The sequence below is a fragment of the Rutidosis leptorrhynchoides genome, chromosome 9, assembly GCF_046630445.1.
Source record: "Rutidosis leptorrhynchoides isolate AG116_Rl617_1_P2 chromosome 9, CSIRO_AGI_Rlap_v1, whole genome shotgun sequence".
NCBI lineage: Eukaryota > Viridiplantae > Streptophyta > Magnoliopsida > Asterales > Asteraceae > Rutidosis > Rutidosis leptorrhynchoides.
Genome location: NC_092341.1, coordinates 319070202 through 319142290, shown reverse-complemented (window position 1 = coordinate 319142290; position 72089 = coordinate 319070202). Strand labels below are relative to the sequence as shown.

General features: G+C 33.4%; 1 non-coding gene across 1 annotated transcript; it reads left to right on the top strand.

The window, feature by feature from the left end:
- Positions 1-46317: 46317 nt before the first annotated feature.
- On the top strand, positions 46318-46424 carry LOC139869712 (small nucleolar RNA R71). The gene has a single exon (XR_011766297.1). It is a non-coding gene; the product is annotated as a small nucleolar RNA R71 (small nucleolar RNA).
- Positions 46425-72089: the final 25665 nt, after the last annotated feature.

Here is a 72089-nt window from a genome sequence, read left to right as displayed (position 1 = left end):
CTCTTATACTGGCAGTAAGTTCAGCGGCATTCGTCTACATGTTCCACGATTTACAGGTCAAAAATTTGAAAATTTCTAAAAACACCCTATCACTTTGCCCTCTAAATTTAATCATTTTTCTGATTTCATGCAATGAGGGCCTTGCATGATCTTAAGTGTGGGGTGGGAGATAGAAATTTATCGGGAATTCGTTTTACAAAAATTAAGGCATTTATGATCAAAATTTTAAATTTTTTTTTCTAGTAGCCTTAGAAACGAAAATTGTCCAAAACCATTTTTACATACATTGTGTTCTAAAACTAGAAAAGAAATGTTGAGTTATGTTTTAAATTATTAATAGTCTTTGAAGTTGTACTATCATTCAATTATTTGAATGAAAATCCTACTAGTTTAGTAAAGCTAACTGGTAGGTCACTTGTACCAAAATGAGTGTAAACCGTGAGAGAGCGGTGATTGTATAGCGTGGTCGGAAACCGGATCTCGCGCCAGATCGAAAACCTTAAGGACGATCCTCATTGTTTCTCCTAACAAGGACAATGTTGCGTCTGACCATTTCTTATGACCAATAGGATGTATCTATTCCATCCTCAAGGAAGTAAAGTCTTCCAAATGACACACATACTGATTCAATTCAGAAGATGTAGTCCAGACCAGTTGTAGGGTGACGAAAAATCTTGAAAGTCATTGATAAAATCGACTGGAAATCTACCAGGCCTCAACATCAAACAGGGAAACTGGTAGTCAAAGCTTTTCTCAATGAGGGAGAATTGCTGGCCAAATGGGAAGCGCACCATGATACACAAAATGTTAGTGAATTGATCAGATTTCCAGTGGATAACCTCCGAAAAGGTAAGATATCAGCTTTTAAGCCCGATGAACCTCAATCTTTATGGTTAACTTAACGGATTAGATGATTACCTCATAATTTTCAATGATATCCGGACGTAATGTGTATCCTCCTAAGCACATTATTTTCTTACCGACATCTCATGATGTTAGGTACCGTGAGAGGGATTGGCTTGACCAGTAGCGGGAAACCCGCACTCATTTTTCAAAATTCAGAAAATCCGACAAAATCGGAAAACGTGCCTAGTATTAAAACTAGCATGATATTTTCAAAACCATAAAACGTTTTCATCAAGGTCCTGATTTCCCTAGGATCAAATTTTTTGGATACTTGACTCTAATCTCCCAAAAATGTGTGTGTGTGTTTTCATTGTGTATATAGCGTGAGTGTGATTACAATAAATGTGTGTGTGTGTTTTCATTATGTATGTAGCGTGAGTGTGATTACAATATATGTGTGTGTTATACTTAAAGCGTGTGTTAATATAGCGTGTGCTTCGAGTGATTTGTGTAATGTTTGTAATCTATATTGTGTAAGTATGTTTGATATTGTTCTACTTTGTAAAGAAAGAATTGCTTGAGGACAAGCAAGGTTTAAGTGTGGGGTGTTTTGATATTGCTCAATAACATTATAGATATCTATCGCAATATCGTGTAAAATACTCTCGAATCAAGGATACTGAAAGCGTTTCTACAAGTGATAGGCCAAGATATGCAAATTTGTATCGGAGAGTAATTTGTAAAGAGTTTTGATGATTTATGACCGTTATATGAGTTGCAATATTATAATGGTTGATCCCGATGCAAGATAAGGTCAAGTTAGCGCTCTAAAATGATAAAACAACGCTTCAGATATGTTGGACTTCGTCCAAAATGATTGGGGCTTCGTTCAAATGAAAGGAGATTACAAAGAAAACAAGACAGTAACCAACAGTACATCTGGATGCCGTCCAATATTTTGGGACGCCGTCCAAGCCTTAAAGATGGGACGCCGTCCAAAATCTAGGACGCCGTCCAGAAGTAGGTTACAGCCACTTTTGACTTTCTGACCCACTTTCTCCACTTTATAATCTCATGATTGAAGACCATTTTTACCAGTTACGAACCAGAGAGTAAAGAGATGAATTTTGGGAGCAATATTGGAGAACTCCAAGCTCTTGGAAGAGGCTCAACATCAAGACATCAAAGATCAAAACCTTCTTCATCCAAGAACTCATTGTTCTTGTAGGTTATTTCTTGTTCTAAAGCAATGATTTCCATTGATAATCTGATTGTTATGTTGTCACTTACCATGATTGTTGGCTAGTTTCTATAATGTTTGTCTAGATTAATAACCGAAGTATTGGATGTAATCCTATTGATTGTATGTACTATGTGTGAAAGATTGAAGCTTGAATTAAAGAACCATGCTTATTGATGTTTAATCATTTGTATCTAGTTAATTGATATGTTGTTGATAAAGAGAACTCTTGTTGATGTATCATATTGATTTACAATCAACTTGTCTTAGATTGATTGTTTACTAAACCGGACCAAGGGGGTAAATTAGATCAATACGATTAAACGATATAGGAATGAATTGTGTAGAGCGAACGTAAAGACAATTGTTATTTAAGTCTTTGATCTTGATAATCAACTAGTCACAAACGAAAAGGTCTAGGTAATAGGAAACCCTCACTTAGTACTTCTAGTTTGAGTACTCGCTAAAGAGAACTCTTTGCGGGTCGATTTAGGTGATTAGCATATATCATAGTTATTTGATTACAAATACGAGAACTATAGGGAAAAGGGAACCCTTGATCTTGTAATTGTGTTTGCGTGTTTATTTAAGAGAACTCTTAGTAAACCTATTAGATAACTTACACACATAATCATTCAATCAGGCCTTAATAGCAAAACTTACATCCAATACCGAGGGTAAAATATCTAGATGAACATTTCATCTCTTTGATTTAAATCAAACTATCTTACTTACTTTCTTTGCACTTGTTTTCATTATAAACTTAAAAGACCAAAAATATTGTTTTTACTTTTTAACCTTCTCTGATTTGGCTAAATTGTTAAATAGCCACAAAAACATAATATCTTGTACTTTTAAGTTTCACTTACTTAGTTAATCATAATATAGTTTCTAATTCTAGTTTGGCTAATACAACTGTCCTTGGAACGATACACGGAACTAAACCATTATTTATACTACTACACGATCGGGTACACTGCCCGTTAGTGTGCAACAGTCTTTTTAACCGGTATTTTTCCATACAATAATTTATATACTTGATTTCGCAAATCAAGTTAATGTGTGTGTGTGTGTTTTCATTGTGTATATAGCGTGAGGGTGATTACAATAAATGTGTGTGTGTGTTTTCATTTTGTATATAGCGTGAGTGTGATTACAATATATGTGTGTCTTATACTTAAAGCGTGTGTTAATATAGCGTATGCTTCGAGTGATTTGTGTAATGTTTGTAATCTATATTGTGTAAGTATGTTTGATATTGTTCTACTTTGTAAAGAAAGAATTGCTTGAGGACAAGCAAGGTTTAAGTGTGGAGTGTTTTGATATTGCTCAATAACATTATATATATCTATCGCAATATCGTGTAAAATACTCTTGAATCACGGATAATGAAAGCGTTTCTACAAGTGATAGTCCAAGATATGCAAATGTGTATCGGAGAGTGATTTGTAAAGAGTTTTGATGATTTATGACCGTGGTTGATCCCAATATAAGTTAAGGTTAATTTAGCACTCTAAAATGGTAAAACAAGGCTTCAGATGATTGGGACTTCGTCCATTTAAAGTAAGATTGCAAGAAAACGAAGCAGTAAACTTCAGTACAATGGGACGTCGTCCAAACATATGGGATGCCGTCCAGCTTTTCAAACTAGGACGCCGTCCAAATTGTTGGGACGCCGTCCAAGCTTTCAAATTGGGTCACCGTCCAGAATCTAGGACGCCGTCCAGAAGTAGGTTTCAGCAAACTTTTGACTTTCTGACCTACTTTCTCCACTTTATAACTCATGATTGAAGACCAGTTTTACCAGTTACGAACCAGAGAGTACAGAGACGAATTTTAGGAGCAATATTGGAGAACTCCAAGCTCTTGGAAGAGGCTCAACATCAAGGCATCAAAGATCAAAACCTTCTTCATCCAAGAACTCATTGTTCTTGTAGGTTATTTCTTGTTCTAAAGCAATGATTTCCATTGATAATCTGATTGTTATGTTGTCTGTTACCATGATTGTTGGCTAGTTTCTATAATGTTTGTCTAGATTAATAATCGAGGTATTGGATGTAATCCTATTGATTGTATGTACTATGTGTGAAAGATTGAAGCTTGAATTAAAGAACCATGCTTATTGATGTTTAATCATTTGTATCTAGTTAATTGATATGTTGTTGATAAAGAGAACTCTTGTTGATGTATCATATTGATTTACAATCAACTTGTCTTAGATTGATTGTTTACTAAACCAGACCAAGGGGGTAAATTAGATCAATACGATTAAACGATATAGGAATGAATTGTGTAGAGCGAACGCAAAGACAATTGTTATTTAAGTCTTTGATCTTGATAATCAACTAGTCACAAACGAAAAGGTCTAGGTAATAGGGAACCCTCACTTAGTACTTCTAGTTTGAGTACTCGCTAAAGAGAACTCTTTGCGGGTCGATTTAGGTGATTAGCATATATCATAGTTATTTGATTACAAACACGAGAACTATAGGGAAAAGGGAACCCTTGATCTTGTAATTGTGTTTGCGTGTTTATTTAAGAGAACTCTTAGTAAACCTATTAGATAACTTCCACACATAATCATTCAATCAGGCCTTAATAGCAAAACTTACATCCAATACCGAGGGTAAAATATCTAGATGAACATTTCATCTCTTTGATTTAAATCAAACTATCTTACTTACTTTCTTTACACTTGTTTTCATTATAAACTTAAAAGACCAAAAATATTGTTTTTACTTTTTAACCTTCTCTGATTTGGCTAAATCGTTAAATAGCCACAAAAACATAATATCTTGTACTTTTAAGTTTCACTTACTTAGTTAATCATAATATAGTTTCTAATTCTAGTTTGGCTAATACAACTGTCCTTGGAACGATACACGGAACTAAACCATTATTTATACTACTACACGATCGGGTACACTGCCCGTTAGTGTGCAACAGTCTTTTTAACCGGTATTTTTCCATTCAATAATTTATATACCTGATTTCGCACATCACCTACGTATATTAAACAAACGTTCCCAATCAGTAAAAGTAGAATTACCATACCTTTGTGTAAGTAATTCTCTGATTGAACCGGCCAATCTACCTGTTTCTAATGGTTCCCAATCTATGACTCTAGGTACTTCAACAACATTAGACTGAAGGGTGTGCAAGTTCCTCTGGTATTTTGGATAATCTATCCAAAGTCGATCAAACCTTAAATTAGGATGTAAATCTGCCAATTCTATATTTGAATATGGAATGTATTGATGCGGTAGATCTTGTCTATATAGGTTATTAATCTCCTGTTCTGCTGCATTCTCAGGAGGAGCATTGTGAGCCTGAGATGCGGATGAAGATTCACCCCTTTCAGTCTGCAAACACATTAAACACAATTTTTGTGCATCCAAATATGCATTAGTGTTAGCAAAATCATAAATCAAAACAATTACAATGACATGTTTAATCTATATTAAACTTTATACACATTTTCATAATAATAACAATTCTACACTTTTACAAATGAACATATATGAGAATGTATACAATGTTCTTTAGCTTTTATCTCAAATAACATGTTAAAATAATCATTACTAGTAATTAAACAAGTTCCAATTGGCATTCATATCAATTAAATTGAGTTCATGCATTTTTGACTCAAAAAGTCCACTTTAATTCTTGAAAATCATGTTTAGGATCAAAGTTTTGATCATTTAGCAACCTAAACATATTACACTACTCAATTTAGTATAAACTAACAACAAAATTTGGCCATAACCCGTTTATATCAAAAAGCCCCAATTTTGCTCAAGAACACAAACCCTAGATTACACAAAATTTGAAGTTTAAGGCTTCTAATCATGTTAAATAGCATCAATCTAGGTTATACAAGCACAATATACAATCAATTTAAACACAATTACATTAGAAATCATCAAAATCAAATTATGAATATTTTTGTTCAAGAACACTAATAACCCGAATTAAATGGTGTTTAGATGTAGATATTACCGATTTTCTTGAGTAACTTCTTGGTAGCATCCTTCTCAACATGATTTTAGCAAAAAAAATTTGATGTTTATCGGTGAAAAATCGTGAAATTGGGAGTGGTTTTTGTGGGTTTTTCGCAGAAAAAAAAATGGGTGTGTTTGTGTTTGGGAAAACTGGTCTGTCGACCAGTTTATTTAACTGGGTTTCGCTACCTCCGCGAGTGCGGATGTGGGTACCCATAAAGTACCGCGACTGCTGGTTTTTTTTTTTTTTTTTAATAAAACCTTTATTAATAAAACAATTACTTGATTAATTTAAAATTTTGTTTTCCTTTTTAGGATGAGGTTGTTTCGGTACGTTGACCTAGTCCGTCCATCAACAAAATTTTAAAATTTCGTCATTTTAAAGCGTTGTTTTAAAAGCAAAGATTTTTGGGTTTTCTAATGTTTTTGGCATACTTTAATTCAATAAGATTAAAAATAATGATAATAAAAGTTCTCGTCCCTCCCTTGGGTAGAGCAATTTCGATTCAATGACCTAGTCTTCAACTCACGACGAATTTTAAAAATCAAATTTTAAACTTAACGAAATAAAGTAAATTTTTGTTTTTAAATTCACACCAAACTTAATTTAAAATGCATAAAATTAAAAATTCATATTATTAAAATTAAAAATTCATATTATTAAAATTAAAAATTCACAACAAACTTAAATTATATTTTTGTTTTTATAAATACAAACTTATATTAAAAATATTAATTTTTCAAATATTTACAAATTTAAATATATTGATTTTAAAAAGTTTACAATATTAATTTAATATTTATTTTAAAAACAAAGTAAAAATAAAATTAAAAATCTTTTTGGTCTTTTATCCCACTTTAATCAATCAAATATTATCAAAAATATACGCCCCTCTTTTCGGTAAAGTAATTTCGGCTATTTTACCTAGTTTTACTCCTGACGAATTTCTGAAATATTTTGGGTTGACTGATTAAAGATATTTATACCTTAAGAATAAATGGTAAATTTCGCAGTGATGTAATAAATTTTTGTATGATATCAATAATTTCAGTCGCAAAACCTAATTTTATTGAGTACCAATTTAATACTTTATAGCGAACGATTTAGCGTTTATTATCAAAAGGTTAAAAATTATAAAAAAAAATAAAAATAAAAACTGTACAAACTTACCTGTGAAATAGAATTCTTAGTGACCTGTTTTAGCCCACTCATAAGATAGTCGGACTAATTGGTTTTCCATAGCTACATAGGCGTAACCTCGAGCATTTAACGTTTTTTCTTCAAAACATATGAACGGTCCATCTCTGCATAAAGTAACGAATTCGGTATTGGAATATGTCTGATTCGTCGAGCATTTTCCTTCGTGTGACCATTTTCCGCATTTGTGACATCTTTCAAGGTGTCGTGCTCTTCTTTTCGCTGCGAATTTTGATTTTCCTTTACCAAACTGTAACTTATTATTTTCGTTCCTGGATTCTTTTCTTACTCCGTCCAATTTACCTCTGATTAATGATACTATTTCACTTGGAAGGGTGTCATTATTACGTTTAGTGATCAAAGCGTGTAGCATTAGACCATGGTTTAGTTCACAGGAAGTCTTCATCTCGTAAAACCTAAAAAAAATAAAAATTCAGAATGGGGGGAGAAGACTAGTTCTTTAGGGTCTGCTAGGGAAAGACCATTCGGGTTCCATTCTCGGAAACTACACGAAAACAGAACATCTAACTCTAACATAAATACATATTATCCTTTAAAGCCTTGATTCTCCCCACACTTAGTTATATGTGGTATCGACTTTGTGATTAACTTCGTTTTTAATTGGAATATCAACAACTTGTACATCTTTGACTTTTATTTCAAGCCAATTGTTGATTTCCTCCGTAACTTTCACAAATTCAACTAACATTGCCTTTTCTTTTGGCGGTAAATTGGATAATAATCGGTTACATAACTTAAAGTTTCCTTTAATCTTAGCATCGTGAATCCGTTTATAAAGTTTCTTCGTTGAACTGTTAAAAACGGGTTCATCTAATTTCTTATCATCAACGGGGTTCTTTGTGATCGGATCATCAATAAGTGTTTCTTCATCTTCCCCACACTCATGCGTTTTTATTGGTCTAACAGTTTTGGTTGGTGGAGATCTAAACTTTTGGTTCACAAAGGTGATCGATTTATCACCATCCCTAAGTGTCATTCTACCTTCTCTTACATCAATGAATGCCTCGGTGGTTGCTAAAAATGGGCGACCTAAAATTAGAGGAATATCAAGGTTTTCCTCCATATTAATCACTATGAAGTTTGCAACAAAGGTCAAACTTCCCACGTTAACAAGTAAATTATTTGCTATTCTAACCGGGTGTTTAATGGTTAGGTCAAATGATTGAACACCTATTTTAGTTGGTTTTAATTTACCCATACCTAATCTTTTGTATAAGGAAAGAGGCATAATATTTGCACTTGCTCCTAAATCTACAAGTCCATTATATAAAGCACCATCATTAAGTAAGCAAGAAATGATAAATTCACCCGGGTCTCCTGCTTTAGTAAGTCGAGTTGGTTTGTAAACCTTTTTCGGATGTTCTTTTCTTAGTTCTTTCACTTCTATTTGAACTTCTTATTCATATTTTTCTTCGTTTCTTGGAATGGGAGGTTTGTATAAGAATTCTTCTTCATCACTCCAATTTGAATCCTCCCTATTTTCCAATTTTGATTATTCATATGTTGTTGATAACATATTTATGTTTTCATTTTGAGGATTTTCTTGGGTGGTGGAATTATGATTGACTTCATTGTCAACTTTCATCGGACCATGTATGTAATGTTTAACTCTGTGACCATTAACTTTAAATTCAATCCCATTTGAATTTATTAGTTCTACTGTCCCGTATGGGAAAACTCTTTTGACTATGAATGGTCCAGACCATCTTGATTTCAATTTTCCAGGAAATAGCTTGAATCGTGAATTGAAAAGAAGAACTCTGTCTCCTTCTTTAAATTCTTTTGAACTTCTGATTCTTTTATCATGCCATTTCTTTATTCTTTCCTTATAGATTAAGGAATTTTCATATGCTTCATGTCTTAATTCTTCTAATTCGTTTAACTGACTTAACCGTAGTAGTCTATCTTCATGTAAATCAAGATTACATGTCTTCAAAGCCCAAAATGCTTTGTGTTCAATTTCTACTGGAAGATGACATGCTTTTCCATAAACGAGTCTGAAAGGTGTGGTTCCAATTGGAGTTTTGTAGGCTGTTCTAAAAGCCCAGAGTGCATCCTCCAATTTCATGGACCATTCCTTCGGATTTGATCCTACGGTTTTCTCTAGAATACGTTTTAATGCTCGGTTGGTATTTTCAACTTGTCCACTTGTTTGTGGATGATATGCAGTGGAGATTTTATGAGTTACTCCATATCTTTTGAGAACTTTCTCAAGTTGATTATTACAAAAATGAGTACCCCGATCACTTATTAAAGCTTTCGGTGTTCCAAACCTTGCAAAAAGACGTTTTAAAAAAATGACTACAACTCGTGCATCGTTAGTTGGGAGAGCTTGTGCTTCCACCCATTTAGATACATAATCAATGGTAACGAGAATGTAAAGATTATTATGAGATTTTGGAAATGGACCCATAAAGTCAATACCCCAAATGTCAAATACTTCACATACTTGAATGACATTTTGTGGCATTTCATCACGTTGACTTATTTTTCTGGCCCTTTGACAAGCATCACATGATTTGCAAAGAAGGTGTGCGTCTTTGAAAATTATAGGCCAATAGAATCCAGTATCGTAAACTTTTCTTGCTGTGAGTTGAGGCCCATAATGCCCTCCTGTTGGTCCTGTGTGACAATGGTTTAAGATTTTACTAGCTTCATTTCTGAATACACATCGGCGTATTATTCCATCGGGACAACTTTTAAACAAATGTGGATCTTCTCAGAAATAGTGTTTTATATCACTAAAGAATTTCTTTCGTTTTTGGTACGACAATCCTTTTTCAAGGAATCCACATACTAAGTAGTTTGCATAGTCTGCAAACCATGGAATTTCATTATAATCTATCTTCAATAGATATTCATCAGGAAAGTTGACTTGTATGACCGATTCATTCAGAACTTCTAATTCGGGATTTTCAAGACGAGAAAGATGATCAGCGGCGAGATTTTCTGCTCTCTTTTTATCTCGGATTTCAATATCAAACTCTTGTAAGAGTAATATCCAATGGATTAATCTTGGTTTGTCATCTTGTTTCGAAAATAGGTATCTAAGAGCAGAATGGTCTGTATAGACCACCGTTTTTGCTAGAACGAGATATGAACGAAATTTGTCAAAAGCAAAGACAATAGCAAGGAGTTCTTTTTCAGCAGTTGTATAATTTGTTTGTGCTCCTTGTAATGTCTTACTAGCATAATATATAGGTTGAAATCGTTTTTCAATCCTTTGTCCTAAAACGGCTCCCATTGAAAAATCACTTGCATCGCACATTAGTTCAAACGGTAGATTCCAATTTGGAGTTATCATGATCGGCGCATTAGTGAGTTTTTCTTTAAGAATATTAAAAGATTTGATACATTCATCTAAAAAGATGAATGGAGCATCCTTTTCTAGGAGTTTATTCATAGGAGTGGCAATTTTAGAAAAATCTTTTATAAAACGTCGGTAAAAACCGGCATGCCCTAGAAAACTCCTAACTCCTCTAACATTGGTGGGATGTGGAAGTTTAGCAATTACATCTACTTTAGCTCTATCCACTTCAATTCCTTCCTTTGAAATTTTATGACCAAGAACGATGCCTTCTTTAACCATGAAATGGCATTTCTCCCAATTAAGTACTAGATTTGATTGTTCGCATCTAATAAGCATTCATTCAAGATTAACTAGACATGTTTCAAAAGTATCACCGAAGACTGAAAAGTCATCCATGAAAACTTCCATGCATTCTTCTATCATGTCGTGAAAAATCGCCATCATGCACCTTTGAAATTTTGCAGGGGCGTTGCAAAGTCCAAATGGCATGCGTTTGTAAGAAAAAGTACCATAAGGGCATGTGAACGTGGTTTTCTCTTGGTCCTCGGGTGCTATTGGAATTTGAAAATATCCGAAAAAACCATCAAGAAAACAATAGTAACTATTTTCGGCTAATCTTTCCAACATTTGATCAATAAAAGGTAAGGGAAAGTGATATTTTCTGGTAGCGTCATTTAATTTTCTATAATCAATACAAACACGCCATCCTGTTACAGTCCTAGTAGGAATAAGCTCATTTTTCTCATTTGTGATGACAGTCATGCCACCCTTCTTAGGCACGCATTGAACTGGGCTTACCCATGGACTATCAGAGATTGGATAAATTAAACATGCATCAAGCAGTTTAATAATTTCTTTCTTAATAACATCTTGCATATTAGGATTTAGTCTTCGTTGGCGTTACACATACGTTTTATGACCTTCTTCCATAAGGATTTTATGTGTGCAATACGAAGGACTTATTCCTTTAATATCATGAATTTTTCATGCAATGGCTGGTTTATGAGCTTTTAGCACAGAAATGAGTTGTGATTTCTCATTTTTAATAAGAGAAGACGATATTATTACAGGTAATTCAGATTCATCATGTAAATAAGCATATTCCAAATGGTTTGGAAGTGGCTTTAACTCTAATGTCGGTGGTTCTTCTATCGATGATTTATATCGATATCTGTCTTCTTCTTTTAGCATTTGAATTTCTTCTGTTGTTGGTTCATATCCATTAGCCATAAGTGTAGCTAACATTTCAGTTTCATCAATTGGTTCAGTTCCTTCTCCTAAAGAACATTCTCCTGTTCCTTGTAATTCTGGAAATTCTTCTAACAATTCTGCATGTGATTCTATAGTTTGAATATAATAACATGTATCATCTGCAGATTACGGTTGTTGCATTGCTCTATCAACTGAAAAGGTAACACTCTCGTCCTCTATACTTAGGGTCAGTTTCTTACCAAACACGTCTATTATTGCTTTAGCTGTGTTTAAGAATGGTCTTCCTAATATGAGAGGAACTCGAGAATCTTCTTCCATATCCAGAATAATAAAATCTACTGGAAATACTAAAGTACCAACTTTAACTAGCATGTTCTCCATTATCCCTCTAGGATATTTTACTGATCTATCGGCTAGTTGTATGCTTATTCTTATTGGTTTCAATTCTCCAAGCTCTAGTTTAGCGTATAGTGAATACGGCATTAAATTTATACTAGCACCTAAGTCTGCCAATGCTTCTATTGAACTAAGACTACCCAGAAAACATGGAATTGTGAAACTTCCTGGATCTGATAGTTTTTCTGGTATCTTATTCAACAGCACTGCAGAACAATTAGCATTCATAGTAACAGCCGAGAGTTCTTCCATTTTCTTTCTATTTGTGATTAGATCTTTCAAGAATTTTTCATATCTAGGCATTCCTGAAATCACATCAATGAAAGGAAGATTTACACTTATCTGTTTAAACATATCCAAGAATTTGGATTGCTCGGCTTCAAGTCTCTGTTTTCTCATTTTACTCGGGTAAGGAAGTGGTGGTTGGTATGGTTTAGCATAAGGTTTAGCCTTAACTGTGTTATCTTCATTAACCTTTTCAACTACAGGTTCTTTTTCCTTATCTTGTTCAGGTTGTGGTTCTTGTGGAGTAGGAATAGCGTCCTCAGAAATTACAGGTATGTCAGGTGGTTTAAGTGTAATACCACTTCTCGTGGTAATGGCTTTAGCTGTTTCATTCCGGGGGTTAGAATTTGTATCACTCAGTAGACTTCCCGATTTTCTTTCACCTATCAACGTTGCTAGGTTGCTCACTTCTTGTTCCAAATTTTGAATAGAAGCTTGTTGATTTCTAAATGCTTGAGCATTTTGTTCATTCGTTTGTTTCTGAGATGTGAAAAACTGCGTTTGAGATTTAACTAGCTTCGACATCATGTCTTCTAAATTTGGCTTTTTATCATCGGTTTGTGGTGGTTTGTTTTGAAAATTAGGTCTTTGCTGGTTGTAAGTATTATTGGATACTTGTTGATTACTAGGACCTTGTTGGTTGTTGTATGGAACATTTCAGTTATAATTCTGATTTTAATTGTAGATCGGTCTTGGCGGTTGATAATTATTCTGATAATTATTTCCAGGCCTTTGGTTTATGTATGAAACATTCTCTCTTTGTTCTATTGTTAGTTCAATACTGAGACAATCTTTTGTTAAATGTGGTCCTCCACACTGCTCACAACTAATTCGTATTGAGTGAATATCCTTAGTCATCTTTTCCATTCCTCTCTCGACAGCATCTATCTTTGCGAAAATGGAATCTAGGTCATGGCTAGAATCGGCTCTAGCTGCTTTAGATGATCTAACGATATCTTTTTCTTGATGTCACTCATGTGAGTGGGAAGCAGTGTTATCAATAATTTTGTAAGCATCCGTTGCTGTTTTCTTCATAATGGAACCACCAGCTTTTATATCGATGTCTTTTCGTGTAGTGATGTCGCATCCTTGGTAGAATATTTGTACTATTTGACAAGTGTCTAAACCATGTTGCGCACATCCTCTCAATAACTTTCCAAATCTTGTCCAAGCCTCATATAGAGTTTCATTTGGCTTTTGTGTGAACGTAACAATTTCTCCTTGAAGTCTTACGGCTTTAGATGCCGGAAAGAATTGTTTAAGAAATTTTTCAACTAAAACGTCCCATGTATCAATCGCTCCTTCAGGTAACGATTCTAACCAATCTTTAGCTTCTCCCTTTAAAGTCCAGGGAAATAACATGAGATATATCTGTTCATCTTCAACTTCTCTTATTTTAAATAGTGTACAGATCCTATTAAAGGTACGAAGATGTTCATTTGGATCTTCCTTCGGCGCACCACTAAATTGGCATTGATTTGTCACCATGTGTAGGATTTGTCCTTTGATTTCATAATCTGGCGCATTAATGTCTGGTTGAGTAATTGCATGACCTTGGCCAGTGCGTTTAGCTCGCATTCGGTCTTCCATACTTAGAGGTTCTAGATTCTCCATAATTGAATTTGTTGAATCTGAATCACTATAGGATTCTGATTTAATGGTTGGTTTCTCGACAATCTCTGTTTGAATGATTGGTGGTTCCGGAGGAAAGATTAATGGTTCAGGATCTATGAATTGTCCCTAAATATTCTCCGAATTCTCAATTGTGAGGTCGGGTTCAAAAAATGGATTATCGGAAATTTGAGTTGGAGTACTTGGTCGACTGGATGACGATTCTAAAGAAAAATCAACGGCGACAATATTTGCTAGATGTCTTGATCGAGTTACAGGTGGTGAACGTACAAAAGGTGGTGAACGTTTTGCTCGGTGCATTCACTGAATATCCTATTAGTTATAAAAATAAGAAAAATTATATAAGTTATCAAATTAATAGACTTTTCTAATTTTGCCCACGTTTCTAATAGCCAAAAGATGCAGCAGAGGGGCAGGATTCGTTTGGTCTCAATATAATTGAGTACTGTTTGGCTCCAATAACCCGGTCCACGTATAAATCCAACTATTACTACGAACCAGAAAATTTTGATGTCTATCAATTTAACCACTTAAAATAATTTTTCGTTGAAATTTAAAGAAATTTAGATAAGAAATAGAAAATTCTATGTCCTAAAACTAGAATGTCCAGAAATAAGAAAGAAAAAGAGCGCGTCGAAAAACGTAGAAAAATAAAAGGTCGAAAAATAATAGGCGTCGAAAAATAAAAATAAGAAAGTAGCGCGTCGAAACTTAAAAAGGAATTAAAAACTAAGAATTAAAAGTTGCGTCTAAAAATATTAAAGCTTAAAAGAAAAACTATATCCCAAAACAGCAATAACTTAAAAAGGTACTAAAATATAAAAACGGCGTCGCAAAATTCTAAAGCACCTAAATCTTAGTCTAAAGAAAAAACACTTAAGGGATTTTACGGCAAAGACTAAAAATCTAGAAATAAAAATAACTATGGCAAAAACTATGACTTAAAACTAAATACGAGCGAAAAATACAAATATTACGAATAAACAATTAAAAAGATACGAAATTTTAAAAATAAAACTTATAGTTGTAAAAAGTACAATTTTTATAAAAATATTATTTTTATATTAATATTTTATAAAAGTATTAGTTTATATATTTAATAAAACTAATTATAACTTAATAATACAAATAAATTAAAAACTTAAACTAAATATTAATTTAATTAAAACCCTAATTAATATTAATAATAATAAAATTAACCCTAATTTCGTAATTAATGCTGGCTGTGTTGACCTGTCAGAAACCTCCGCGAGTGCGGATCCTAGCTGGCAAAAGGTACCGCGAGTGCGGATATTCCAGATTCAGATGAGATTAGGGTCAATTTTTATGCAGGCTCATTTTATATATATATATATATATATATATATATATATATATATATATATATATATATATATATATATATATATATATATATATATATATATATATATATATATATATATATATATTTACTTTTCTGTTTTATAAAATATTTATATAAAATACATAAAAACTTATAATTTTAAAAATAGGAATAAAAATACTTTATAATTTTATATATTTTAAACAAATTCTTAAAAATATATAGATATTTTTTTTTTGTATTTTTAATATTTAAAACGTATTTTTACAAAAATAAACTAAAACTTAATAATTTTTTTTTTATATATAGCCTTGTGCTTTCGGCGTTTTAACTATCCCTGGCAGCGATGCCAAAAATACTTGATGTTATGCGAGGTGTATATAAAATAGTTATAATTTTTACAAGAAAATACTATTAAATATGATACAATTTTACACAAGTTATTTATTTATTTATAGAGTGGATATACCTAAACCTTGCTACAACACTTATAGGCAGTGTACCTAATCATACAGTAGTGTAGTTTTTAGTAAGTCCGGTTCGTCCACAGGGAACTAGCCAAGTTTAACGCTATATTTTTAAAAACTATATTTGTATATATATATATATATATATATATATATATATATATATATATATATATATATATATATATATATATATATATATATATATATATATAAGTAGTATTATTATTATTATAAAAGGGGGTTTTTACCGTTTAATGACCGGTTTGTCAATTTTAAAACTTTAGTCGCAGTTAAAACCTAATGTAAAATATTAAATAAATAAAAGACTTAATTTAAAGCGTAAAGTAAATAACGATAATAAAAGTGCGATAAAATAAAATTGCGATTATTAAAAAGTAAAAAAATTAAAAGTGCAATTAAATACAATGACAATAAATAAAAGTGCGATAACTAAAAGTGCAATTAAATATGAAATAAAAGAATTATGCTTATTTAAACTTCCATAATCATGATGTTTGACGTGTTGATTTTTTTGTTTATTCCCATGGGTTAATCATTCTTTGTCCTGGATTATTCAATATGTCCATACGGATTTGTCCATAATAGTCCATCAGTCATAATCATAAAATGCAGAAATCTTCGTCAAATTATTCTTATTCCCGAAATCAAATATTCCAACTAATTGAGGATTCGAATTGTAACAAGGTCTTAATACTTTGTTTAATGAATACACCAGGTTATCAACTGCGTGTAAACCAAGGTTTTACTACTTTGTTAATAATTACACCAATTACCCTTGAATGTAATTCACCCCTGTTTCAACAAGTCTATTAACTATTAATCCTGTTCCGTGCCAGGTAAAATGAACAATTATTGGTATTTATAGATATCCCGCCCACCGTATCCAGTCAAGCGTATGTGGTTATATATAAATACGTCAAATTATAAGTCTATATATTAAATTAACGAGGTATCATTTAGTTAATATAAAGCCCATTAATAACCCATAGTCTAATTTCAACAAGTGTCGTTCTTTTGTCCAAACCCCAATTATGGTACAAAGCCCAATTACCCATTTTTAATATTTTAGCCCAACATCATGATTACTTCAGCATTAAATAAGCATAATAATAACTTAGCTACGAGACATTAATTTAAAAATAACATTAACCATAACTTACAGTGATTAAAAATAGCGTAGCGTTACACGGACAGAAATTCGACTTACACCCTTATAACATTCGCTAACATATCCTTATTATTAAAAATTAAAATTATAATATAAATATAAATATATATACGTGATAGATAGAGAGATGGATAAAAAAAAGGTGTAAAATTCGTGCAGAATTCGATGGCTTTTATAGGCCCACGTTGCACTGTAGAGTTCCGCGAGTGCTATATTTTCCTTCACAAAAGTACCGCGAGTGCGGAGCACTGAATTCCAGCTCACACACTTTGGATCCTAGCTTTGCGTACGGTTTTTATTATAATATATAATATATAAATAATTTATATAATTATTTAAATATTATATTTTATTCTTGTGCATAGTAGACTTGTAATTTTTAGTCCGTTGCGTCGAGCGTTGTGAGTTGACTTTGGTCCCGGTTCCGAATTTTCGAACGTCCTTGCGTACAATTTAATATCTTGTATTTTGCGTTTCGCGTCTTGTACTCTTGTAATTTTGAGATGTTTCTCATCAATAATTTGAACCACTTTGATTGTACTTTGTACTTTTGAGCTTTTTGGTCGTTTGAGTCTTCAATTCGTTGAATCTGTCTTTTGTCTTCACCTTTTATTATTTAAATGAATATTACTTGTAAATAGAACAATTGCAACTAAAAGCTTGTCTTTCTTGAGGGATAATGCTATGAAATATATGTTCGTTTTTAGCATTATCAAATATCAAGGTCTTCCTCCATATTAATAACTATAAAATTTGCAACAAAGGTCAAACTTCCCACTTTAACAAGTAAATTATTGGCTATTCTAACTGGATGTTTAATGGTTTGATCAAATAATTGAACACCTATTCTTTTTGGTCTTTATTTACCTACACTTAATCTTTTGTATAAGGAAAGAGGCATAACGTTTGCACTCGCTCCTAAATCTGCAAGCCCGTTATACATAGCACCATCATTAAGCAAGCAAGAAATGATAAATTCATCTGGATCTCCTACTTTAGTAAGTAGAGTTGGTTTGTTAACCTTTTTCGGGTGATCTTTTCTTGGTTCTTTCACTCCTACTTGAACTTCTTACTCACATTTTTCTTCGTTTCTTGGAATGGGAGGTTTATATAGAAATTCTTCTTCATCACTCCAATTTGAAGCCTCCCCATCTTCCACTTTTGGTTTTTCATATGACATTGAAAACATATTTATGTTTTCATTCTGAGGGTTTTCTTGGGTGGTGAAATTATGATTAACTTCATTATCAACTTCCATCGGACCATGTATATAATATTTAACTCTGTGACCATTAACTTTAAATTCAATCCCATTTGAATTTATTAACTCTATTGTTCCGTATGAGAAAACTCTTTTGACTATAAATGGTCCAGACCATCTTGATTTCAATTTTCCAGGAAATAGCTTGAATCGTGAATTGAAAAGAAGAACTCTGTCTCCTTCCTTAAATTCTTTTGAACTTCTGATTCTTTTATCATGCCATTTCTTCGTTCTTTCCTTATAGATTAACGAATTTTCATATGCATCATGTCTTAATTCTTCTAATTCGTTTAGTTGACTTAATCGTAGATGTCCGGCTTCATGTAAATCAAGATTACATGTCTTCAAAGCCCAAAATGCTTTGTGCTCAATTTCTACTGGAAGGTGACATGTTTTTCCGTAAACAAGTTTAAAAGGTGTGTGTGATGACTCGGAAATTTTTGACCAAATTTAAACTTAATCTTTGTATGATTAACATTTCCGACATGATAAGTAAAGTCTGTAAAACTGAATCTCAAAATTTTTGAACTACTTTCATATATTCAAATACCTTTCGGTTGTTCTTGACGATTCACGAACAATTATATGTATATAGATACATATATATATATATACTATAACTTAAAAACGTAACAATGTATTAATTGTTTGATACCGTACATTAAACTTATTGGTTTAAATATTTATTTGAATATATATGATAAGTTGGAATATTAATTATGTGAATAACTTGCGACGTATATTTAAAACGTGTTTATGAATGTTGAAAATATATATTAACTTGAATGATATAGTTTAAGATACACTTTAAATGATATATGACCAAAACACTCGAAAGTTTAAGATACACTTTGAATGATATAGTTTATTCATAATTTAAGACTATATTTTGACAAAGGTACGAGTCACAAAACGTAAATTGCGAGTTTTCTAAGCGTACGAAAATGCGTTCGAGAAACCGGAACCGGGACATAAGTCGAGTGACAACGTATGAGTCATCGGAATGAAAATTACAAGTCAACTATGCACATGAATTTAATATAATATATAATTAATTATTTAAATTATATATATTATATATATTATATAATAATATGTCGACAAACAAGAAAACAAAAACATTTTGAGCTGGATCAGGCGGCCATGCGATCGCATGGAAAATACACTAAAAATCCATGTGATCGCATGGGCATCAGATTCCAAAAAGTTGCCTATAAAAGGCCAGTTTCTGCTCAAGTTTTGTTTACACATATACTACTCCCTCTGTAATATTATTATTATTATTTATTATTTATATTAATATTATTATTATTATTATTATTATTATTATTATTATTATTATTATTATTATTATTATTATTATTATTATTATTATTATTATTATTAAACAAACGATGAAGTATTGATTCATAACTTCATCGAAGAAATATTTTGCAGAGAATATGTTGTTTCTAAAAGTTTTAGAGATTATATATTCTAGTCCTAGTCGAAAACCAGATGAGATTAATATTATGTTAACTCATTAAATCCATGATTACATCTAAGGAAAATATATATGTAGGTATATTTTCATAAAGATTGTAATTAAGAAAATTCTTTTGTACAAACTGTTAATGGTGAAAATATTTTAACGGGTAGGTAATACCCGAGAGATATAAAAATTCACAATTAATATGTTACATTCTTCGATTCTGATTCAACAAATCATCAACTATACTCACTACTTTCACAACAATATATATACTTTTATAAAAATTAAAGCAACCATCCTCATCCAAATTTAATTACATATTTTGATTTTGACAAATCAAAATCCAAGTAAAGATTTAACAAAAGACATCATTCTTAGATTCCTACATCTTTCGAAGCTATACTTTGACTTCAAAACTGTGCTAGAACATCATAGAACCCAGAAAAGTATTTATATCATTCAAATTCCTAGAACATCATATGAATATTAACGATTACAATCTATGTTCAAATCCCTCGAAATTCCTGAAGACACTTCAAATAATGAATCATCGAGAAGATTATCCAACCACATGTTACCGCAGTCTTGTACATGAAAAACCCTCGAAACCAAAGTCATAGTTTAACACGTATCCGTGTCATACCCTTTGGCATTTATTAGCTAAAATAACTTTTCAATCCCTTTTCAAAATAGACAGTTTTGTCACTACTCCAGCAAATCACCTTCAATTGTTCATTCGAATAAGCCTTATTATAATGATTACCCTTTCATCATTATTACTGAAGAACTTTTTATATTCCGCCACATTAGCAGTAAACTTACCAACAACTTCATTGATCTTAAAGCCTCTCTGAAGAATCACTATACTTATTCATTGAAACCCTATCAAGTACTCATCAACATCTTGTAACAATAATTGCCATACCAACTACCGAGAATTAGCAATCAGTATTTTGAATCTCGCAGTATTTCTACGCCAACAGTTATATATATGCATATAACGTCTATCTTCTAGACTTATATATTTCGAATGTGAAGTTTATGAAAAACACCCCAATCTAAGATTTAGTTCTCAAAATTTTGAAAAATGCTGATGAAGCAGCAAAAACTGTAAACAACCTTAACCGTAAAAAGTTTGATGATAAAGAATAGTGTATTGGCAAAGCTCAGAAAAAGAGAAGTTTTGGAACTGGAAAATGGATTGATCAAACTATGAAGGAGGTTGTGGACAAATCACAAAGACTAAACCTGCCTTCAAAGAATCCAAATGATTCAGTATCTGCTGAAGATATTAACGAATACCTTGCTCCTGACTCTAAACTTTTACGGACAAATCTTCTTCATCATCCTTCGATATTAGGAATTTTAAGATATCATCGTATATTTCATTATAAATATCCTCGATATTTCTGAAGATATTTTCATAACTATCCTTAACTGAAATCATTTATCTCCTCGCGTTATCTGTATTTCATCATAAAGGAAACTGTTTAGTTTCTATATTCTGTAAACCTTCGAGTTTAAATTATGAATATTTTGAAGCAGTGTTGGGAACTGAAGCATGAGTTAGTATAATATAATGACACTTGATCAACATGATTATATTACAGTAAGTCATGCTGAGTTTCTAATGGAACATGATGATTCACAGATCATAACGTCATCATGTGCCATGTTACACGACTCTTACATTCTATCTAATATATAAACATATCAAGAACATAATTTCTTGATAATGCTATCTTTTCCCTTAAATTCTGGTAATTTGACAAGTCAGATTGTGCTATTACCGTTTCTTTCTTAGAACATTAATTATGTTCATTCCAAAATTCATACCTACGAATTCTGGACCATTATTTGCTTGATTTAAAGTCGGGAAGATAAAACAAAAGCACGAAGCTTCAAAATATCAATAGGAGTATAAAACACAGGAAATTGGAGAGAATATTAACTGTGGATGTCAATGATTATAGAAAGACAGAAACAGAGACATCGAAATATAAGGGAAGATATAAAACCCAAGAACCACCCAGAAATTATAAACCGTGTATATCAATGCGTATAGCAATATAAAGACACGGGAGAATGAAAAACACTATAACCCTAAGGTAATAGTAGAAGAAAATAACCTCCTCTGGTGGCAGATGAAAAAGAAGAATGAAGGATACGATAGCCAAGAAAATATCAAGAATCAGAACTGAATTAAGCATTTTCAAAATCTATTAGGAAGTATGAAATAAGAAAGAAGCTTATAGGAGTGGTGAAAATAAATGAAACGGAAGAGGTCAATTTATAGTAAAATATCAGACATAGCAATCGAGGCAGATTACGTATTTAATTAAAGAAGATCTTAATCTCCTTAATTTCCAAAGAATCAAATCTTATTTAGATTATGAAGATTTTCTATTCCTTAAATTACGGAAATCAATCGTTAATATGTCAAGAGTTAAGACGAATCTCTATTCTTCATTTCACTCTTTTACGATAACTTCTCTCATACGCTTCGAATAATAGGATTGTTTTATCCATATTATTCAACGGTGATAAAACTCTATTTATCAACATATATACGTCATGAAAACATTTTTATTGTTAGTCATGACGACCTCACTCAAATTTCGGGACGAAATTTCTTTAACGGGTAGGTACTGTGATGACTCGGAAATTTCTGACCAAATTTAAACTTAATCTTTGTATGATTAACATTTCCGACACGATAAGCAAAGTCTGTAAAACTGAATCTCAAAATTTTTGAACTACTTTCATATATTCAAATACCTTTCGGTTGTTCTTGACGATTCACGAACAATTATATGTATATAGATACATACATATATATATACATATATATATATATATATATATATATATATATATATATATATATATATATATATATATATATACATACTATAACTTGAAAACGTAACAATGTATTAATTGTTTGATACCGTACATTAAACTTATTGGTTTAAATATTTATCGGAACCGGGACATAAGTCGAGTGACAACGTATGAGTCATCGGAATGAAAATTACAAGTCAACTATGCACATGAATTTAATATATTATATAATTAATTATTTAAATTATATATATTATATATATTATATAATAATATGTCGTCAAATAAGAAAACAAAAATATTTTGAGCTGGATCAGGCGGCCATGCGATCGCATGGAAAATACACTAAAAACCCATGCGATCGCATGGGCATCAGATTCCAAAAAGTTGCCTTTAAAAGGCCAATTTCTGCTCGAGTTTTGTTTACACATATACTACTCCCTCTGTAATATTATTATTATTATTTATTATTTATATTAATATTATTATTATTATTATTATTATTATTATTATTATTATTATTATTATTATTATTATTATTATTATTATTATTATTATTAAGATTATTATTATTATTTATTTTATTATTATTAGTAGTATTATTATTATTACTAATTATATCACTTAAAATACTACGACGAGGTCATGAGCGTGTCACTTTCAAAATGGGTTTTCAAGCGGGATAGAGCTAAGGAAACTATGGGTTATTACTAAGGAGGTTTTGGGTATTGTTCAAGGGTTTTGCTCGTGAGTCAAACTAGTATTTATCATCTCCGTTGCTTCTACGTACTTTCCTACAATATTGAATCACAATATTGATACGTAAGCATTTATATCTTATCTATTATATATTAATATTGTATCCCTGACTAGTGCTCGAGTATATCGGATTATGCATGCTAGTACGATTAATTTTGTCATTAGATAGTTTATAATAGATCACGAATTTAATACATATATTACTGGTAAAAGGTATATGATATACATGTTTTTGGAAAGCTGGCGAAAAATCAATAACTTTTCATTTAGATATCAAATAATTTCGATGAACGGATTAAAAGATATGATCAACTGAATTATGATTGACGTTAATTGAAATTGCTTTTGAATCTGCAATTAAGATTTAAACAACTTGTTTGTAAGATTGATATATTGGATTTTTGAATATTACCAACTGAGTAAATGAATCCTTAAATAAGGTACGTCTCGTTTTGTTGAACTATTGTCAAAATTGACTTTTTGAAACGACTTTGGCTAACTTTTGTATGTCGATCTCGAGCATTAGGATTGTGATACACTATGACCTGACCTAGCTTGATAGACATTTATTGACCAACATATGTTCTCTAGGTTGAGATCTACGGTTATTTGGTAATCCGAGTTTCGGTCACATTTTGATGAACGACTTTATAGGCTGCTAAGGTGAGTTTCATTTGCTCCTTTTTTAATTGCTTTTACTATCTATATTTTTGGGCTGAGAATACATGCACTTTATTTTAAACGCAATGGATACAAGTACATACTAAATTCTACACCGAGTTTGAACCGAAAATACCTTAGCTTTGGTAACTAGTAACTGCCGGTTATAAGAACTGGTGGGCGCAAGTAGTAGTATATGGATCCATAGGGCTTGATATCCCTGTCTGAGCTAGAGCACTAGCCTTTTAACGAACGTATGCTATTTGAGATTGCATGTATTATTAAGATGATTATACAAAGGGTATAAATTATATATTCGTTAAGTTTAGTTACCAGGGTGCTCAATCTTGTAGAATATTTTGATATACGTTTCTGGATGAAACAACTGAAATCTTGTGATCCACCTTTACATACAGATTATGCAAAACATAAAAACTATGAACTCACCAACCTTTGTGTTGACACTTGTTAGCATGTTTATTCTCAGGTTCCCTAGAAGTCTTCCGCTGTTTGCTTATATGTTAGACAAGCTATGTGCATGGAGTCTTACATGGCATATTTTTCAAGGAAACGTTGCATTCACCAAATCATCCCCATGTATCTTATTTTGACTGCATTGTCAATGGAAGTACTATTGTAAACTATTATTTACGGTGATTGTCTATATGTAGAAATCATCAGATATCGAAAACCTTTGATTTAAATATTCATTTATGGTATGCCTTTTCAAAAGAATGCAATGTTTACAAAACGTATCATATAGAGGTCAAATACCTCGCAATGAAATCAATGAATGACGTGTTCGTCCATATGGATTTGGAACGATCATCACAGTGTGGTTCCACTTGGAGTTTTGTAGGCTGTTCTAAAAGCCCAAAGAGCATCCTCCAATTTCATGGACCATTCCTTCGGATTTGATCCTATGGTTTTCTCTAGAATACGTTTTAAAGCTCGGTTGGTGTTTTCAACTTGTCCACTTGTTTGTGAATGATAAGTGATAATGCTAAAAACGAACATATATTTCATAGCATTATCCCTCAAGAAAGACAAGATTTTAGTTGCAATTGTTCTATTTACAAGTGATATTCGTTTAAATAATAAAAGGTGAAGACAAAAGACAGATTCGACGAATTGAAGACGCAAACGGACAAAAAGCTCAAAAGTACAAAGTACAATCAAAGTGGTTCAAATTATTGATGAGAAACGTCTCAAAATTACAAGAGTACAAGACGCAAAACGCAAAGTAGAAGATATTAAATAGTACGAAAGGACGTTCGAAAATCCGGAACCGGGACCAGAGTCAACTCTCAACGCTTGACGCAACGGACTAAAAATTACAAGTCAACTATGCACATGAATATAATATAATATATAAATAATTCTTAAAATTGTATATATGTTATATTATATATATAAACCGTCGGCAAACTAGTGTACAAATGAGTGTGAGCTGGAACAGCCCTCCATGCGATCGCATGTGAATCAGGCATCAAAGCCATGCGATCGCATGGCCCTGAAATGCTGGCCACATCTATAAAAGGTGACGAGTTTCAGCGAACAAAAACACATCTTTTTCTTTCTCCATCTCTCAAACGTGTATATATATATATATATATATATATATATATATATATATATATATATATATATATATATATTATAATTTTAATTTTAATAATAATAAGGGTATGTTAGCGAATGTTGTAAGGGTGTAAGTCGAAATTCTGTCCGTGTAACGCTACGCTATTATTAATCATTGTAAGTTATGTTCAACCTTTTTAAATTAATGTCTCGTAGCTAATTTATTATTACGATTATTTAAGCCGAAGTAATCGTGATGTTGGGCTAAATATTTAAGACGGGGTAATTGGGCTTTGAACCATAATTGGGGTTTGGACAAAAGAACGACACTTGTGGAAATTAGACTTTGGGCTATTAATGGGCTTTATATTTGTTTAATTAAATGATAGTTTGTTAATTTAATATAAAGATTTACAATTGGACGTACCTATAAATAACCATATACACTCGATCGGACACGATGGGCGGGATATTTATAAGTACTAATAATCGTTCATTTAACCGGACACGGGAATGGATTAATAGTCAATGGACTTATTAAAACAGGGGTGAATTATATACAAGGACACTTGGTGTAATTATAGTTTAAGTCCCCAATTAGTTGGAATATTTGACTTCGGATATAAGGATAATTTGACGAGGACACTCGCACTTTATATTTATGACTGATGGACTGTTATGGACAAAAACCATACGGACATATTGAATAATCCAGGACAAAGGACAATTAACCCATGGGAATAAACTAAAATCAACACGTCAAACATCATGATTACGGAAGTTTAAATAAGCATAATTCCTTTATTTCATATTTAATTGCACTTTTAATTATCGCATTTTATTTACTATCAGTTTATTTAATTGCACTTTTAATTATCGTACTTTTTAATTATCGCAATTTTATTTTAATCGCACTTTTATTTATCGCAATTTCATTATCGTTATTTACTTTACGCTTTAAATTAAGTTATTTTTTATTTTTAATATTTTACATTAGGTTTTAACTGCGACTAAAGTTTTAAATCGACAAACCGGTCATTAAACGGTAAAAACCCCCTTTTATAATAATAATACTACTTATATATATTTATATATTTAAAAATATAGTTTTAAGAATATAGCGTTAAACTTGGCTAAGATCCCTGTGGAATGAACCGGACTTACTAAAAACTACACTACTGTACGATTAGGTACACTGCCTATAAGTGTTGTAGCAAGGTTTAGGTATATCCATTCTATAAATAAATAAATATCTTGTGTAAAATTGTATCGTATTTAATAGTATTTCCTTGTAAAAATTAATAGTATTTTGTACCCCTTCGCTTTAACATCAAGCATTTTTGGCACCGCTGCCGGGGACCCTAAAACGCCGAAAGCGCAACGCTATAAAAAAATATTTTTATTAAGTTGTAATCTATTTTTTTAAATATAAAAATAAAAAAAAAGAAAAATATATCTATATTTTTAAGTTTAGTTAAATTAAAAAGTTTATATTTTATTTATTTATTGTGAAAAGTTATAAAAACTAATAAGTATTTTTTAAAAAAAATAAGTTTTTATTATAAATTATATTTCATATATATTAAAAACAGAAAAGAAAAAAAATAATAAAATAAAAGAAATCGGGCCAAGGCACTGTAGCAGCACAACTCTGGCCTGGAAACCTAGTTCATGCGACCGCATGAAATTATAACGTAAAATCCTTGCGACCGCATGGCCTGATCTGACATGCCAGGTTTGACTGATTTCAGCAATAATTACGGTGTATTAATTATTATTATTATTATTATTATTATAAACCCTAATTAGGGTTATTGATTTAATTAATTAAATTTAGTTTTATTAAATTTGTATTTTTAAGTTTTATTTAGTTTAATTAAATATATAAACTTATTACTTTTATAAAATAAATAATATAAAAATAATATTTTTATAAAAATTGTACTTTTTACAACTTTAAGTTTATTTTTATATTTTGTATTTTTTTATTTGTTTTAGCGTAATATTTGTATTTTTCGTTCGTATTTAGTTTTAAGTCATAGTTTTTGCCATAGTTATTTTTATTTCTAGATTTTTAGGCTTTGCCGTAAAATCCCTTAAGTGTTTTTTCTTTAGACTAAGATTTAGGTGCTTTAGAATTTTGCGACGCCGTTTTATAAATTTTAGTACTTTTTAAGTTATTACCGTTTTGGATATAGAATTTCTTTTAAGCTTTAATACCTTTAGACGCAACTTTTAATTTTTAGTTTTTAGACTCTTAAGCTTCGACGCACTACGTTCTTTTTATTATTTTTTGACCATTTATTTTTCGACGTTTTTCCGACGCGCTCTTTTTCTTTCTTATTTCACGACGCTCTAGTTTTTAGGATATAGAATTTTCTATTTCTTCTCTAAAATTTCTTTAAATTTCATCGAAAAATTATTTTAAGTGGTTAAATTGATAAACATCCAAAATTTTCTGGTTCGTAGTAATAGTTGAATTTGTTAGTGGCGAGTTGTGGGCTTCCGATTTAAAGGGTCCAGGCTACCTGCTGCATCTATTGGCTATTCGAAACGTGGGCAAAATCAGAAAAGTCTATTAATTTGATAACTTATATAATTTTTATATTTTATAACTAATAGGATATTCAGTGAATGCACCGAGCAAAACGTTCACCACCTTTCATACGTTCACCACCTATAACTCGATCAAGATATCTAGCCAATATTGTTGCCGTTGATTTTTCTTTAGAATCGTCATCTAGTCGACCAAGTACTCCAATTCAAATTTTCGATAATCCATTTTTTGAACCCGACCTCACAATTGAGAATCCGGAGGATATTCAGGGACAATTCAGAGATCCTGAACCACTAATCTTTCCTCCAGAACCACCAATCATTCAAACAGAGATTGTAGAGGAACAACCCATTAAATCAGAATCCTCTAGTGATTCAGATTCAACAAATTCAATCATGAAAAATATGGAACCTCTAAGTATGGAAGACCGAATGAGAGCTAAACGCACTGGCCAAGGTCATGCAATTACTCAACCAGACATTAATGCGCCAGATTATGAAATCAAAGGACAAATCCTACACATGGTAACTAATCAATGCCAATTTAGTGGTGCACCGAAGGAAGATCTAAATGAACATCTTCGTACCTTTAATAGGATCTGTACTCTATTTAAAATCCGAGAAGTTGAGGATGAACAGATCTATCTCATGTTATTTCCCTGGACTTTAAAGGAGGAAGCCAAAGATTGGTTATAATCGTTACCTGAAGGGGCGATTGATACATGGGATGTTTTAGTTGAAAATTTTCTTAAACAATTCTTTCTGGCATCTAAAGCCATGAGACTTCAAGGAGAAATTATTACGTTCACACAAAATCCAAACGAAACTCTATATGAAGCGTGGACAAGATTTGGAAAGTTATTGAGAGGATGTCCGCAACATGGTTTAGACACTTGTAAAATAGTATAAATATTCTACCAAGGATGTGACATCACTACAAGAAAAGACATCGATATAGCAGCTGGTGGTTCCATTATGAAGAAAACCGCAACTGACGCTTACAAAATTATTGATAACACTGCTTCCCACTCACATGAGTGGCATCAAAAAAAAAGATATTGTTAGATCATCTAAAGCAGCTAGAGCCGATTCTAGCCATGACTTAGATTCCATTTCCGCAAAGATAGATGCTGTCGAGAGACGAATGGAAAAGATGACTAAATATATTCACTCAATACGAATTAGTTGTGAGCAGTGTGGAGGACCACATTTGACAAAAGATTGTCTCAGTATTGAACAAACAATAAAACAAAGAGAGAATGTTTCATACATGAACCAAAGGCCTGGAAATAATTATCAGAATAATTATCAACTGCCAAGACCAATCTACAATAAAAACTAGAATTATAACCAAAATGTTCCATACAACAACCAACAAGGTCCTAGCAATCAACAAGTATCCAACAATACTTACAATCAGCAAAGACCTATTTTTCAAAATAAACCACCACAAACCGATGATAAAAATCCAAATTTAGAAGATATGATGTCGAAGCTAGTTGAATCTCAAACTCAATTTTTCACATCTCAGAAACAAACCAATGAACAAAATGCTCAAGCATTTAGAAATCAACAAGCTTCTATTCAAAATTTGGAACAAGAAGTGAGCAACCTAGCAAGGTTGATAGGTGAAAGAAAACCGGGAAGTCTACCTAGCGATACAAATGCTAACGCCCGGAATGAAACAGCTAAAGCCATTACCACAAGAAGTGGTATTACACTTAAACCACCTGAAATACCTGTAATTTCTGATGACTCTATTCCTACTCCACAAGAACCACAATCTGAGCAAGATAAGGAAACAGAACCGGTAGTTGAAAAGGTTAATGAAGATAACACAATTAAGGCTAAACCTTATGTTAAACCATACCAACCACTACTTCCTTACCCGAGTAAAATGAGAAAAGAAAGACTTGAAGCCGAGCAATCCAAATTCTTGGATATGTTTAAACAAATAAATATTAATCTTCCTTTCATTGATGTGATTTCAGGAATGCTAAGATATGCTAAATTCTTGAAAGATCTAATCACAAATAGAAAGAAAATGGAAGAACTCTCGGCTGTTACTATGAATGCTAATTGTTCTGCAGTGCTGTTGAATAAGATACCAGAAAAATTATCAGATCCAGGAAGTTTCACAATTTCATGTTTTCTGGGTAGTCTTAGTTCAATAGAAGCATTGGCAGACTTAGGTGCTAGTATAAATCTAATGCCGTATTCACTATACGCTAAACTAGACCTTGGAGAATTGAAACCAACACGAATAAGTATACAACTAGCCGATCGATCAGTAAAATATCCTAGAGGGATAATGGAAAACATGCTAGATAAAGTTGGTACTTTAGTATTTCCAGTAGATTTTGTTATTCTAGACATGGAAGAAGATTCTCGAGTTCCTCTCATATTAGAAAGACCATTCTTAAACACGGCTAAAGCAATAATAGATGTGTTCGGTAAGAAACTGACCCTAAGTATAGAGGAAGAGAGTGTTACCTTTTCACATGCGGAATTGTTAGAAGAATATCCAGGATTACAAGGAACAGGAGAATGTTCTTTAGGAGAAGGAACTGAACCAATTGATGAAACTGAAATGTTAGCTACACTTATTGCTAATGGATATGAACCAACAACAGAAGAAATTCAAATGCTAAAAGAAGAAGACAGATATCGATACAAATCATCGATAGAAGAACCACCGACATTAGAGTTAAAGCCACTTCCAAACCATTTGGAATATGCTTATTTACATGGTGAATCTGAATTACCTGTAATAATATCGTCTTCTCTTACTGAAAATGAAAAATCTCAACTCATTTCTGTGCTAAAAGCTCATAAACCAGCTATTGCATGGAAAATTCATGACATTAAAGGAATAAGTCCTTCGTATTGCACACATAAAATCCTTATGGAAGAAGGTCATAAAACGTATGTGCAACGCCAAAGAAGACTAAATCCTAATATGCAAGATGTTGTTAAGAAAGAAATTATTAAACTGCTAGATGCAGGTTTAATTTATCCAATTTCTGATAGTCCATGGGTAAGCCCAGTTCAATGCGTACCTAAGAAGGGTGGCATGACTGTCATCACAAATGAGAAAAATGAGCTTATTCCTACTATGACTGTAACAGGATGGCATGTTTGTATTGATTATAGAATATTAAATGACGCCACCAGAAAAGATCACTTTCCCTTACCTTTCATTGATCAAATGTTGGAAAGATTAGCAGGAAATAGTTACTATTGTTTTCTTGATGGTTTTTTTGGATATTTTCAAATCCCAATCGCACCCGAGGATCAAGAGAAAACCACATTCACATGCTCTTATGGTACTTTTGCTTACAAACGCATGCCATTTGGACTTTGCAACGCCCTTACAACCTTTCAAAGGTGCATGATGGCGATTTTTCACGACATGATAGAAGAATGCATGGAAGTTTTCATGGTTGACTTTTCAGTCTTCGGTGATACTTTTGAATCATGTATAGTTAATCTTGAACGAATGCTTATTAGATGCGAACAATCAAATCTAGTTCTTAATTGGGAGAAATACCATTTCTTGGTTAAAGAAGGCATCGTTCTTGGTCATAAAATTTCCAAGGAAGGAATTGAAGTGGATAGAGCTAAAGTAGATGTAATTGCTAAACTTTCACATCCCACCAATGTTAGAGGAGTTAGGAGTTTTCTAGGGCATGTCGGTTTTTACCGACGTTTCATAAAAGATTTTTTTAAAATTGCCACTCCTATGAATAAACTCCTAGAAAAGGATGCTCCATTCATATTTTCAGATGAATGCATCAAATATTTTAATATTCTTAAAGAAAAACTCACTAATGCGCCAATCATGATAACTCCAAATTAGAATCTACCGTTTGAACTTATGTGCGATGCAAGTGACTTTGCAATGGGAGCCGTTTTAGGACAAAGGATTGAAAAACGATTTCAACCTATTTATTATGCTAGTAAGACAATACAAGGAGCACAAATAAATTACACAACTACTGAAAAAGAACTCCTTACTATCGTCTTTGCTTTTGACAAATTTTGTTCATATCTCGTTCTAGCTAAAACGGTGGTCTATACCGACCATTCTGCTCTTAGATACCTATTTTCAAAACAAGATGCCAAACCAAGATTAATCCGTTGGATCTTACTCTTACAAGAGTTCGATATTGAAATTCGAGATAAAAAGGGAGCAGAAAATCTCGCCGCTGATCATCTTTCTCGTCTTGAAAATCCTGAATTAGAAGTTCTTAATGAATCGGCCATACAAGATAACTTTCCTGATGAATATCTATTGAAGATAGATTATAGTGAAATTCCATGGTTTGCAGACTATGCAAACTACTTAGTATGTGGATTCCTTGAAAAAGGGTTGTCGTACCAAAAATGAAAGAAATTCTTTAGTGATATAAAACACTATTTCTGGGAAGATCCACATTTGTTTAAAAGTTGTCCTGATGGAATAATACGCCGATGTGTATTCGGGGATGAAGCCAGTCAAATCTTAAACCATTGTCACACAGGACCAACAGGAGGGCATTATGGGCCTCAACTTACAGTAAGAAAAGTTTACGATGCTGGATTCTATTGGCCTACAATTTTCAAAGACGCACACCTTCTTTGCAAATTCTGTGATGCTTGTCAAAGGGCCAGAAAAATATGTCAACATGATGAAATGCCACAATATGTCATTCAAGTATGTAAAGTATTTGACGTTTGGGGTATTGACTTTATGGGTCCATTTCCAAAATCTCATAATAATCTCTACATTCTCGTTACCATTGATTATGTATCTAAATGCGCGGAAGCATAAGCTCTCCCAACTAATGATGCACGAATTGTAGTCAACTTTTTAAAACGTCTTTTTTCTAGGTTTGGAACACCAAAAGCTTTAATAAGTGATCGGGGTACTCATTTTTGTAATAATCAACTTGAGAAAGTTCTCAAAAGATATGGAGTAACTCATAAAATCTCAACCGCGTATCATCCACAAACAAGTGGACAAGTTGAAAATACTAACCGACCTTTAAAACGTATTCTAGAGAAAACCGTAGGATTAAATCCGAAGGAATGGTCCATGAAATTAGAGGATGCACTCTGGGCTTTTAGAACAGCCTACAAAACTCCAATTGGAACCACACCTTTTAAACTCGTTTATGTAAAAGCATGTCATCTTCCAGTAGAAATTGAACATAAATCATTTTGGGCTTTGAAGACATGTAATCTTGATTTACATGAAGTCGGACGTCTACGGTTAAGTCAACTAAACGAATTAGAAGAATTAAGACATGAAGCAAACGAAAATTCGTTAATCTATAAGGAAAGAACGAAGAAATGGCATGATAAAAGAATCAGAAGTTCAAAAGAATTTAAAGAAGGAGACAGAGTTCTTCTTTTCAATTCACGATTCAAGCTATTTCCTGGAAAATTGAAATCAAGATGGTCTGGACCATTCATAGTCAAAAGAGTTTTCCCGTACGGAATAGTAGAATTAATAAATTCAAATGGAATTGAATTTAAGGTTAATGGTCACAGAGCTAAACATTACATAGATAGTCCAATGGAAGTTGAAGATGAAGTTAATCACAATTTCGATACCACAGCTAACTAAGTGTGGGAAGGTTCGAATCTTTTTAGGATAATATATATTTCTGTTAGAGTTAGATATTCTGTTTTCGTGTAGTTTCCGAGAATGGAATCTGAATGGTCTTTCCCTAGCAGACCCTAAAGAACTAGTCTTCTCCCCCCATTCTAAATTTTTATTTTTTTTAGGTTTTACGAGATGAAGAATTCCTTTGATCTGAACCATGGTCTAATGCTACACGCTATGATTACTAAACGTAATAATGACACACTTTCGAGTGAACTGGTATCATTCATAAGAGCCAAAATGGACGAAGTAAGAAAAGAACTCAGAAAAGATCATCATAAGATACATTTTGGTAAAGGAAAATCAAAATCCGTAACAAAAAGAAGAGAACGACACCTTGAAAGATGTTATAAATACGGAAAATGGTCACACGAAGGTAAATGTTCAAATAATCAAACATATTCAAATACCGAATTTGTTACTCTATGCAGAGAAGGACCGTTTATATGTTTAGAAGAAAAGATATTGAAGAATCGAGGTTACGCTTATGTAGCTATGGAGAACCAAATCACACGACTCTCCTATGAGTCGACTAAAGCAGGTCTCTGAGAATTCTATCTCACAGGTAAGTATGTACAGTTTTTATTTTATTTTTATTACTTTTAACCTTTTGATAATAAACTCTGAATCGTTCGCTCTAAAGTATTAAATTGGTATTCAATAAAATTAGGTATGTGTAACCGAAATTATTGATATCATACAAAAATTTGTTACATCACTGCGAAATTTACCGTTTATTCTTAAGGTATAAATATCTTTAATCAATCAACCCAAAATATTTCAGAAATTCGTCAGGAGTAAAACTAGGTTATGGAACCGAAATTACTTTACTGAAAAGAGGGGCGTATATTTTTAATAATATTTGATTGATTAAAGTGGGATAAAAGACCAAAAAGATTTTTAATTTTAATTTTTACCATGTTTTTAAAATTAATATATAAATATTAAATTAATATTGTAAACTTTTTAAAATCAACACATTTAAGTTTGTAAATATTTGAAGAAAAAAAATTAATATTTTTAATATAAGTTTGTATGTATAAAAACAAAAATATAATATAAGTTTGGTGTGAATTTTTAATTTTATGCATTTTAAATTTAAGTTTGGTGTGAATTTAAAAACAAAATTTACTTTATTTCGTTAAGTTAAAAATGTGATTTTTAAAAATTCTTCATGAGTTGAAAACTAGGTCATTGAACCGAAATTGCTTTACCCGAGGGCGGGACGAGAACTTTTATTATCATTATTTTTAATCTTATTGAATTAAAGTATGCCAAAAAACATAAAAAAAACCCAAAAATCTTTACTTTTAAAACAACGCTTAAAAATGACAAATTTTAAAATTTTGTCGAGGGACGGACTAGGACTAAGATCCGAAACGCCCTCATCCTAAAAAGAAACTAAATTTTAATTTTTAATTAACTATTTGTTTTAAAAGTTTAAGGTTTTTTTTAAAAAAAAAAAAAAAAAAAACCCTGCACCCCATGCGATCGCATGGGGTTTGCACTTGGAATCCATGCGGTCGCATGGAGACCAAATGCAGGTCAGGTACAAAACTCTCATCGAGCTGCTCTGTCTCATACCACCACACACAAAAACACATACGAAAATACTCTCATAAACACCCCTAAATTCGCCATTTTTTCACCAAATTCAACCAAATTTCGTCCTACAATCCGCTCTAATCATGCCTAGGTTTGGATTTTTCAACAAGAAGGTAAAAATTACACCCCTAAACTCTTAAAATTCCTAATTTTTGTGATATTTACCAATATTTTACCTAATTTGATTTTGTCAATTTCTAGTGTAATTAGAGTTAAATTGTTAGTATATTATGCATGTATAACCTAGATTGATGCTATTTAACATGATTTGAAGCCAAAAACTTCAAAATTTTTAGGAATCTAGGGTTTGTGTTCTTGAGCAATTTGGGGCTTTTTGATATAAATAGGTTATGGCCGATTTTTGCCATGAATTATTGCTAAATTAAGTAGTGTAACATGTTTAGGTAGGTAAATGATCCAAACTTTGATCCTAAACATGATTTTTGAGAATTAAAGTGGACTTTTTAGGTCTAAAATTCATGAACTTGATTAAATTGATGTAAATGTCATTTGAAACTTGTTTAATTGCTAGTAATGGTTATTTTAACATGTTATTTGAGTTGAATGCTTATGAACTTTGTAAACATTTTCATATATGCTTATTTAAAAAAGTGTAGAATTGATAAAATTGTGAAAATGTGTATAAGTTTAATTTTGATTGAACATGTTATTTTAATTGTTTCAAGTTGTTATTTTGCTAACACTAATGCATATTTGGATGCACAAATTTTGTGTTTAATGTGTTTTGCAGAAAAATACCGATACTGATGGTGCATCATCATCATCTAGGCAACCTGCTCCAGAACCTGAACCAAAAATGCAATATGAACCAGAACCTGAACCGGAGCAACAACAGGAACCACAACAACAACCTGATCAACACGTACCATATTATGATCCGCAAATAGAATATATTAATGCCTACATAATTTTTCCGATTCATCCAATAGTAGCACACCCAACGATTCATGAAGAACAGTTGCATCCCAATTTGAGATTTGATCGAAGTTGGAGAGATTACCCGAAGTACCAAAGTAACAAATTTAAACTGGTAACAAAAAATGTAGAAGTACCAAGGGTAATCGATTGGGAGCCTTTGGAAAGGGTCCAACTAGCTAACTCAGTTAGACTGCATCTGATCTAAAGGTATGGAAGCTCTTCTTTTCCCGATTGGGAACGTTTATTCACCATTCGTAGGCCTGTATATAAGGAATGGTGTGTTGAGCTTATGAGTACTATTTCACTTAATGCGGATGTAGATAGGTTAGATGATAGAAGTTTTCTTAGATTTATACTTGACCGTAGGATGTACAAGATGTCCATGCTGGACATGGCCAGGGCTTTACAGATTTACACTCCTGGTGAATTACTACTACTCGATTGTACAAATTTGATTTATCATGGGGAGCGGGTAGATCGGAATTTTGACGCAAACGCCATCTGGAGGCGTATGTCAGATTATAGTGTTTTTTTGCTCGGAGGAAGACACTCCTACTTAGATATTAACAAAGCAGAGCTACGTATTATACATAGATTTTTAGCTAATTTGATTACACAAAGATGTAAAAACAAGGAAAAGATGACCTTACATGACTTATTTTACCTTAAGTGTATTCGAAACACTAGAAGCTTTGTTAATATCCCATACTGTGTTGGTTTTTATCGTCCAAAGTGGTAGCAAGAATACATGACGGGGGAATAATAGGAGGAGGTATTTTTGTTACTCTCATTGGAGAGTATTTGGGTGTAGATAGGGATCAAGGGGGTCCATTTTTGGTATGTAGGGAACAGGATGATACTTTAGGATTGAAGGTCTATCAGGGTGCTAAGGTATTAAAGCGCTGACTCAATTAGGCGATACCATATGGTGCTAATCATCCTCAGGTAGAGAGAGGTTCAGATGAGGAAATGGAGGAAGCAGATGACATTAGGGATGTCATTAGGGAGGCTATGACTGACGTCTACCAGCGTATAGATGAGGTAGAAATGACAAACCAGGATAGACATAGTCGATACGAGCAGTGGCACGCCCGAAATGAATACGAGCATTCCAGGCAACGACAGCATGATAGATGGCACTATCATCAGCATCAGATCATGAGCCGGCTATCACCTCAGGATCACTACGTACCGACCCGACCTGCTTACTATCCTCCATACTAGCCCGATATGAGACCACCATTTACTCTCTACGACCCTAACCAGGCCTATCAGTACACCTATCACCAACCATGGAACCCGACCGACGACATGAACTGGAACCCCTATCCAGATTGATATAGTTCCCGTTGGTGATTTCTATGATTTTTATCTTTTTATTATTTCTATTTATTTATGTTTAAACATACAAATATTGATACTTTTATGTAAGTTTAATATTTTTATTATGTTGTACTAATATTTCATATTTGATTTGAAAGTGGGATTTTAAGTCTCATTTCAAATTACCATGCATGTTTATATTTGTATTGTATGTATTTTATTTCATATACACAACAGGGTAAAACAACGCATTTTCAAAGACTGGCATTAAGTTTAGCAAAAGCTACTAATTTTGACGACAAAACGAAAAACAAATGTGATGTAACAACAAGACGGAATGAACAAATGATGTGCACCATTTATCATTCAACAAACAAACGCCAATATGTTTGGAAACTTTGGTAAAATTTAATCATTTTTCTATGCTAATCACCCTCAATAATTTAAATTGTTACTGATTTCTTGCAAATGAGGGCATTGCAAGATCTTAAGTGTGGGAAGAGGTTAAATTCTTTCGGATTTTTAAAATTTTTTGACTTAAACACTTAGTTACCATTAAAAATACTAGTAAAGCAGTAGTTGTATTAGAATTTAGTGCTCTCTGATAATAAAGAACAGCCCTAGTCTTATATACTGACTACCCAATTCTAGTAAAATTTTTCAAAATTTTCAATTAAATGAACTCAAAATCATGTTTATACATATTTATGAACGATAAAACTAGGTGGGAAGGGATTAAATTTTTTCAGATTTTAAAATTTTGACTTATACACTTGGTTTAATAGCCACCGTTAAAATACTAGTAACGCGGTAGTTGTATTAGAATCTAGTGCTCTCTAATAATAAAGAACAACCCTAGTCTTATATACTAACTACCCACTTCTAGTAAAAATTTTAAATTTTTTTTTCAAATAAATGAATTCAAAATCTCGTTTAAACATATTTATGAACGATAAAACTAGGTGTTAACACCGAAATTATTGTTACCTCGGAAAGGACATAAATTGAGAAACAACCCAAAATGTTAGAATTCATTTAAAATGGAATAGAAGACAATAAAAAGGCAAAGAAAGAAAAATAAAAGCCAAGTGTGGGAAAAATTTACCAAGTTATTTAAAACATATATCACATATTTTTGTACAAATAACTAAAGATACTTTTGTTTTGGACAATTTTATCAGTTTTACCCAATTTCTTATAATATATTTGAAAGAAAAGATGGATCTACACGATGAATCAATTCCATCATTAAAAGGAAGTAAAGTCTTCCGAAAAAGACACGCGCTTCTTGATTTAGGTTAGGAAGTTGTCGTCCAGACCAGTTGTAGAGTCTACGAAAAACCTTGAAAAGTTTTCTCGAAAATCAGCTGGAAATCCATGGACCTCAACATCAAACATGGTCGCCAAGTGGTCAGACTTATCCTAACCATGAGAGGATCTGTCTCGTAAAATGGGGAGGGCGCCGTGCAAATTAGCTTGATAAGACTAATGAATCAGATCCCTAGAAAGGATAATCTCCTTAAAGATCAAAAATAAGCTTTTAAGACTGATATTACTCAATCCTTGAGATTGACTTTTAAAGAGTGAGAATTCAAACTCATGGAATTCGATGATATCTAAACTTGAGCTTGAACGAGAAAATATTTTGATCAAAATTACAAACCGATTTGATTTCTGAATATCCATTTTTAATGCGTTCATTACCATTGAACGTAAAATCCTAGGAATTCACCAGGAATTCATTAGGTCACCTGAACTAAATCGAGTGTCAACCGTAAGAATGGTGGTTGCATAGCATGGTCGAAGACAGGATCTTGTGCCAGACCGAAAAATTATAGGGTGATCTTTACTATTGCTCCTATAAAGGATAGTAATTGCATCCGACACGTTATAGACCATAATTAAAAGCATGTCACGGGACATTGCCTTAACAGTTGCTTGTTCAAACGCTTTCCTTTATAACCGGACGGTAGTTTACCGAAAGGTAATATATGGAGCAAGTATACTGGACGTGTTGTTTTCCCAATACAAGGTTAGCAAGTAGGTGACACAAAACCGCAAGTTTTGAGCTAAAATTTTCAAATCTGAAACACACCAAACCCACAAAAACAATTTCGCAAACACCAGTGAAGGGTTATTCTGGAAAACTTATCTCGGGTAAAAGCCAGATTTAATTTTCAAAAGATCAAATGTTTTCATAAAGATCCAATTTCCTTAAAGGATCTAAATTTTTATAGTCATGTGGAACTGTAAACCACATCGTTATTATCATTGTTCATACCGCCGTATAGAAATCACTGATGTACAAAGTGTGAAGAATAAAGAAGTGATTCTAGTATTTTTATTTCAAGACTATATTGCTTGAGGACAAGCAACGCTCACGTGTAGGAATATTTGATAATGCTAAAAATGAACATATATTTCATAGCATTATCCCTCAAGAAAGACAAGCTTTTAGTTGCAATTGTTCTATTTACAAGTGATATTCGTTTAAATAATAAAAGGTGAAGACAAAAGACAGATTCGACGAATTGAAGACGCAAACAACCAAAAAGCTCAAAAGTACAAAGTACAATCAAAGTGGTTTAAATTATTGATGAGAAACGTCTCAAAATTACAAGAGTACAAGACGCAAAACGCAAAGTACAAGATATTAAATAGTACGAAAGGACGTTCGAAAATCCGGAACCAGGACCAGAGTCAACTCTCAACGCTTGACGCAACGGACTAAAAATTACAAGTCACTATGCACATGAATATAATATAATATATAAATAATTCTTAAAATTATATATATATTATATTATATATATAAACAGTCGGCAAACTAGTGTACAAATGAGTGTGATCTGGAACAGCCCTCCATGCGATCGCATGGGAATCAGGCATCAAAGCCATGCGATCGTATGGCCCTGAAATGTTGTCCACATCTATAAAAGGCGACGAGTTTCAGCGAACAAAAACACATCTTTTTCTTTCTCCATCTCTCAAACGTGTATATATATATATATATATATATATATACATATATTATAATTTTAATTTTAATTTTAATAATAATAAGGGCATGTTAGCGAATGTTGTAAGGGTGTAAGTCGAAATTCTGTCCGTGTAACGCTACGCTATTATTAATCATTGTAAGTTATGTTCAACCTTTTTAAATTAATGTCTCGTAGCTAAGTTATTATTATGCTTATTTAATCCGAAGTAATCGTGATGTTGGGCTAAATATTTAAGACGGGGTAATTGGGCTTTGAACCATAATTGGGGTTTGGACAAAAGAACGACACTTGTGGAAATTAGACTTTGGGCTATTAATGGGCTTTATATTTGTTTAATTAAATGATAGTTTGTTAATTTAATATAAAGATTTACAATTGGACGTACCTATAAATAACCATATACACTCGATCGGACACGATGGGTGGGATATTTATAAGTACTAATAATCGTTCATTTAACCGGACACGGGAATGGATTAATAGTCAATGGACTTATTAAAATAGGGGTGAATTATATACAAGGACACTTGGTGTAATTATAGTTTAAGTCCCCAATTAGTTGGAATATTTGACTTCGGATATAAGGATAATTTGACGAGGACACTCGCACTTTATATTTATGACTGATGGACTGTTATGGACAAAAACCATACGGACATATTGAATAATCCAGGACAAAGGACAATTAACCCATGGGAATAAACTAAAATCAACACGTCAAACATCATGATTACGGAAGTTTAAATAAGCATAATTCCTTTATTTCATATTTAATTGCACTTTTAATTATCGCATTTTATTTACTGTCATTTTATTTAATTGCACTTTTAATTATCGTACTTTTTAATTATCGCAATTTTATTTTATCACACTTTTATTTATCGCAATTTCATTATCGTTATTTACTTTACGCTTTAAATTAAGTTATTTTTTATTTTTAATATTTTACATTAGGTTTTAACTGCGACTAAAGTTTTAAATCGACAAATCGGTCATTAAACGGTAAAAACCCCCTTTTATAATAATAATACTACTTATATATATTTATATATTTAAAAATATAGTTTTAAAAATATAGCGTTAAACTTGGCTAAGATCCCTGTGGAACGAACCGGATTTACTAAAAACTACACTACTGTACGATTAGGTACACTGCCTATAAGTGTTGTAGCAAGGTTTAGGTATATCCATTCTATAAATAAATAAATATCTTGTGTAAAATTATATCGTATTTAATAGTATTTCCTTGTAAAAATTAATAGTATTTTGTACCCCTTCGCTTTAACATCAATAAGCGGTTGAGATTTTATGAGTTACTCCATATCTTTTGAGAACTTTCTCAAGTTGATTATTACAGAAATGAGTACACCGATCACTTATTAAAGCTTTCGGTGTTTCGAACCTAGCAAAAAGACGTTTTTAAGAAGTTGACTACAACTCGTGCATCGTTAGTTGGAAGAGCTTGTGCTTCCGACCATTTAGATACATAATCAATGGCAACGAGAATGTAGAGATTATTATGAGATTTTGGAAATGGACCCATAAAGTCAATACCCCAAACGTCGAATACTTCACATACTTGAATGACATTTTGTGGCATTTCATCACGTTGACTTATTTTTCCGGCCCTTTGACAAGCATCACAGGATTTACAAAGAAGGTGTGCGTCTTTGAAAATTGTAGGCCAATAGAATTCAGCGTCATAGACTTTTCTTGCTGTGAGTTGAGGCCCATAATGCCATCCTGTTGGTCCTATGTGACAATGGCTTAAGATTTGACTAGCTTCATCTACGAATACGCATCGGCGTATTATTCCATCGGGACAACTTTTGAATAAATGTGGATCTTCCCAGAAATAGTGTTTTATATCACTAAAGAATTTCTTTCATTTTTGGTACGACAACCCTTTTTCAAGGAATCCACATACTAATTAGTTTGCATAGTCTGCAAACCATGGAATTTCATTATAATTGATTTTCAAGAGATATTCATCAGGAAAGTTATCTTGTATAGCCGATTCATTTAGAACTTCTAATTCAGCGTTTTCAAGACGAGAGAGATAATCAGCGGCGAGATTTTCTGCTCCCTTTTTGTCTCGAATTTCAATATCGAACTCATGTAAGAGTAAGATCCAACGAATTAATCGTGGTTTGGCATCTTGTTTTGAAAATAAGTATCTAAGAGCAGAATGGTCGGTATAGACCACCGTTTTGCTAGAACGAGATATGAACGAAATTTGTCAAAAGAAAAGACAATAGCAAGGAGTTCTTTTTCAGTAGTTGTGTAATTCGTATATGCTCCTTGTAACATCTTACTAGCGTAATAGATAGGTTGAAATCATTTTTCAATCCTTTGTCCTAAAACGGCTTCCATTGCAAAATCACTTGCATCGCACATGAGTTCAAATGGTAGATTCCAAATTGGAGTTATCATGATCGGCGCATCAGTGAGTTTTTCTTTAAGAATATTAGAAGATTTGATGCATTCATCTGAAAAGATGAATGGAGCATATTTTTCAAGGAGTTTATTCATAGGAGTGGCAATTTTAGAAAAATCTTTTATGAAACGTCGGTAAAAACCGGCATGCCCTAGAAAACTCCTAACTCCTCTAACATTGGTGGGATGTGAAAGTTTAGCAATTACATCTACTTTAGCTCTATCCACTTCAATTCCTTCCTTTGAAATTTTATGACCAAGAACGATGCCTTCTTTAACCATGAAATGGCATTTCTCCCAATTAAGTACTAGATTTGATTTCTCGCATCTAATAAGCATTCGTTCAAGATTAACTAGACATGTTTCAAAGTATCACCGAAGACTGAAAAGTCATCCATGAAAACTTCCATGCATTCTTCTATCATGTCGTGAAAAATCGCCATCATGCACCTTTGAAAAGGTTGCAGGGGCGTTGCAAAGTCCAAATGGCATGCGTTTGTAAGCAAAAGTACCATAAGGGCACGTGAAGGTGGTTTTCTCTTGGTCCTCGGGTGCTATTGGAATTTGAAAGTATCCGGAGAAACCGCCAAGAAAACAATAGTAACTGTTCCCAGCTAACCTTTCCAACATTTGATCAATGAAAGGTAAGGGAAAGTGATCTTTTCTGGTGGCGTCATTTAATTTTCTATAATCAATACAAACACGCCATCCTGTTACAGTCCTAGTAGGAATAAGCTCATCTTTTTCATTTGTGATGACAGTCATGCCACCCTTCTTAGGCACGCATTGAACTGGGCTTACCCATGGACTATCAGAGATTGGATAAATTAAACCTGCATCTAGTAGTTTAATAATTTCTTTCTTAACAACATCTTGCATATTAGGATTTAGTCTTCGTTAGCGTTGCACATATGTTTTATGACCTTCTTCCATAAGGATTTTATGTGTGCAATACGAAGGACTTATTCCTTTAATGTCATGAATTTTCCATGCAATATCTGGTTTATGAGCTTTTAGCACAGAAATGAGTTGAGATTTTTCATTTTTCGTAAGCGAAGACGATATTATTACAGGTAATTCAGATTCACCATGTAAATAAGCGTATTCCAAATGGTTTGGAAGTGGCTTTAACTCTAATATCGGTGGTTCTTCTATCGATGACTTGTATAGATATCTGTCTTCCTCTTTTAACATTTGAAGTTCTTCTGTTGTTGGTTCGTAATCATTAGCCGTGAGTGTGGCTAACATTTCAGCTTCATCAATTGGTTCAGTTCCTTCTCCTAAAGAACATTCTCCTGTTCCTTATAATTCTGGAAATTCTTCTAACAATTCTGCATGTAAATCTATAGTTTGAATATAATAACATGTATCATCTGCAGATTGCGGTTATTGCATGGCTCTATCCACAGAAAATGTAACACTCTCGTCCTCTATACTTAGGGTCAGTTTCTTACCGAACACGTCTATTATTGCTTTAGCCGTGTTTAAGAATGATCTTCCTAATATAAGAGGAACTCAAGAATCTTCTTCCATGTCTAGAATAACAAAATCTACTGGAAATACTAAAGTACCAACTTTAACTAGCATGTTTTTCATTATCCCTCTAGGATATTTTATTGATCGATCGGCTAGTTGTATGCTTATTCTTGTTGGTTTCAATTCTCCAAGGTCTAGTTTAGCGTATTGTGAATACGACATTAGATTTATACTAGCACCTAAGTCTGCCAATGCTTCTATTGAATTAAGACTACCCAGAAAATATGGAATTGTGAAACTTCCTGGATCTGAGAGTTTTTCTGGTAGCTTATTCAACAGTACTGCAGAACAATTTGCATTCATAGTAACAGCCGAGAGTTCTTCCATTTTCTTTCTATTTGTGATTAGATCTTTTAAGAATTTAGCATATCTTGGCATTCCTGAAATCACATCAATGAAAGGAAAATTGACATTTATTTGTTTAAACATATCCAAAAATTTGGATTGCTCGGCTTCAAGTCTTTCTTTTCTCATTTTACTTGGGTAAGGAAGCAGTGGTTGGTATGGTTTAACATAAGGTTTAGCCTTAACTGTGTTATCTTCATTAACCTTTTCAACTACCGGTTCTGTTTCCTTCTCTTGATTAGGCTGTGATGCCTGTGTAGTAGGAATAGAGTCATCAGAAATTACAGGTATTTCAGGTGGTTTAAGTGTAATACCACTTCTTGTGGTAATGGCTTTAGCTGTTTCATTCCGGGGGTTAGCATTTGTATCGCTAGGTAGACTCCCCGGTTTTTTTCACCTATCAACCTTGCTAGGTTACTTACTTCTTGTTCCAGATTTTGGATAGAAGCTTGTTGATTTCTAAATGCTTGAGCATTTTGTTCATTCGTTTGTTTCTGAGATGTGAAAAATTGAGTTTGAGATTCAACTAGCTTCGACATCATATCTTCTAAATTTGACTTTTTATCATCGGTTTGTGGTGGTTTAATTGGAAAAATAGGTCTTTGTTGGTTGTAAGTATTATTGAATACTTGTTGATTGCTAGGACCTTGTAGGTTGTTATATGGAACATTTCGGTTATAATTCTGATTTTGATTGTAGTTTGGTCTTGGCGGTTGATAATTATTTTGATAATTATTTCCAGGCATTTGGTTCATGTATGAAACATTCTCTCTTTGTTCCATTGTTTGTTCAATACTGAGACAATCTTTTGTCAAATGTGGTCCTCCACACTGCTCACAACTAATTCGTATTGTGTGAATATCTTTAGTCATCTTTTCCATTCATCTCTCGAAAGCATCTAACTTTGCGGAAATGGTATCAAAGTCATGGCTAGAATCGGCTCTACCCGCTTTAGATGATCACATCTAACTTTGCGGAAATGGTATCAAAGTCATGGCTAGAATCGGCTCTACCCGCTTTAGATGATCTAACGATGTCTTTTTCTTGATGCCACTCATGTGAGAGGGAAGCAGTGTTATCAATAATTTTGTAAGCTTCAGTTCCGGTTTTCTTCATAATGGAACCACCAGCTACTATGTCGATGTCTTTTCGTGTAGTAATGTCGCATCCTTGGTAGAATATTTGTACTATTTGATAAGTGTCTAAACCATGTTGAGGACATCCTCTCAACAACTTTTTAAATCTTATCCACGCCTCATATAGAGTTTCATTTGGCTTTTGTGTGAACGTAACAATTTCTCCTTGAAGTCTCAAGGCTTTAGATGCCAGAAAGAATCTTTTAAGAAATTTCTCAACTAAAACATCCCATGTGTCAATCGCCCCTTCAGGTAATGATTCTAACCAATCTTTGGCTTCTCCCTTTAAAGTCCAGGGAAATAACATGAGATAGATCTGTTCATCCTCAACTTCTCTGATTTTGAATAGAGTACAGATCCTATTAAAGGTACGAAGATGTTCGTTTGGATCTTCCTTCGGCATACCACTAAATTGGCATTGATTAGTTACCATGTTTAAGATTTGTCCTTTGATTTCATAATCTGGCGCATTAATGTCTGGTTGAGTAATTGCGTAACCTTGGCCAGTGCGTGTAGCTCTCATTCGATCTTCCATACTTAGAGGTTCATGATTTTTCATGATTGAATTTGTTGAATCTGAATCACTAGAGGATTCTAATTTAATGGTTTCTTCCTCGACAATCTTCGGTTGAATGATTTGTGGTTCAGGAGGAATGATTAGTGGTTCAGGATCTCTGAATTGTCCTTGAGTATCCTCCGGGTTCTCAATTGTGAGGTCGGGGTTCAAAAAATGGATTATCGAAAATTTGAATTGGAGTACTTGGTCGACTAGATGATGATTCTAAAAAAAAATCAATGGCGACAATGTTGGCTAGATGTCTTGATCGAGTTACAGGTGGTGAACGTATGAAAGGTGGTGAACGTTTTGCTCGGTGCATTCACTGAATATCCTATTAGTTATAAAAAAAATAAAAAATTAAATAAGTTATCAAATTAATAGACTTTTCTGATTTTGCCCACGTTTCAAATAGCCAATAGATGCAGCAGGTAGCCAGGACCCTTTAAATCGGAAGCCCACAACTCGCCACTAACAAATCCAACTATTACTACGAACCAAAAAATTTTGGATGTCTATCAATTTAACCGCTTAAAATAATTTTTCGTCGAAATTTTGAAGAAGATAAAAATCTATGTCCTAAAAACTAGAGCGTAGAAATGAGAATGAAAAAGAGCGCGTCGAAAAATAAGAGTCGAAAAACAAACGTCAAAAAACAAAAATAAGAAAGTAGAGCGTCGGAACTTAAAAGTCTAAAAACTAAATATCAAAAATTGCGTCTAAAGGAATTAAAGCTTAAAAGGAATTCTATATCTAAAACAGCAATAACTTAATTAGGCACTAAAATCTATTTAAAATTAGAGCGATAAGCGAAGTCGTAAATTTCTAAAGTGCCTAAATCTTAATCTAAAGAAAAAGCACTTAAAGGAATTTACGGCAAAGCCTAAAAATTTAGAAATAAAATAACTACGGCAAGAACTAAGTTTAAAACTAATTACGAACGAAAAATATACAAATTACGAATAAACGAAAAAAATATAAAATTTATAAAAAGAAACAAAAAAATGATAAAATTACTTATTTTTATAAAAATATTATTTTTATTTTTTTTATAAAAGTATTAATTAATAAAACTACTTAAAACTTGAAATACATAATTAAATTAAAACTAAAACTAATTATTAATTTAATTAAACACTAATTAATAATAATAAAAAAATAAATAACCGTATTCCCGTAATTAATGCAGTCTGAGGTTCAGCCTGTCAGGCGACTCCGCGAGTGCGGATGGTTTCTGCCCAAAAAGCTCCGCGAGTGCGGATTAATGCAGACTCAGAAGCTGTGCAGGCTCAAACTGGTTTGGCAGATTCAGTTTATTATTATTATTATTTTTTTATTCTGATTTGTATTTCTGTTTTTAATTAAAAAATATTACTTAACTAAAAAATAAATTACTTATTAGTTTTTTTTTAACTAAAAAATAAAAAAACTTTTTAATTTAAACACTTAAAAAATAGAAATATATACTTTTTTATGTTTTTATATTTTAAAACTTATATAAAATTATATTTTTACAAAAATGGCTTATAAAATCTCTCTGCATTTCCCTTTTTTTACTTCTTTCAAAGGGGAATGAAGACCTTCCTTAGAAGTTGTCGCTCGATCAAAAGGATATAATACATACAAAACCTTTTTTATAGCGTTTCGCTTCGGCGTGATTTTTCCCCGGCAGCGGCGCCAAAAATACTTGATGTATGCGAGGTGTAGTATGAAATAGATTATATTTTACTACTGAATACTATTAAATACGATACAATTTTACACAAGTTATTTATTTATTTATTGAATGAGATATACCTAAACTTTGCTACAACACTATAGGCAGTGTACCTAATCGTAGAGTAGTGTAGTTTTTAGTAAGTCCGGTTCGTTCCACAGGGAGCTAGCTGAGATTAACACTATATATATTTTAAACTATATTTGTATAAATATATATATTTATATAAGTAGTATTATTATTATTATAAAAATGGGGTTTTACCATTTAGTGACCGGTATGTCGATTTTATGTCTTAAGTCACAATTAAAACCTAATGTTAAATATTAAATATAAATATAATTTAATTTAAAGCGTAAATAAATGCCGATAAATAAAAGTGCGATAAATAAAAGTGCAATATATTAAAGTACGATAAATAAAATGACGATAAATAAAATGACGGTAAATAAAAGTACGATGAGATATAAATTAAAGGAATTATGCTTATTTAAACTTCCGTAATCATGATGTTTGACGTGTTGATTTTAATTTATTACCATGGGTTAATTGTCCTTTGTCCTAGATTATTCGATATGTTCATCTGGTTTTGTCCATAATAGTCCATCGGTCATAATTATAAAGTGCGAGAGTCTTCGCCAATTTAACCTTATACCCGAAGTGAAATATTCCAACTAATTGGTGTAAGACCCGAATATTCGTAGTGTACATATGTGTATATGAGTTACTCAAGTTTGGGGTTTTTGTTGCACAAAATTAAAAAGACAAAAGATGCTGAACTGGGAGGGTCGCGCGCCGCGCGGCTAGGTGGCGCGCCGCGCCATCTGTCTGTGACAGATTCTCTCTTTCTTTTAAATTAGATATTTTGAGGGTATTTTGGTAAAATCACTTGGAGGCCGAATTTATTACCCTAGATCAGTTTTGGGGAGCTCATTTACTACTCCCACAACAACCCCATCTTCTCCAATTAAACTCTAGAGAGAGAGTGCAATCCTTGAGAGAGAAAGCTCCATCAAAGGGTGAAAGAGGTTGAATCGGGTCTTAGTGCGAGTTCTAAAGTCGTTCATCTAGTCGCTAGCTACGTAGTGATTGTGTTGGTAAGTTCTAAAACCTAGATTCTTACTTAATTGCATTAAGGGTTAGGGTTTGGGTTAGTGATGCACACAAAACCCACTTGCTAGTAATTTGGGGGTTTTGGGTGAATTTGGGTCATGTAGACTCAAAGGTAACTAATTAGGGTTTTCAAAGTGTTAATTTATGTTTATGAACCTAATTAGTTAGTTAAAGTACTAGAACACTTCAATGATATGTAAATGGGTGTTAATTGGGCATGGATGACCCAAATGGGTGTGTTAACCTTGAAATGGGTCAAATGGGTCTTTAATGACCTAAGTGGCCTAGTAATTATGAAAACGAGTTAGCCTTGTGACCTAAATGTGTTTTAAACCTGATGTCGAACGAGGTGTATATAAAATAGCTTATATTTTACGCAGAAAATACTATTAAATACGATACAATTTTACACAAGATATTTATTTATTTATAGAATGGATATACTTAAACCTTGCTACAACACTTATAGGCAGTGTACCTAATCGTACAGTAGTGTAGTTTTTAGTAAGTCCGGTTCGTTCCACAGGGAAATCTTTAAACAAAGCTCAACGCTATATTAAATTACTTTTATAAAAATACAAATATATATATAAGTAATATTATTATTATAAAGGGGGGTTTTTACCGTTTAATGACCAGTTTGTCGATTTTAAAACTTTAGTCGCAGTTAAAACCTAATGTAAAATATAAAATAAATACAAGACTTTAAATTAAAGCGTAAAGTAAATAACGATAATGAAATTGCGAATAATAAAAATGCGATAAAATTAAATTGCGATAATTAAAAGTACGATAATTAAAAGTGCGATTAAATAAAATAACAATAAATAAAAGTGCGATAATTAGAAGTGCAATTAAATATAAAATAAAGGAAATTAAATATGAAATAAAAGAATTATGCTTATTTAAACTTCCGTAATCATGATGTTTGACGTGTTGATTTTAGTTTTATGCCCTTGGGTTAATTGTCCTTTGTCCTGGATTATTCAATATGTCCGTCTGGTTTTTGTCCATAACAGTCCATCAGTCATAAATATAAATTGCAAGTGTCCTTGTCAAATTATTATTATACCCGAAGATAAATATTCCAACTAATTGGGGATTCGAATTGTAACAAGGTTTTAATACTTTGTTTAATGAATACACCAGGTTATCGACTGCGTGTAAACCAAGGTTTTACTACTTTGTTAACAATTACACCAATTACCCTTGAATGTAATTTCACCCCTGTTTTAATTATTCTAGTGGCTATTAATCCATTCCCGTGTCCGGTTAAATGAACGATTATTCGTACAAATAAATACCCCGCCCATCGTGTCCGATCGAGTGTATATGGTAATTTATAGGGACGCCCAATTGTAAATCTTTATATTAACATTAACAAACTTTCATTTAGTTAAACAAATATAAAGCCCATTAATAGCCCATAGCCTAGTTTCCACAAGTGTCGTTCTTTTGTCCAAACCCCAATTATGGTACAAAGCCCAATTACCCAATTTTAGTAATTAGCCCAACATCATGATTACTTCGTTTTAAATAAGCATAATAATAACTTAGCTACGAGACATTAATATAAAAAGGTTGAACATAACTTACAATGATTAAAAATAGCGAAGCGTTACACGGACAGAATTTCGACTTACACCTTTACAACATTCGCTAACATACCCTTATTATTAGAATTATAATTAAAATTAAAATATAAATTATAAATATAAATATATTTACGTTGAAGAGGAAGAGAAAAAGGATCATCATTTTGATCAGAATTCGGGTTGATTTATAGCCAGACTTGATTTTTGGGGCTCCGCGACTCGCGGCCAAATACCCTTAAAACTCCGCGAGTCGCGGAGAGGTATTTTCAGTTTACACCCTTGGAGTTTCCTGCTGCCGACGGTTTTAAATATATATATATAATATATATATAATTAATATAATTAATTATATATTATATTATATTTATATATATAGTTAACTTGTAATTTTTAGTCCGTTGCGTCGAGCGTTAAGAATTGACTCTGGTCCCGGTTCCGGATTTTCGAACGTCCTCGCGTACAATTTAATATCTTGTACTTTGCGTTTTGAATCTTGTACTCTTGTGATTTTGAGACGTTTCTTATCAATAATTGGAACCTTTTTGATTGTCTTTTGTTCTTTTGAGCTTTTTGGTCGTTTGCGTCTTCAAATCGTCGAATCTGTCTTTTGTCTTCACCTTTTATTATTTAAACGAATATCACTTGTAAATAGAACAATTGCAACTAAAAGCTTGTCTTTCTTGAGGAATAATGCTATGAAATATATGTTCGTTTTTAGCATTATCAAATATTCCCACACTTGAGCGTTGCTTGTCCTCAAGCAATATCGTCTTGAAATACTAGAATCACTTTTTTATTCTTCACACTTTGTACATCAGTGATTTCTATACGGCGGTATAAACAATGGTAGTAACGATATGGTTTACAGTCCCACATGACTATAAAAATTTAGATCCATTAAGGAAATTGGATCTTTATGAAAACATTTGATCTTTTGAAAATTAAATCTAGTTTTTACCCTAGATAAATTTTCCGGAATAACCCTTTACCGGTGTTTGCAAAATATTTTTGTGGGTTTGGTGGGTTTCAGATTTGAAAATTTTAGCTCAAAACTTGCGGTTTTGTGTCACCCACTTGCTAACCTTGTATTTGGAAAGCAACACGTCCAGTTTACTTGTTCCGTATATTACCTTTCGGCAAACTACCGTCCGGTTGTAAAGGAAAGCGTTGAACAAGCAACTGTTTAAGGCAATGTCCCGTGACATGCTTTTGATTATGGTCTATAACGTGTCGGACGCAATTACTATCCTTGGTAGGAGCAATAGTAAAGCTCACCCTTATAATTTGTCGGTCTGGCACAAGGTCCTGTCTTTGACCATGCTATGCAACCACCGTTCTTACGGTTGACACCCGATTTGATTCAGGTGACCTAATGAATTCCAGGTGAATTCCTAGGATTTTACGTTCAATGGTAATGAACGCATTGAAAATAGGGTTTTCAGAAAACAAATCGGTTTATAATTTTGATCAAAATATTTTCTCGTTCAAGCTCGAGTTTAGATATCATTGAATTCCATGAGTTTGTAATTCTCAATCTTTAAGGTCAATCTCTAGGATTGAGTAATATCAGTCTTAAAAGCTGATTTTTAATTTTTAAGGAGATTATCCTTTCTGGGGATCTGATTCATTAGTCTTATCCAGCTAATTTGCACGGTGCCTCCCCATTGTACGAGATAAATCCTTCTCATGGTTAGGATAAATCTGACCACTTGACGACCCTGTTTAATGCTGAGGTCCGTGGATTTCCTGCTGATTTTAGTGATGATTTTTCTAGATTTTTCGTCAACCTACAGCTGGTCTGAACGACAACTTCATGACCTAAATCAAGAAGCGCGTGTCTTTTTCGGAAGACTTTACTTCCTTTTAATGATGGAATTGATTCATCGTGTAGATCCATCTCTTCTTTTCTTTCATCGGGTAAAACAGTTTAGTTTAGTCCAAAGCAAAAGTATTTTCAGTTATTTGTTACAGATATATGTGACATATGTTTAAAATAACTTGGTAAATTTTCCCACACTTGGCTTTTTATTTTTCTTTTTATCGTCCTCTATTCCATTTTAAATGAATTTTAACATTTTAGTTTGTTTCTCAATTTATGTCCTTTCCTAGGTAACAATAATTTCGGTGTTAAAACCTAGTTTTATCGTTCATAAATATGTATAAACATGATTTGAATTCATTTAATTGAAAATTTTGAAAAATTTTACTAGAATTGGGTAGTCAGTATATAAGACTAGGGCTGTTCTTTTTTATCAGAGAGCACTAGATTCTAATACAACTACTGCTTTACTAGTATTTTTTCTTAATGGTAACCAAGTGTTTATAAAAATTTTTAAAAAATCCGAAAGAATTTAACCCCTTCCCACACTTAAGATCTTGCAATGCCCTCATTTGCAAGAAATCAGTAACAATTTAAATTATTGAGGGTGATTTGTGTGAAAATGAGTAAATTTTTACCAAAGTTTCCAAATATATTGGCGTTTATTTGCTGAATGATAAATGGTGCACATCATTTGTTCATTCCGTCTTGTTGTTATTTCACATACATGTTGCATCATTGTCGTCAAAATTACTTGCTTTTGCTGAACTTAATGCCAGTCTTTGAAAACGCGTTGTTTTACCCTGTTGTGTACATAAGATAAACTGCAAACATATATACATATTTTTGAAGTTTGGTTTATTACCCCACATTCAAAAATTATTAAAATCTAAGAATAAAAGTTAGATAATTATAAAAATGATTACAATATTAACAAAAATATTAAATGTATCAATAATTACAAATTATAAAATAAAAAAAATAATAATAAAACTAAGGATGATATTGGTACCAATAGGGGTTCCACGCATAACCATAAGTGCTATAGAATGCTTCGGCAGGGTCATACGTAGGATATGGTGGCTGCATCTCTATCGACCAAGGAGGGAAGACGGGTTTCGGTGTAGGAATATAGTTTCTACCTATGTTTTGGCAATGCGCTATGATCTGGTTCTGATGAACTTGCCAATCTTCAAATGCTCTCTGTCTAGCATTTTCGTATTCCTGAGAAGCTATAAACCTATGAATTTCTTGCCCCCCTCCTACATTACCTTGTTCCTGGTTTCTCTCTACCTGTGGATGTCTACCATTGTATCGTACTGCGGCGTTATTTCGCCGCTTCAACACTTTCGCACCATGGTATACATTTAAACCTATAGTGTCGCGGGGTTCCGGCTCTTCTACTAATAATCCCCCCCGACTTATATCCACACCGAGATATTCACCAATCAAAGTAATAAAAATACCACCTCCTATTATGCTATGTGGACGCATCCCTCGAACCATAGCTGATAAATAATAACCCACACAATATGGTATACTTACAGCGCTGTGTGGGTCTCGAATACACATATGGTAAAACAAATCTTGTTCATTTACCTTTTCTTTGTTTTTACCCCTTTGTGTAATCGAATTAGCTAAAAACCTATGTATTACTCTTAATTCGGCTCTATCTATATCCAAATAAGAGTAGTTTCCCCCTTTAAAACGGTGATGGCTTGTCATTTGACTCCACACACCGTGTGTATCAAAATTCTCATCTATTTTCCTACCGTTTAGTATCAATCCTCTACAATCGGCAGACGCTAATTCCTCAGGCGTATATATACGTAAAGCCTGAGCCATGTCCAGTAAAGACATGTGGCGCATCGAACCGCCTAACAAAAATCTAATAAAAGAACGATCGGTTAAACTAGCTACCCGATCATTCAACTCTATACTACATAACAACTCTTCACACCATACTTTATATACAGGTCTGCGTATGGTGAATAAACATATCCAGTCATTAAAAGAAGAATTACCATACCTCTGTACCAGTAATTCCCTAATTGGCCCGGCCAATTCTACAGCTTCCAAGGGTCCCCATTCTATGACCCTCGGTACCTCAACAACCTTGGAATGAAGAGTATGCAAACCCCGTTGATATTTTGGATAATCTATCCAAAGTCTGTCAAATCGCAGGTTTGGGTGCAACTGTTCCAAGTGCATATCTGAAAAGGTCATGACTGGATGAGGTACATCCTGCTTGTAGTAGTTATCTACCTCCTGTTGTTCCAAGTTCTCAGCAGGAGCATGGCGGGCTTGGGATGAAGATTCACCCCTTTCATTCTGCAAAACACATCAAACACAAATTTTGTGCATCCAAATATGCATTAGTGTCAGCAAAATCATCAATCAAAATATTACAATGACATTATCAATTTATATCAAACTTAAGCTTATTTCCACATTTTTATCAAATCTACACTTTTTCAAATAAGCATATACGAAAATTTTCGCCAAGTTCATAAGCATTCAACTCAAATAACATGTCAAAATAATCATTACTAGCAAATAAACAAGTCTCAAATGGCATTATCTTTCAAAAATCAAGTTCATGAATTTTGGACTTGAAAAAGTCCACTTTAATTCTCAAAATCATGTTTAGGCTCAAAGTTTGGATCTTTTAACTACCTAGACATGTTACACTACTCAATTTAGCAACAATTCATGACAAAAATCGGCCATAACCTGTTTATATCAAAAAGCCCCAAATTTGCTCAAGAACACAAACCCTAGATTCTAAAGATTTTGAAGTTTTTGGCTTCAAATGATGTTAACAAGCATCAATCTAGGTTATACATGCATAATATACTAACAATTTAACACTAATTACACTAAAAATTAACAAAATTCAAATTATGAAAATATGCTCAAGAACACACTAAAATTCGGATTTAAAGGTGATTTGGGGTGTAATTGTACCTGTTTTCTTGAGTAATTCTTAGATAAGATCCTCCTCAACATGATTGTAGTGAAAAATTTGAAGATTAACGGTGAAAAATCGAGTTTTTGGGATGATTTTCGTGGGTTTTCTCGGGTTTTTTCGAAGTGCAGTATGTGTGTGTGTGTTATTCTGTTCCAGCTCGTTCCTTTTATTTTTTTTTCTGTATTTTTGTCCCTCCGCGAGTCGCGGAGGTTTTCACTTAAAACTCCGCGAGTCGCGGAGTTTACCCTTTTTTTTTTTTTTTTTTTTTTTTTTTTAACTTATAAAACAATTAAGAAATTAATTTTAAAATTTTGTTTCCCTTGTTATTTAGGACGAGGTCGTTTCGGATCGATGTCCTAGTCCGTCCCTCGACAAAATTTTAAAATTTGTCTTTTTGTAGCGATTGTTTTAAAAGCTAAGATTTTTGGTTTTTTTTCAATGTTTTTGGCATACTTTAAATCAATAAGATTAAAAATAATGATAATAAAAGTTCTCGTCCCTCCCTCGGGTAAAGCAATTTCGGTTCAAAGACCTAGTCTTCAACTTACGACGAATTTTAAAAATCATATTTTTAACTTAATGAGATAAAGTAAATTTTTGTTTTTTAAATTCACACAACATAAATATAAAATTCATAATTAATATTAAAAATTAAAAATTCATACCAAACTTAAAATTTGAAATGCATAAAATTAAAATTTCATATTTTAAAAATTAAAAATTCACACCAAACTTAATTTAAAAATTCATATTATAAATTCATACCAAACTTATATTAATTTTTTAAATATTTACAATTTTAAATATATTGTTTTTATAAAGTTTACAATATTAAATTAAGGTTTAAATATTAATTTTAAAAACATGGTAAAAATAAATTAAAAATCTTTTTGTCTTTTTATCCCACTTTTATCAATCAAATATTATCAAAAATATGCGCCCCTCTTTTCGGTAAAGTAATTTCGGTTCCAAGACCTAATTTAACTCATGACGAATTTTTGAAATATTTTGGGTTGATTGTTTAAAGATATTTATACCTTAAGAATAAACGTTAAATTTCGCAGTGATGTAATAAATTTTTGAATGATATCAATAATTTCGGTCGCCAAACCTAATTTTATTTAATACCAATTTAATACTTTTTAGCGAACAAATTAGCGTTTATTATCAAAAGGTTAAAAATAAAAATAAAAATAAAAACTGTACAGACATACCTGTGAAATAGATTTCTTAGTTATATGATCTATTATATTCATAAGATAGTCGGTTTAATTGGTTTTCCATGGCTGCATAGGCGTAACCTCGAGCATTCATTGTCTTTTCTTCTAAACATATGAACGGTCCGTCTCTGCATAAAGTAACAAATTCGGTATTTGAATAGGTTTGATTATTTGAACATTTACCTCCATGTGACCATTTTCCGCATTTGTGACATTTTTCTAGGTGTCGTGCTCTTCTTTTTGCTGCGGATTTTGATTTTCCTTTACCAAATTGTAACTTATTATCTTCGCATCTGGATCCTTTTCTAACTCCGTCCATTCTTTCTCTGATTACTGATACTATTTCACTCGGGAGTATGTCATTATTACGTTTAGTGATCAAAGCGTGTAGCATTAGACAATGGTTTAATTCACAGGCAGTCTTCATTTTGTAAAAACCTAAAAAAAATAAAAATTCAGAATGGGGGGAGAAGACTAGTTCTTTAGGGTCTGCTAGGGAAAGACCATACGTGTTCCATTTTCGAGAACTACACGAAAACAGACAATCTAACTCTAACAGAAATACATATTATCCTTTAAAGACTTGATTCTCCCCACACTTAGTTAGCTGTGGTGTCGAAATTGTGATTAACTTCGTTGTCGACTTCCATCGGACCATGTATGTAATGTTTAACTCTGTGACCATTAACTTTAAATTCAATCCCATTTGAATTTATTAATTCTATCGTTCCGTATGGGAAAACTCTTTTTACTATGAATGGTCCAGACCATCTTGATTTCAATTTTCCAGGAAATAGCTTGAATCGTGAATTGAAAAGAAGAACTCTGTCTCCTTCTTTGAATTCTATTGAACTTCTGATTCTTTTATCATGCCATTTCTTCGTTCTTTCTTTATAGATTAACGAATTTTCGTATGCTTCATGTCTTAATTCTTCTAATTCGTTTAGTTGACTTAATCGTAGACGTCCGGCTTCATGTAAATCAAGATTACATGTCTTCAAAGCCCAAAATGCTTTGTGTTCAATTTCTACTGGAAGATGACATGCTTTTCCATAAACAAGTCTAAAAGGTGTGGTTCCAATTGGAGTTTTGTAGGCTGTTCTAAAAGCCCAGAGTGTATCCTCCAATTTAATGGACCATTCCTTCGGATTTGATCCTACGGTTTTCTCTAGAATACGTTTTAAAGCTCGGTTGGTATTTTCAACTTGTCCACTTGTTTGTGGATGATATGCAGTGGAGATTTTATGAGTTACTCCATATCTTTTAAGAACTTTCTCAAGTTGATTATTACAGAAATGAGTACCCCGATCACTTATTAAAGCTTTCGGTGTTCCAAACCTTGCAAAAAGACGTTTTAAAAAGTTGACTACAACTCGTGCATCGTTAGTTGGGAGAGCTTGTGCTTCCGCCCATTTAGATACATAATCAATGGCTACGAGTATATATAAATTATTATGAGATTTTGGAAATGGACCCATAAAGTCAATACCCCAAATGTCAAATACTTCACATACTTGAATGACATTTTGTGGCATTTCATCACGTTGACTTATTCTTCCGGTCCTTTGACATGCATCACAGGATTTGCAAAGAAGGTGTGCGTCTTTGTAAATTGTAGGCCAATAGAATCCAGCTTCATAAACTTTTCTTGCTGTTAGTTGAGGCCCATAATGCCCTCCTGTTGGTCCTGTGTGACAATGGTTTAAAATTTTACTAGCTTCATCTCCAAATACACATCGGCGTATTATTCCATCGGGACAACTTTTAAACAGATGTGGATCTTCCCAGAAATAGTGTTTTATATCACTGAAGAATTTCTTTCGTCTTTGGTACGATAATCCTTTTTCAAGGAATCCACAAACTAAGTAGTTTGCATAGTCTGCAAACCATGGGATTTCTTTATATTCTATCTTCAATAGATATTCATCAGGAAAGTTGTCTTGTATGGCTGATTCATTCAGAACTTCTAATTCGGGATTTTCAAGACGAGAAAGATGATCAGCGGCGAGATTTTCTGCTCCCTTTTTATCTCGGATTTCAATATCAAACTCTTGTAAGAGTAAGATCCAACGGATTAATCTTGGTTTAGCATCTTGTTTTGAAAATAGGTATCTAAGAGCAGAATGGTCGGTATAGACCACCGTTTTTGCTAGAACGAGATATGATCGAAATTTGTCAAAAGCAAAGACAATAGCAAGGAGTTCTTTTTCAGTAGTTGTATAGTTCGTTTGTGCTCCTTGTAATGTCTTACTAGCATAATATATAGGTTGAAATCGTTTTTCAATCCTTTGTCCTAAAACGGCTCCCATTGCAAAATCACTTGCATCGCACATTAGTTCAAATGGTAGATTCCAATTTGGTGTTATCATGATCGGTGCATTAGTGAGTTTTTCTTTAAGAATATTAAAAGATTTGATACACTCATCTGAAAAGATGAATGGCGCATCCTTTTCTAGGAGTTTATTCATAGGAGTGGCAATTTTAGAAAAATCTTTTATGAAACGTCGGTAAAAACCGGCATGCCCTAGAAAACTCCTAACTCCTCTAACATTGGTGGGATGTGGAAGTTTAGCAATTACATCTACTTTGGCTCTATCCACTTCAATTCCTTCTTTTGAAATTTTATGTCCAAGAACGATGCCTTCTTTAACCATAAAATGGCATTTCTCCCAATTAAGTACTAGATTTGATTTTTCGCATCTAATTAGCATTCGTTCCAGATTAACTAGACATGATTTAAATGTATCACCGAAGACTGAAAAGTCATCCATGAATACTTCCATGCATTCTTCTATCATGTCATGAAAAATCGCCATCATACACCTTTGAAAGGTTGCAGGGGCGTTACAAAGTCCAAATGGCATGCGTTTGTAAGCAAAAGTACCATAAGGGCACGTGAATGTGGTTTTCTCTTGATCTTCGGGTGCTATTGGAATTTGAAAATATCCGGAAAATCCATCTAGAAAACAATAGTAACTATTTCCGGCTAATCTTTCCAACATTTGATCTATGAAAGGTAAGGGAAAGTGATCTTTTCTGGTGGCGTCATTTAATTTTCTATAATCAATACACACACGCCATCCTGTTACAGTCCTAGTAGGAATAAGCTCATTTTTCTCATTTGTGATGACAGTCATGCCACCCTTCTTAGGCACGCATTGAACTGGACTTACCCATGGACTATCAGAAATTGGATATATCAAACCTGCATCTAGCAGTTTAATAATCTCTTTCTTAACTACATCTTGCATATTAGGATTTAGTCTTCGTTGGCGTTGCACATACGTTTTATGACCTTCTTCCATAAGGATTTTATGTGTGCAATACGAAGGACTTATTCCTTTAATATCATGAATCTTCCATGCAATGGCTGGTTTATGAGCTTTCAACACAGAAATGAGTTGTGATTTCTCATTTTCAGTAAGAGAAGACGATATTATTACAGGTAATTCAGATTCACCATGTAAATAAGCGTATTCCAAATGGTTTGGAAGTGGCTTTAACTCTAATTTCGGAGGTTCTTCTATTGATGATTTATATCGATATCTGTCTTCTTCTTTTAGCATTTGAATTTCTTCTGTTGTTGGTTCATATCCATTGGCTATAAGTGTAGCTAACATTTCAGCTTCTTCAATTGGTTCATTTCCTTCTCCTAAAGAACATTCTCCTGTTCCTTGTAATTCTGGAAATTCTTCTAATAATTCTGCATGTGCATCTATAGTTTTAATATAATAACATGTATCATCTGCAGATTGTGGTTGTTGCATTGCTCTATCAACTGAAAAGGTAACACTCTCATCCTCTATACTTAGGGTCAGTTTCTTACCGAACACGTCTATCATTGCTTTAGCCGTGTTTAAGAATGGTCTTCCTAATATAAGAGGAACTTGAGAATCTTCTTCCATGTCCAAAACAACAAAATCTACTGGAAATACTAAAGTACCAACTTTAACTAGCATGTTCTCCATTATCCCTCTAGGATATTTTATTGATCTATCGGCTAGTTGTATGCTTATTCTGGTTGGTTTCAATTCTCCAAGGTCTAGTTTAGCGTATAGTGAATACGGCATTAGATTTATACTAGCACCTAAATCTGCTAATGCTTCTATTGAACTAAGACTACCCAGAAAACATGGAATTGTGAAACTTCCTGGATCAGATAGTTTTTCTGGTATCTTATTCAACAGCACTGCTGAACAATTAGCATTCATAGTTACAGCCGAGAGTTCTTCCATTTTCTTTCTATTCGTGATTAGATCTTTCAAGAATTTAGCATACCTTGGCATTCCTGAAATCACATCAATGAAAGGAAGATTTACATTTATCTGTTTAAACATATCCAAGAATTTGGATTGCTCGGCTTCAAGTTTTTCTTTCTTCATTTTACTCGGGTAAGGAAGTGGTGGTTGGTATGGTTTAACATAAGGTTTATCCTTAACTGTGTTATCTTCATTAACCTTTTCAACTACCGGTTCTTTTTCCTTATCTTGATCGGGTTGTGGTTCTTGTGGAGTAGGAATAGTTTCATCAGAAGTTACAGGTATTTCAGGTGGTTTAAGTGTTGTACCACTTCTTGTGGTAATAGCTTTAGCTGTTTCATTCCGGGGGTTAGCATTTGTATCGCTAGGTAGACTTCCCGGTTTTCTTTCACCTATTAACCTTGCTAGGTTACTTACTTCTTGTTCCAGATTTTGAATAGAAGCTTGTTGATTTCTAAATGCTTGAGCATTTTGTTCATTGGTTTGTTTTTGAGATGTGAAAAACTGCGTTTGAGTTTCAACTAGCTTCGTCATCATATCTTCTAAATTCGGCTTTTTATCATCGGTTTGTTGTGGTGGTTTGTTTTGAAAATTCGGTCTTTGCTGATTATAAGTATTATTGGATACTTGTTGATTGCTAGGACCTTGTTGGTTGTTGTATGGAATATTTCGGTTATAATTCTGGTTTTGATTGTAAATCGGTCTTGGCGGTTGATAATTATTCTGATAATTATTTCCAGGCCTTTGATTTATGTATGAAATATTCTCTCTTTGTTCCATTGTTAATTCAATACTGAGACAATCTTTTGTCAAATGTGGTCCTCCACACTGCTCACAACTAATTCGTATAGCATGAATATCCTTAGTCATCTTTTCCATTCGTCTCTCGAAAGCATCTATCTTTGCGGAAATGGAATCTAAGTCATGGCTAGAATCGGCTCTAGCTGCTTTAGATGATCTAATGATATCTTTTTCTTGGTGCCACTCATGTGAGTGGGAAGCAGTATTATCAATAATTTTGTAAGCATCAGTTTCGGTTTTCTTCATAATCGAACCACCAGCTGCTATATCTATGTCTTTTCTTGTAGTGATGTCGCATCCTCGGTAAAATATTTGTACTATTTGACAGGTGTCTAAACCATGTTGCGGACATCCTCTTAACAACTTTCCATATCTTGTCCACGCCTCATATAGAGTTTCATTTGGCTTCTGTGTGAACGTAACAATTTCTGCTTGAAGTCTTACTGCTTTAGATGCAGGAAAGAATTGTTTAAGAAATTTGTCAATTAAAACATCCCATGTATCGATCGCCCCTTCAGGTAACGATTCCAACCAATCTTTGGCTTCTCCCTTTAAAGTCCAGGGAAATAACATGAGATATATCTGTTCATCCTCCACTTCTCGTATTTTAAATAGTGTGCAGATCCTATTAAAGGTACGTAGATGTTCATTTGGATCTTCCTTCGGCGCACCACTAAATTGGCATTGATTAGTCACCATGTGTAGAATTTGTCCTTTGATTTCATAATCTGGCGCATTAATGTCTGGATGAGTAATTGCGTGACCTTGGCCAGTGCGTTTAGCTCTCATTCGGTCTTCCATACTTAAAGGTTCCAGATTCTCCATAATTGAATTTGTTGAATCGGTATCACTAGATGATTCTGTTTTAATAGTTCGTTCCTCAACAATCTCTGTTTGAATGATTGGTGGTTCCGGAGGAAAGTTTAATGGTTCAGGATCTATGAACCGTTCCTGAATATTTTCTGGATTCTCAATTGTGAGGTTGGGTTCAAAAAATGGATTATCGGAAATTTGAACTGAAGTACTTGGTCGACTGGATGACGATTCTAAAGAAAAATCAACGGCGGTTATATTTGTTAAACGATGTCTTGATCGAGTTACAGGTGGTGAACGTACAAAAGGTGGTGAACGTCTTGCTCGGTGCATTCACTGAATATCCTATTAGTTTTTAAAAGGAAAGAAAAATTATAATAAGTTATCCAATCAATAGACTTTTCTGATTTTGCCCACGTTTCGAATAGCCAAAAGATGCAGCAGAGGGGCAGGATTCGTTTGGTCTCAATATAATTGAGGACTGTTTGGCTCCAATAACCCGGTCCACGTACAAATCCAACTATTACTACGAACCAGAAAATTTTGATGTCTATTAATTTAACCACTCAAAATAAATTTTCGTAATTTTAAGAAATTTAGATAAGAAGTAGAATAAAAATCTATGTCCTAAAAACTAGAATGGCGAGAAATAAGAAAGACAAAGATTGCGCGTCGAAAAATGTCGAAAAAGAAAAAAAAATGGTTGAAAAATAAAAGGTGACGGAAAAATAAAAGAAACTTATCAAAACTTAAAAATACTCAACTAATTTAACCTTATTACTACAACTAACTTAAAATTATAATCGCAAATTGAAATTACTAATTGAAATGATAATTGATACATAGTAAAAGGTCTAAAAATATTAAAGCTTACAGGAAAAACTAAATCCCAAATGGAAATATCTTAAAAAGAAACTAAAACTTAAAAAGGCGTCGCAAAATTCTAAAGCACCTAAATCTTAGTCTAAAGAAAAAGCACTTAAGGAATTTTACGGCAAAGCCTAAAAATATAGGAGTAAAAATAACTATAGCAAAAACTAAGTTTAAAATTAAATATGAGCTAAAAATACAAAAGTTACGCTACAATGATTAAAAAGGTACAAAATATAAAAATATACAAAAAGTTGTAAAAAGTACAATTTTTATAAAAATATTATTTTTATATTATTATTTAATAAAAACTACTAATTTTACAATTTTAATAAAACTAATTAAACAAAATACATAAATATAAAGTAAAAAGTAAAAAATAAAACTAAAATTAATAATAATAATAATAATAATTAAGTTAAATAATAATAATAATAATTAAAATCCCGTAATTAATGCGGTTTTAGGGTTTTTGTCCGTGTGTCAGAAGCCCTCCGCGAGTCGCGGCAAAAAGAGAAGAAAACCCCGCGAGTCGCGGGGTTCAGAATTTGAGCTGACAGGTTTCACTTTTACGCGTTTTTCTTTATTTTTTTTTTTTCTTTTTATTTTGTTTTCTGTTTTTTTTTTTTTTAATTTAAATAAACGATTTTAAAATAAAACTTATATTTTTATAAACTAAAATAGAAATAAAGAAACTTATAAAACTTAAATATTTACAAAATCTTAAAAATACTAATATTTTTGTTTTTCTTTTTATATTTTTGAATAATTAAAACGTATTTTTACAAGAGCGAATTTTTAATAAAAGTAACTAAAAATTTTTTTTTTTTTTTTATATTAGCGTTGCGCTTCCGGCTTTTAAGATAGTTCCCCGGCAGCGGCGCCAAAAATACTTGATGTCGAACGAGGTGTATATAAAATAGCTTATATTTTACGCAGAAAATACTATTAAATACGATACAATTTTACACAAGATATTTATTTATTTATAGAATGGATATACTTAAACCTTGCTACAACACTTATAGGCAGTGTACCTAATCGTACAGTAGTGTAGTTTTTAGTAAGTCCGGTTCGTTCCACAGGGAAATCTTTAAACAAAACTCAACGCTATATTAAATTACTTTTATAAAAATACAAATATATATATAAGTAATATTATTATTATAAAGGGGGGTTTTTACCGTTTAATGACCAGTTTGTCGATTTTAAAACTTTAGTCGCAGTTAAAACCTAATGTAAAATATAAAATAAATACAAGACTTTAAATTAAAGCGTAAAGTAAATAACGATAATGAAATTGCGAATAATAAAAATGCGATAAAATTAAATTGCGATAATTAAAAGTACGATAATTAAAAGTGCGATTAAATAAAATAACAATAAATAAAAGTGCGATAATTAGAAGTGCAATTAAATATAAAATAAAGGAAATTAAATATGAAATAAAAGAATTATGCTTATTTAAACTTCCGTAATCATGATGTTTGACGTGTTGATTTTAGTTTTATGCCCTTGGGTTAATTGTCCTTTGTCCTGGATTATTCAATATGTCCGTCTGGTTTTTGTCCATAACAGTCCATCAGTCATAAATATAAATTGCAAGTGTCCTTGTCAAATTATTATTATACCCGAAGATAAATATTCCAACTAATTGGGGATTCGAATTGTAACAAGGTTTTAATACTTTGTTTAATGAATACACCAGGTTATCGACTGCGTGTAAACCAAGGTTTTACTACTTTGTTAACAATTACACCAATTACCCTTGAATGTAATTTCACCCCTGTTTTAATTATTCTAGTGGCTATTAATCCATTCCCGTGTCCGGTTAAATGAACGATTATTCGTACAAATAAATACCCCGCCCATCGTGTCCGATCGAGTGTATATGGTAATTTATAGGGACGCCCAATTGTAAATCTTTATATTAACATTAACAAACTTTCATTTAGTTAAACAAATATAAAGCCCATTAATAGCCCATAGCCTAGTTTCCACAAGTGTCGTTCTTTTGTCCAAACCCCAATTATGGTACAAAGCCCAATTACCCAATTTTAGTAATTAGCCCAACATCATGATTACTTCGTTTTAAATAAGCATAATAATAACTTAGCTACGAGACATTAATATAAAAAGGTTGAACATAACTTACAATGATTAAAAATAGCGAAGCGTTACACGGACAGAATTTCGACTTACACCTTTACAACATTCGCTAACATACCCTTATTATTAGAATTATAATTAAAATTAAAATATAAATTATAAATATAAATATATTTACGTTGAAGAGGAAGAGAAAAAGGATCATCATTTTGATCAGAATTCGGGTTGATTTATAGCCAGACTTGATTTTTGGGGCTCCGCGACTCGCGGCCAAATACCCTTAAAACTCCGCGAGTCGCGGAGAGGTATTTTCAGTTTACACCCTTGGAGTTTCCTGCTGCCGACGGTTTTAAATATATATATATAATATATATATAATTAATATAATTAATTATATATTATATTATATTTATATATATAGTTAACTTGTAATTTTTAGTCCGTTGCGTCGAGCGTTAAGAATTGACTCTGGTCCCGGTTCCGGATTTTCGAACGTCCTCGCGTACAATTTAATATCTTGTACTTTGCGTTTTGAATCTTGTACTCTTGTGATTTTGAGACGTTTCTTATCAATAATTGGAACCTTTTTGATTGTCTTTTGTTCTTTTGAGCTTTTTGGTCGTTTGCGTCTTCAAATCGTCGAATCTGTCTTTTGTCTTCACCTTTTATTATTTAAACGAATATCACTTGTAAATAGAACAATTGCAACTAAAAGCTTGTCTTTCTTGAGGAATAATGCTATGAAATATATGTTCGTTTTTAGCATTATCAAAACCCATCTTGACGAATGATTAGGGTTTTGGTGTGTGTTGACCCAATGTAGGGTTAAGGGTGCAAATGGGTTGAAATTGCACTTTGGGTCAAAATGACTTAGGAAGGGTGAAAGAATTGGTTGACCGACTTGAGTTGCGTTTGATAATATGTATAATGTGATAGGTACGTTACTTTGAGGTTTCGCAAGCTCGGGTATCTTTTCACAAGACTTTGAGGTGAGTGGAATGATTATATGCGTATGTATATAATGTATCTATTTGTTGTAGCGTGAAAGGTGTAGTGTCGAGGTGTTAAGACACCACGTTTCACGTGAAGAGTGTAGCATCGAGGTGTTAAGATGCCACTCGGGTGTAGCATCGAGGTGTTAAGATGCCACCTAGGAGTGTAGTGTCGAGGTGTTAAGACACCACTCCGTAAAATAATGAGTGAAGCATCGAGGTGTTAAGATGCCACTCGGGGTGAAGTGCCGAGGTGTTAAGGTGCCACCCTAGGGGTTAGTGGTGCGAGGTGTTAAGTGCCCTAACGGATGTTATGAACACCGATGGCGTTTTCGCGAGCGCCGTTCCCTTGTACTATTGGTTAACCATGGTTATTTGTGTTGTAAGCATATTATATTATTCGAGTTATATTTATATGCGGTTGTTATGCTTGCTTGTGGTATGGGAGAATTATAGCTTGATATTGCGACGATAAGCTAATGTTGTTTGCTAGCATGTTTGCGGTTGTGTAAGTGTATGCAAGTAGGTATAATTATATATGTATTCGTATAATTATTGCATTCACTAAGCTTTGCTTACCCTCTCGTTGTTTACCATTTTATAGGTTCGGTTTTGGACAAGGGTAAGGGCATCGTTTTGGACTAGAGATCCCGCTTGATGCTAGGGGACGCTTTTGGCTTTAGTAGCTCTTGGAGTTTGACCGATAGTTGGGTAGTTTAATCCCAAACGCCATGCTCATTGTGTAGTTTGGAACTTAAACTTTTTGGTGGTCGAAACTCGTAAATTGTATTAAACTCGTAAAACGGCCGATGTGGGCCCCGCTTGTAAAACTTTAATATTATGTTTGAAACATGTTAGTTTTACATATTTGGTTGTATGGTAAAAAGCGTTTTGTCTAAAAGTGCCGGGAACTAGTCAATCTTTTCGCGGTTAAGAGTCCCGGGGACAGCCAGATATGGCGCGGCGCGCCGATGGTCTGCAACAGAAAAAAAATTTTATTTCGTATTTTCACAAGGTTTTTCGGGTGTTGGTTTGGGTTGTTACAAGTGGTATCAGAGCATGGTCTAAGGGATTTAGGTGACTTGAGATAGGCGCCTAGACTTAGACTTTTTGTGTGCGCGTTTATGCGGGACTTGTAGGACTTAGGGACGGATCGGGATTGGTTTGTGCATAGGTTTATGTAAACTAATCATGTGCTATTTGTTATGTATGTTTAGCGAGCATCGAGCGAGATGGACGTTGTACTAGCAAGTTAATGCGACGTGCTCGCGTAACAATGATTAGCTACCATTGTTACGGGCGCAAATCGTGTCGAACAAGCAATGTACGACGATTGTTGAGCAAGATGGGGTAGTGTGGTGTATATGTATATACATACGTGTTATGTCCTTTTGTTTCGCCGCTTAACCTACTTCTTTTTATAGAATGAAGACGAGAAACGGACCCGATCATGATAACGGAAGTACAAGTGAGGACGCCGAGTTTTCGGCCAAGGTTGAGGCCGTCTTTAAAAAGTTAAAAGCGGATTTTCTTACGGACGTCCGAAAGGTCTTCCAAGATTCGGTCGATGGGCAAGTGACCGATTTGATAAATGAACGAATGAAGGCCACTATCGAAGAGGCCCTTGATGCTAGAAACATTTATCCTCATGGTGAAGGAGGTGAAGGAAGGCGGGACTTCCACTACAAGAATTTCAAGGACGCTCAACCCCCGATGTTTAATGGGGTACGAGATCCTTTAAAAAGTACATGTTGGATCTCCGACATCGAGGGAGCTTTCCGTACCTCGGAATGTCCTCCCGAGAAGAAGGCGAGGTATGGCTCTATCATGCTACGAGAAGAGGCTAAGTTATGGTGGGATGATAAAATCAACTTGTATGGTGAGGAACAATGTATGGGCTTGACGTGGGAAGAGTTTAAGAAGGAGTTTTTCAAGGAATACCGAACTTCTTCCGATCTCGATAGAATCCGGGACGAGTTGCACCATTTGCAACAAGGCTCAATGGACTTAGTTACTCTTAAGTCTACATTCTTGGCAAAGACTCGTTTTTGCCCGGAATATGTTGGTGATGATCATAAGCTCATGAAGGATTTCTACCGTACTTTGAATGATGAGTACAAGGGGAAGATTAGTCGGGGTATGGCTAAGTCTTTTGAGAAATTGTTCGAGTTGGCTCGGGGTTTTGAGCCGGAGGTTCCAAGAAAGAGTGATTTCATGTTTTCCAAAAGAAAATTTGAGGGTTTTAGTTACTCTAACGCCTCAAGCAAGAAGAGCAAGAGCAAGAGGGGGGCCGAAAGTGTCAATAGTGCAAAGAAGGGCACTATCGGCGAGTTTTCTTATACGTGCTACAATTGTGGGCAATCGGGTCATATGGCTCGTGAGTGTCCGAAACCACGTTCCGGAAACAAAGTCACTTGTTTTAATTGCGGCAAAGAGGGACATAAGAAGCCGGAGTGTCCCGATTTGCGAATTGATAATGTGAAGCGGTTAGAGAAGGCGGCGGGTACGGCTAGGGGTCGCAACTATTTGATGACTAATGATGAAGCCAAACAATCGAACGAAGTTGTCTCAGGTACTTTTATGGTTAATTCTAATCCGGCGAGAATTCTTTTTGATAGCGGTGCAAATTTGTCGTTTGTTCTCCTAAATTTGTGCCTAAACTTGATAGACCGTTAGCTAAGTTAAGTCGTCCGGTAGAAGTCGAAATAGCGGACGGCAAGACGGTGCTAGTGGTTGATGTGTGTGAAAATTGTGATGTTGTTTTTGGTTCCGAAACCTTTAAAATTAATCTCATTCCAATGACCTTGGGCGATTTTGATATTGTCGTTGGTATGGATTGGCTCGATCATTACAGAGCCGATATTGCATGCCATGACAAGTTTATTCGTGTTAAGGCCCCAAGTGGGGGAGAAATGATTATTCATGGTGATAGGAGAAGAAGAACGGTGCCGATATGCACTTTTACACGTGCGCGTCGTTCCGTTGTTACCAGTGGCATGGCTTTCCTTGCTCATGTTGTTGATACTCGTAATGAGCCACCACCTATTCGTGAAATTCCGGTAGTTAATGAGTTTGAAGACGTTTTTCCGGATGAGTTACCGGGTGTTTCGGCAGAAAGACAAGTCGAGTTTCGCATTGAGTTGGTTCCGGGGGCTACTCCCATTGCTAAAACTCCTTATCGTTTAGCACCAACAGAAATGCAAGAGTTGTTAAATCAAACCCAAGAGTTGCTCGAGAAGGGTTTTATTCGACCGAGTGCTTCGCCATGGGGCGCTCCGGTATTATTTGTGAAGAAGAAAGATGGTAGTATGCGTATGTGCATTGATTACCGTGAGTTGAATAAAATGACGATCAAGAATCGTTATCCATTACCTAGGATTGACGATTTATTTGATCAACTTCAAGGTGCAACGTATTTCTCTAAGATCGACCTACGGTCCGGCTATCACCAAATGCGGGTCCGTGAGGAAGACATAGAGAAGACGGCTTTTCGAACGCGTTACGGGCATTATGAGTTTGTAGTTATGCCCTTTGGTCTTACGAATGCACCGGCGGCATTCATGGATCTTATGAACCGAGTGTGCCAACCTATGTTGGACAAGTCGGTAATAGTGTTCATTGACGACATACTAGTCTACTCGAAAAGTATGAACGAGCATGAACGTCATTTGCGTGAAGTATTGAAGACGCTACGAAAGGAGAAGTTGTATGCAAAGTTCTCCAAATGTGAATTTTGGCTAAGGGAAGTTCAATTCCTTGGTCATATCGTGAACGAAAACGGTATTCAAGTAGATCCGGAGAAGATCGAAACGGTGAAGAGTTGGGGACGACCGACTACGCCTACGGAAATCCGAAGTTTTCTCGGATTGGCCGGTTATTATCGTCGGTTTATCCAAGACTTTCTAAGATTGCTTCTCCATTGACGAAGTTAACAAGAAAGAATGCTAGGTTTAATTGGGAGAACGAGCAAGAAATTGCTTTTCAATTGTTAAAAGAGAAGTTGTGTCAAGCTTCGGTGTTAGTGTTACCGGAAGGTGCTGAAGACATGGTGGTTTATTGTGATGCTTCCTTAAATGGTCTCGGGTGTGTTCTAATGCAAAGAGGTAAGGTTATCGCTTATGCCTCTCGATAATTAAAGGAACATGAAACGAGGTATCCGACTCATGATCTTGAGTTGGCGGCGGTAGTGCATGCGTTGAAAATTTGGCGCCATTACTTGTATGGTGTCAAGTGTACGATTTATTCGGATCATAAGAGTTTGAAACATCTCTTTAATCAACGAGATTTGAATTATCGCCAACGTAGGTGGATGGATGTGGTGAAAGACTACGATTGTGAAATACTTTATCATCCGGGTAAGGCGAATGTGGTCGCGGATGCGTTGAGTCGAAAGAGTCAACATCCGGCGATAAAAGTGGGGTCGTTACGTTTGATTATTACCAACGATTTTCTTGAAAAGCTTGGTGAGATTCAAATAGAGGCTTATGTTCACAACAAGTATACGGAGCGAATCGTGGGCCAATCGGAGTTTATTACTATGGGTCCGCGGGGGTTGTTGTCCTTTCAAGGAAGGGTGTGGGTGCCTAAGATGGGTGATTACCGACGAGTGCTACTTGATGAAGCACATAAGTCAAAATACTCCATTCATCCGGGCGCGACGAAAATGTACCTTGACTTGAAGAAAGATTATTGGTGGCCGGGCATGAAACGTGATGTTGTGAAGTATGTTGAGCAATGTGTCACGTGTTTACAAGTAAAAGCCGAACACCAAAAGCCGTATGGTAAGTTGCAACCATTAGAAATCCCGAAATGGAAATGGGAGCACATTACCATGGATTTCATTACAAAGTTACCTAAAACGGCGAGAACCCAATTCGATTCGATTTGGGTTATAGTTGACCGATTGAGAAAAAGTGCTTTGTTTCTTCCCATTAAAGAAGCGATATCATCAGAGACCATGGCTAAGTTGTTTATCAAGGAAGTGGTCTCGCGACATGGGGTTCCT